At 44.4% G+C, this 72,089-nt stretch overlaps 1 protein-coding gene across 1 annotated transcript; it reads right to left on the bottom strand.

Annotated features, from left to right (window-relative positions):
• Positions 1-11,951: 11,951 nt before the first annotated feature.
• On the bottom strand, positions 11,952-41,150 carry ZC4H2 (zinc finger C4H2-type containing). Its single transcript, XM_040442669.1, has 5 exons — positions 40,991-41,150; positions 33,562-33,733; positions 22,958-23,130; positions 16,713-16,875; positions 11,952-12,553 (listed from the first exon to the last, which is right to left on the bottom strand). Exons 1-5 carry the CDS (start codon positions 41,041-41,043, stop codon positions 12,440-12,442), a joined length of 675 nt encoding a protein of 224 aa, XP_040298603.1. The 5' UTR covers positions 41,044-41,150; the 3' UTR covers positions 11,952-12,439.
• Between the last annotated feature and the right edge of the window lie 30,939 nt (positions 41,151-72,089).

Here is a 72,089-nt window from a genome sequence, read left to right on the forward strand (position 1 = left end):
ACCCAACAAACCTTTCCATAACTCCGATTGAACAAATTCCAGCTACCCACTCAAACCGGTTTCAGAAATTGAGACGGAAAGAAATGTTTTGGATTTTTAAGATGCAAACCATAGAACCTTATGGTCTAAACGAATCACTGGAGAGCAATTGTTTCTGACCAGTTCTCTCCCAACTACTGGTCCTGGGTTATGTCCTTTCCCTCACCAGCCCACTCCCATACCAGCTACCACTCTATCGCATTTCACACCATTCATGACCCTTGCCATCATCACACAACATGTCTCCTCGATCAAATTGTCCCTACTGCCACTTGCCATCTATTTAATTTGCCTACATCTCTTGTCGATGCACCCCTCACATAGGTTCTTCCCCCTCCCCCCCTCCCTACAATAGTACACAGCCCTCCCGCCACCATAGTCTTCCCCCCACCACTCATACTGGCCCAGTAACCCATCTATCTGTTCTATCTCTCTGGCCCATCCTCTTACCAGTCTCATTTCGTTGTTTCCCTTCTCCCCTCTAATTCTTCCCCTCTTCCTTCCTTCCACCTGTCACCATTTTACCAGGTCAACATCAACGCTCCCCCATTCCAATTGTGCTTACACCATTAGTCTTTTGGGTGTACAAATTTTTTTTATCACTCTTTTCCCCTATCATCTAGTTTATATCTGCCTTATTTTATCAGCCATACAATCAAACCATCCCTTTAGTCTCCATTCACCCCCACACCATTCATTTCCCCAATCCAGCTATACTATGCATGACATTCTCCCTGTGAGCGATCTCTGGTCAGGGAGCCAGCATCAAACACAGCGCTCGGCACATGCGTGTTCACAATGACAGCTCCGGTCCGACGGACCGAGCAGCTGCCAATCCCAGACTCCGCCCCCCTCCCTCCTGCTCTTCTGAGCGCGCCTTCCAGCAAGCGTGCAAGGCCGTGCTCCAAGCCCCGGCACGGACCCCACAGGTAAGACCGGCAGCCACATCTCCTATCCACTTTATAAATTTAGCCTCATGTCACCACATTAATAACTGCTTTGGGCCCACATCTATGCCACTTCAACATTATAGAATATTCCACTCCACTCCAATTCATTTTATTTTTGTCCACACCATTGATATATGTTCCCCATGGATTCAATTAATTCATTAATTATTTATTTATTTATTTTTCTAAAACTTGAGCCAGTATGGGACCGGTCTCTAAATTTGATATAAATCTTACTTATTCAAATGTCATGTATGCAATTGATCATGCAACCATCTAATTCCCCTATTTGCTATATATGGTTCCAATGTTCATTTATCATTCATTATGTCTATGCATGTGCATGTATATATGTCTATGTATATATATATATATGTGTGTATATTTCCTATTATTTATTATGTATGTGGGTGTTGATATATGTGTGAGCGCATTCGCATGTATGTGGGCGCATATATACATATATATATATTTTTTCCAAGCCCCATACAAAACGCCTACACATTTTTTACAGTGATAACTGTCCAGAGCTACCTGTCTGTGTGTATGTGTATGTATGTATGCATATGGCTTTATGTGAGCATATGTATTATCATACATATTTTTTTATATATATTTATATATTTTTTTATATTTTTATATTACCTATGAAATTGCGAAAATCTGTATCTATCTCCTTACTAAATCATTTATTTATACATATACGCACTAAATTAATGAGATTCTTCATCCACTATGGTCCTTCATGTTGGCCTTCCAGTGCCCTCTTCCAACATTATACAGTAGATATGCATTTGCTAATAGATCAGACATTTTTTCCACTACTGGTAACCAGGTTTTGACATTCAAGTCGACAGCAAATGAATCTGTGAATATATGGCGACATTATTATCACTATTGGTGCTAATATAAATTTTATGATGATTATTAATATTGGTATGTATTATCATACTTGTGGTATTGTTTGTATTATGATGACCATCGATACTAGTATGTAATATATATTACCATACCTATGGCATTTTAGCTTATTTTATATTACCAACAGGGGTTCTAATTCTATATGTGATTTTACATGCAGCCACTTAAATGTTTGCATACGTTTCACGTATACATTTATTTTCAATTCATTTTATATTTATTTTTATTTTTAATGACTATGTATATACATTCTATTTTACTTCTGTACCCGAAAAAAAACCAACTCTAAATTTGTGATTTCTTAGACTTGAAAAAGGAGTGTACCAACTCCGAAACGCGTTGTCACCCACCAATAAAGACCCTTTATTTATCTACTGAGGTCGTGTCTTTGCGCCAGAAGGTATCAATTGGTGTACTGTATTAGTGCACTAACTTTACAAGTAGGAAAAACCACCCTACCTAGACAAGGTGTTATTGATGTACAAGACGAAGACAAATGTGGTTTTGCAGTGATCCTAGGAATGAATGTCCTTAGGAATTGTTACAATGAAATGCTTGAGGCATTACATCAATCTATGCCTACTGCTTCACCTGCCTCCAAAAGGAGCATACAACAAACCATCCGTGTGCTAAGAGAACAACAGAAATTTGCCAATAACAAAGGAGAAATCTGCTGTGTCCGCATACAAGGTAACCAGCCTGTGATCCTTAAGCCAAATACAGAGACACTCTTATGGTGTCGTGCCGCCCTGGGAATCCAAGGTCAAGACTACCAAGCCATGGTAGAGCCCTTAGCGCTAGATGACCATCCTCTAGTCAGAGCCGGCAGGAGCTTAGTGACTGTTTCCCAAGGAAAAGTGCCTGTCCGTCTAATAAACTTGAATGATAACCATGTTACCCTCCATAAACATTATCCTGTTGCTTAGTTATTACAAGTCTCTTTTCAGGATATTATCAGCGTGCCTACAACTAAAATAGGACAATCTGCGTAGAGCTCCAGTACTCCAGAACATACTCCGTCTGCATCATGGTGGGAAGAACTCAACGTGGGAGACAGCTCTACACCCAAAAACCAAATTGAAGGAGTTTTGAACATTGTGAAGAAACATCACCAAGCCTTCAGTAAGCACTCTACGGATTATGGGGAAGTCCGTGGGATCAAACACACTATCCCTACTGGTTCTCACCCCCCAATAAAAGAAAGGTACCGGCCTATACCACCAACAATGTACCAGTCTGTGAAACAAATCATCCGAGAGATGAAGGATTCCAATATCATCCAAGACAGTCATAGTCCATGGGCTGCACTCTTAGTTCTTGTCCGGAAAAAGGATGGCAACATCAGATTCTGTGTGGACTACAGAAAACTTAACCAAATCACCCACAAGGATGCCTATCCCTTACCCAGGATTGAAGAATCCCTGACAGCACTGGGATCATCAGCCTATTTCTCTACTCTTGATCTCACCAGTGGATACTGGCAAGTACCCATGGCTCCTGAAGACCGAGAGAAAATAGCTTTTACCACCCCCATGGGCCTATTCGAATTTAATTCCATGCCCTTTGGACTTTGTAATGCACCAGGAACATTTCAACGTCTAATGGAACGCTGTTTAGGCCATAGAAACTTTGAGACTGTCCTACTCTACTTGGACGATGTCATTATTTATTCCAAATCCTACGAAGACCACTTGAAACATCTTGCAGAAGTCCTCATTAAACATGGACTCAAGATCAAACCATCTAAGTGCTACCTGCTGAAGCCAGAAGTCAAGTACCTGGGACATGTTGTCAGTGGAGAAGGTGTTAAACCAGATCCGGAAAAGTTAGCTGCAGTCCGGAATTGGCCTACTCCGACTACAGTAAAAGAGGTAACATAGTAACATAGTACATAAGGCCGAAAAAAGACATTTGTCCATCCAGTCCGACCTGTCATCCTGCAAGTTGATCCAGAGGAAGGCAAAAAAAAATACTAAAAAAAAACCCTGTGAGGTAGAAGACAATTTTCCTCACTTTAGGGGAATAAAAAATTCCTTCCCGACTCCAATCAGAATAACTCCCTGGATCAACGACCCCTCTCTAGTAGCTATAGCCTGTAATATTATTACACTCCAGAAATACATCCAGGCCCCTCTTGAATTCCTTTATTGTACTCACCATCGCCACCTCCTCAGGCAGAGAGTTCCATAGTCTCACTGCTCTTACCGTAAAAAATCCTCTTCTATGTTTGTGTACAAACCTTCTTTCCTCCAGACGCAGAGGATGCCCCCTCGTCACAGTTACAGTCCTAGGGATAAATAGATGATGGGATAGATCTCTGTACTGACCCCTGATATATTTATACATAGTAATTAGATCTCCCCTCAGTCGTCTTTTTTCTAAAGTGAATAACCCTAATTTTGATAATCTTTCAGGATACTGTAGTTGCCCCATTCCAGTTATTACTTTAGTTGCCCTCCTCTGGACCCTCTCCAGCTCTGCTATGTATGCCTTGTTCACAGGAGCCCAGAACTGTACACAGTACTCAATATGTGGTCTGACTAATGATTTGTAAAGTGGTAAGACTATGTTCTCATCACGGGCATCTATGCCCCTTTTGATGCAACCCATTGTCTTGTTGGCCTTGGCAGCAGCTGCCTGACACTGGTTTTTGCAGCTTAGTTTGCGGTTTATTAAAATTCCTAGATCCTTTTCCATGTCAGTGTTACCGAGTGTTTTACCATTTAGTATGTACGGGTGACTTGCATTATTCCTTCCCATGTGCATAACTTTACATTTGTCAGTGTTAAACCTCATCTGCCACTTATCTGCCCAAGCCTCCAGTCTATCCAGATCACTCTGTAGTAGTAGTATACTGTCCTTGTCAGTGTTAATTACTTTACACAGTTTAGTGTCATCTGCGAAAATTTTTATTTTACTATGCAAGCCTTCTACAAGAAGGTGAGAAGTTTCCTTAGTTTTGCAGGATACTACAGACGCTTCATCCCTCACTTCGCCCAGATTGCTGAGCCAATTCAAGAACTCATAAGAGGACACCCAAAGAAGTATCAAAAGACGCAGATACCTGTGGAATGGAATGAAGACAAAGAAATTGCCTTCCAGCTCTTGAAGAAGAAGCTGACCGAACCACTTGTTTTGGGATATCCAGACTACCAACAGCCCTTCCATCTCTACACTGATGCCAGCCAGAAAGGCCTGGGAGCTGTCCTGTCTCAAGTGCAAGAAGGTAAAGAGAGAGTAATTGCTTATGCTAGCAGATCCCTGAAAGTAGCTGAAAGGAATGACCGGAACTACAGCTCTTTCAAGTTAGAGTTCCTCGCACTTGTGTGGACTGTAACCGAAAAATTTAAGGATTACCTTGCAGCAACTCCCTTCATAGCTTTCACCGATAACAACCCACTTGCGCATCTCAATACAGCCAAGCTAGGTGCCTTAGAACAAAATGGGCCTCACGCCTTGCTAACTACAACTTCACTGTAAAAAGCAGAACGGGCAAATCCAACAAGAATGCAGATGCCTTATCTCGCCTGCCTACCAAAGAAGATCCTACTACACACGTAGATGACTGGGAAGAAGTGGAGATGCCTAATTTCTACAAAAACTTCGCCCAACAAGACATCCTCTCCATTAAAAACAAAAGAGTCCTAAATCCCCATCTACAGAACAATCCAGAATCCCAAATTGAAAAGGTCAGATAGATCAAACTTCAGTCAGAAAGTAGAGTAATCGGAGAACTACATGACTTCCTCACCAGTGGAAGAACACCTGAGAGAATCCGCAGAAGAAATGCAGACCCAGAACTGTTGAAGCTGTAGAGACACCGAAAACAACTCTTTCTGCAGAAGGGCCTACTATTGAGAAGAAGCCTAGATCCAGTTACCTATGACAGGGTATACCAAATCCTAATCCCCCGTCGGGATGCAAGCATTATTCTTGAGATGTACCATGACAAATCAGGACACTTTGGCGTGCAGAAGACATAAGCTACCGTCCGTAGACGATTCTATTGGATTGGAATGCGAGAAGACATTGAGAAGTGGTGTCGAGAGTGTTCCGCCTGTGCTATTGGATGAGGTGAAAAGCATGACCAAAAAGCACCTTTACATCCTATTGTAAGCCAAAAACCATTGGAGATCGTTGCAATTGACCATGTGAAGCTGGAACCAAGTCCCTCAGGTTACACATACACTATGACCATCATTGACTACTACACCAAATTTGTTGTAGCCGTACCTGTTAAGGACTTGACCGCTAAAACAACTGCAGATGCCTTCTGGAAACATTTCCTGTTACCATACGGATGTCCAGAGAAAATCCTTACAGATCAAGGATCTGCCTTTGAGTCGCAACTCTTCAAGGAACTGTGTTCACTTCACCATTGCCAGAAAATCAGAACAACAGCTTACCATCCCCAAGGTAATGGACTTTGTGAAAAAATGAACCAGACCCTAATAGAAATGCTTAGAGCTGTGCCACCTGCTACCAGAAATGATTGGCCTACTCTTCTACCTCAATTGATGTATACCTATAATAATATCATTCACTGTTCCACGGGGTATACACCTTACTATCTCATGTTTGGACGACAAGGTAAACTACCTGCTGACCATACTTTGGACGTACAAGTGGCAGATGCCATCAATCCATTGCCAAAAACTGATTGGGTGAGCGAACACCAAAGACGTCTAGCTGATGCACAAGAAATTGTTCACCAACGCATGTAACATGCTCACAAAAAACAGCAAAAGGATTATGAACAATCTGCCAAAGCAGAGCCTCTTGAAATTGGTGATTATGTGTGGCTAAAGAACAACCATCGCACCAGCAAATTGGATAGTAAGTGGGAAAGAGTTCCCTACATCATTTCAGCTATCCCTAATCCAGCAACTGACACTTATGAGATCAATAGTAGAATATATTTATATCGTGGCTCACCCGTATCTGTTAATGTGGTTAAGGTGCTCTGTTTTTTCGATGATTCACCTATTCATCCAATGTAACAAATGTAATCCAAATGAAAATAAAATAAAAAAATACTGAAAAAGTCCAAAGGAACCCAGGAGAGAGAAGGGGTACTAACAGATATGGGGAACCAGATAGATCCCATTAAAACCATTCAACAATATTCTCTAAAAAATTCTCAGTCCTTTGTCCCCAAATAGGGATGAAAATTATTAATTGATATGGGACAATAGAGATTAACATGAGAAAGAGGAATCCGTAAAAAACGCACCGAAACGCATGGAAAACGCATATGCGGTTTTTTGAGTTTGATGCGTTTTTGGGATTTTTCGATGCGGTTGTATGATTTCTGTAGATATTGAAATTCCTATATCTCTATAATACAAATTAGAAAGATGTAGAGATCCAAATATTAAGAGTTGGAGGATTCAAAGAAAAAGAAAAAGCTAAAGAAAATGCTAACCAAAACATATTACTAATTTAATATAGAGAGATCGAAAAGAAGGAAAAAGAATCCAAAGGATGACGCTCTGAGTTTTAAGCTTGTGTTTTAAAATTTTATAAATACCAATTAAAAAAAAAAATTAAAAAAATGTATAAGTTGTATAAATAAAGGTAAATGAGTTTATAGAGATATATATACACTCACCTAAAGAATTATTAGGAACACCTGTTCTATTTCTCATTAATGCAATTATCTAGTCAACCAATCACATGGCAGTTGTTTCAATGCATTTAGGGGTATGGTCCTGGTCAAGACAATCTCCTGAACTCCAAACTGAATGTCAGAATGGGAAAGAAAGGTGATTTAAGCAATTTTGAGCTTGGCATGGTTGTTGGTGCCAGACGGGCCGGTCTGAGTATTTCACAATCTGCTCAGTTACTGGGATTTTCACACACAACCATTTCTAGGGTTTACAAAGAATGGTGTGAAAAGGGAAAAACATCCAGTATGCGGCAGTCCTGTGGGCAAAAATGCCTTGTGGATGCTAGAGGTCAGAGGAGAATGGGCCGACTGATTCAAGCCGATAGAAGAGCAACGTTGACTGAAATAACCACTCGTTACAACCGAGGTATGCAGCAAAGCATTTGTGAAGCCACAACACGCACAACCTTGAGGCGGATGGGCTACAACAGCAGAAGACCCCACCGGGTACCACTCATCTCCACTACAAATAGGAAAAAGAGGCTACAATTTGCACGAGCTCACCAAAATTGGACTGTTGAAGACTGGAAAAATGTTGCCTGGTCTGATGAGTCTCGATTTCTGTTGAGACATTCAAATGGTAGAGTCCGAATTTGGCGTAAACAGAAGGAGAACATGTATCCATCCTCTGATGGCTACTTCCAGCAGGATAATGCACCATGTCACAAAGCTCGAATCATTTCAAATTGGTTTCTTGAACATGACAATGAGTTCACTGTACTAAAATGGCCCCCACAGTCACCAGATCTCAACCCAATAGAGCATCTTTGGGATGTGGTGGAACGGGAGCTTCGTGCCCTGGATGTGCATCCCTCAAATCTCCATCAACTGCAAGATGCTATCCTATCAATATGGGCCAACATTTCTAAAGAATGCTATCAGCACCTTGTTGAATCAATGCCAGGTAGAATTAAGGCAGTTCTGAAGGCAAAAGGGGGTCCAACACCGTATTAGTATGGTGTTCCTAATAATTCTTTAGGTGAGTGTATATATATATATATATATATATATATATATATATATATATATATATATATAAACATGATGCATTGAGGATATAGTAAAGAGCCAAATGTGAATACTACAAATCCATGCTGGGTTTTGGTGGGGTTTTTGAAAGCCGGAGTATATAAAGAAGAGGGTAGTAGTACTCGCATTATAGCCACTGAGGAAGAGGGAGAACCCTCGAAACGTGTCTGGCTGGTCCTGCGAGCGACAAACTACCCACCTGAACCCGAGCAAAGACCTATCCATTATTGGTCAATATAGGATCTTTATGCAGATCTGGATGCCAGTGAAAGAGAAGCTGGTTTAACTTATCGCAAGATTACGCGAATCCTGCAGAGTGCTTCCTGGACGGTGACACGCAAGGAGACTACGTGGAACGCCGAGACCTGAGAGCAACAAGCAGGAAACTAAAAGTATCGGATCTTATTTCGGGAGATACAAAGGACCCAGCGATCATTGGAGCATCAACAATACAAGCGACAGGCATTCTAAAGGGCAAGGTAAGAGGGTTTACAAATAGGGGGACGCCCCATTTACAAAACCCGATCACCTCTTATACTCTAACATATGCCTTACTGAACCCTGAGTGCGGACTGTATGCTGTTGAAATCTACAATATTAACAGAATAAATCTGTTGATCTATATTGCTACATTAGCGCTACACTGTATTGGATACAGCTTCTACATAAGAAAAGTAAATCTGTTGATCTATATTGCTACATCAGCGTTACATTGTATGGACACAGCTTTCACATAAGAAGACACTACTAGGTATCTACAAGATTTTCTTCACAGGATATTTTTCACAGGATATTGATCCTATTTTTCATAGGACACTTTTTTCCTATATATATTTTTTCACAGGATATTATTCTTTTCACAGGACTTTTATTGTTTGATTTTATTTACAGGATATTGATTTCACTTATAACGCACAGCTTTAGTTTATTTTATTAATTTAACTGATTGAAGCAATTATTCTTTGAAGCATATTGTTACATAGCAATATATCCATCCTGCTAGCTATATATAGAGCGAATAAGATCGAATCACATGTGCCCAGACCACTGATCCCAGTGCATATTGATTTTATGATACATTGTATTTTATATTTATTTTATGTGTGATTTTATTACATACCAGCTGGTGAGTGCCTGTTTTTTCTTTTCACTTATGAGATCACCAGAGAAAACAAATCACCTCAAATAGTTCATCGCAATCGCTTGAAATTGTGTAACAAGGAGAAATATACTCCAGGAGGAATTCTTCCAGATGAGATTGTTACAGAGGGACATCAACCTCCAATTCAAGTGCCTGAACTACCAGTTAAGTCTGTAGAGCATATACAAACTGTTGAAAGACTAATGAAAGAAACAGATCCACTACAATGGTTCCTTACACCATGGTTAAACATTGCTGTGCCTGCACCAGTCAGTACAGTGCCACATCAGCCAGAGGAACCGCCTCAAGAAGTAGTTCCGGAAGTACCAGAAACTCCAGAAGTACCAAGTTCCCCTGAGCCAAGGTCAGAAGAAGAACCCCTACTTCGCAGATCCAGTCGGATTACAAAGGGACAATTACCTGCTCGTTATAGGGAGTACTTAATTCAGAATCAATGGAGACCTACCAGACACTCCAGTCTAATGTGGATTACAAATGTCACTTTTTGATGAGACTACAGAGCCTGAGTAAGAGACTTCTTGACTCTGATTATTTGCCTTACTCCAAGGACTCTCTACAGTCTTATTTGTTTTGTTGATGCAACGTTCAAGACTATGCCCAGAAATAGACTCTAACGCATCTGAGCCTCTGTGTTTTTCATCATCTTTACATCCCCTATGCTCAGAACGGACTCATGCCCTGTGAGCCTCCTGACCTACATTCCATGTTCATCATTTTCCCCATTATGGACTATCCTGGTTGTTATTGTTCCACTGTGCCAGGTCAGCGCCCCTGTTCATCCGTCTCCAGAGAAAAGAAGCAACGACCCTTTCGACTTGTTTACCACAAATGTGATGATTGCCTGATATTTACAATTGTGCCTAACCAATTGCTTCTCAGATCTCAAGAAAAAGTATTTATATAGGTTATGGTACTGTTTTTTATGCCTGCAGGATTGTTCTCTTTTGTATTTTTCAGGAGGAGTATGCAGGTCCCACTACCCTCGTGGGTACTGCAAAGTTGTTGTATTGTACTTTATAATGCCTTTTATAGCCTGTTGTTAAGCTACAATATGTCCTTATGCATCATCCCTGCTAACAGGTGCATTGAGCTTACCACTAGGGGGAGATAATACCTCCCATATATATAGCTTAGCTCAGGCCTAGCCAGTTAGATCAGGTTTCAGAACCAGCTCCAGTGGCAGTTGAGAGAGACCAGTTGTGTCAACTGCAGCCTGTTATCCAGAGCCCTCAGCTATACCTCAGCCCTGAGCTGAAGTACTTGATTCAATCAGAATACTACCGAAAGGAGACCCCCAAAGGGTTATTGGACACCTCTTCTGAGTGCCTCAGGACCTTTGGACAGCCATCGTGAAGGATATCTTAGCCTTTGGCTACTTCACAAGCCTGAATAAGGAAAACCAGGACCATTCCTGAGCTCTACTAACAGTAAGGCCCCTTTCACACGGGCGAGTATTCCGCGCGGGTGCAATGCGTGAGGTGAACGCATTGCACCCGCACTGAATCCGGACCCATTCATTTCTATGGGGCTGTGCACATGAGCGTTGATTTTCATGCATCACTTCTGCGTTGAGTGTAAATCGCAGCATGCTCTATATTTTTCGATTTCCACGCAACGCAGGCCCCATAGAAGTGAATGGGGCTGCGTGAAAATCGCAAGCATCCGCAAGCAAGTGCGGATGCAGTGCGATTTTCACGCACGGTTGCTAGGAGACGATCGGGATGGGGACCCGATCATTTTATTATTTTTCCTTATAACATGGTTATAAGGGAAAATAATAGCATTCTGAATACAGAATGCATAGTACAATAGTGCTGGAGGGGTTAAAAAAAATATATATAATTTTAACTTACCTTAATCCACTTGATCGCGAAGCCCGGCTTCTCCTCGGTCTCCTTCTTTGCTGATTGCAGGAAAAGGACCTGTGGTGACGTCACTCCGGTCATCACATGATCCATCACCATAATAAAAGATCATGTGATGACCGGAGTGACTTCACCACAGGTCCTTTTCCTGCAATCAGCAAAGATGCTACATATAAACCAAGCTGGTGTTTTTTGTGCATTTTTAAATGGCAGAAAACTAGACTGTGTGAAAGTGGACGTAGGCTGCATAGTAAATCTCTAGCAGATACTTTAGCCTTGCATGATCTTGTCACTTATGCACAAGTAGACACAATACCTTTTTATTAGGATTTTTTTTTCTTCCCTTTTATTTTTTCGATCCATTTGCTTGCGAGAGGCATGTAATTGAGGCATTTTAAAGTAATCATTTAGAGTGTTCTTTTAGTCTTAAGTAAATGCACTTATCCTCTGATAGCAATGGAAAATTTTGTTCAAAGGGCAGGATGTGAAAATAGCACCAAAAATGTCAATTCTTATCGCTTATCCCTTTTTAACAAAAAATAATAATAATTACAACAAACACTGGGAATGTATGGCTGCAGCAGAAAACAGGTACAATATTTGGCTGTAGTTTTGCAGCTGTTTTATGCTAAAACTGCACCACGGTAAAAAAAAACAGGCCCATTGTGCTTACAACACGTTAAATAGAAAAACACCACACGTTCTGTTCAAGGTTTCACAGGCTTCAGGGCGAGCAAGGTTACATTGTTACTAGAAAGTATGGAAGGGGAAAGGGACTTCTCGTTTAGAATGAGGCTACAATCTTCTATTCATCTTGCTTCCGTTTTGGCTTCTTTGGATTTCGAGACCGACTCTTTGCTTTGCAGAGTGGGCAAATGGGGGCATTGCGATGGATCTGCTGGTGACAAGACAAGCAGGCCTGGGGAAATAAAATACATGTTTAGAAGATGCATTTTTTAAACATGTTCATTGCTTACATGACCTAGGTGCAGCTCAGCCCCACTGAAGTGAACGGGGCTGAGTTGTGGTACAAAGCACAACCAATTAGGGCTGAAACGATTACTCGATTAAATCGAGTAATTCGACACAAAAAAATCCTTGATGCAAATTTTTTGCATCGAAGTTTCGTTTGTGTCATGTGACCACAGAGCGGGAGTGAAGCGCTTCCGGACACTCCACAGTACGTCCATGGTCCCGCGCTGCTCTGACCTCCTGACGTACGCACACAGTGACCTGACGCACTGTGTGACATCAGGAGCAGAGCAGCGCAGAACGATGGAGCTGATGGCACTGGGTGGGGAGAGCTGGTGGCACTGGGTGGGGAGAGCTGGTGGCACTGGGTGGGGAGAGCTGGTGGCACTGGGTGGGGAGAGCTGGTGGCACTGGGTGGGGAGAGCTGGTGGCACTAGGTGGGGAGAGCTGATGGCACTGGGTGGGGAGAGCTGATGGCACTGGGTGGGGAGAGCTGATGGCACTGGGTGGGGAGAGCTGATGGCACTGGGTGGGGAGAGCTGATGGCACTGGGGGGAACTGATGCACTTGGGCTGATCGCACAGTGGGGAACAAAGGGTGTTGGGGACTAATGGCAAGGGGTCTGAGTTTTTATAACGGAAAACAGTCTATTATTTTTTTTCTTATTAGATTACTCGATTAATCGTAAAAAATAAAATAAAAAAATCGATAGAATACTCGATTACTAAAATAATCGTTTACTGCAGCCCTACAACCAACGTACGGCGCTTTTGCTCGTGAGCTGAAAGAAGGACGCAGTGATACTGCGAGTGCCTTTTCAAACAGCTGATCGGCGGGGGTCCCAGGTGTTGGACCCCCACCGATCAGATACTGATGACCTATCCAAGAATCTAGGAAAACCCCTTTAACATAGAAAAAGAGTCATTCTGTATCACAATTGCAGAATATACATTCCTAAGAGCTTGTGATACAAAACAGAGTAGCTGACCATACATATTATTACCCAAAATTGTGGTATCTACCCTAATGTGCCTACTGCCCAGCTTAATATGTAGGGTTTATCCTTTGAGGATAATGTAATATGCCCTAAGAGCACATAGCCACATAGACAGAGAGCTACCGCATATCAGTCTACTATGGAGGACAAGCAAAAAATGTTGTGAATGGAAACAAAAGCTGATGAGACCTCTGATACCTCCATAGAGCAACATAGTGGGTTAAAAAACACAAGTTCATCTATTTCAACCTATTCTTCTGTAATGTTGGCTTTAGAATGTTGAAGTTAGAAGCCAAAATTCCTTCTTGACTTCAAATCAGAATAAATTCCTGAATCAACAACCATTCTCCTCAAGTCTAGAACACATAGCTAGTAAAATTTAAATCTTTTGAAAGATGAAGCATAACTACATCCTATGACAGAGCTTTATAATCCTCCATGCAGGTGATAAAACATTCAAGCCTCTAAATGAAGAAACATTTGATGACAGTCTATGATTTACGGCAGTAGTCCCAACCTGTGGTTCTCAGGCCAAACTACAACTTCCAGTATGCAGCAACAAACTAATGCTTAATCCCTTAACAACCAGGCCTGTTTGGGTCTTTATTATTTTTTTTTCATCACATTTTAAGTGATTTTTTCTGTCGACATTTGAAGTCTTGTTTCTTAGTGGGATGGTTTTATTTTTCAATGACACCGATTTGAGGTACTTTTATTAGGTTTTTTTTCTGGAAGGAGGAATGTAAAAAACATATTACCTCATATTTAATTAGTCAGTACCATTACACCAATAATAAATGTGTGTAGAGTTTTTTTTTTTTCCTCCTACTTTTACACAATAAAAACACTTTTTCTATAGTTTTTTTTGTGTTGCAATATTCTGAGAGTATCAATTTTTTTATCCTTTCATCCACAGAGTTGTGTGAGGGTTTTTTCAATTGGGGTAAATATAAAAAAAAAAAAAAGCACCATGCAGTTTAAATAACGTGATCATTTAATTGTTCAGGTCATTATGAATGTGGCAATGCCAAATATATGTATTTTGACGCGAGAATGCATTTTAATGGGGAGAAAATATTTATTTGTATTTTAAACTTTTTAGAATTTTTGTTAGTCCCACTATAGGACTTGACCATGCATGAGCTTGAGTGCTCATATAATACACTGTAATAACTCTGTGTTGCTGACAGGCATCCTAATCAGCACTTCCGCCTGGCAGAACCTAAAAGGTGTACCAAGGTGGCAGACCTAGGGGCCCCTGGCTTCCATAGCAACCCAATGACACCTTACAATCAAGTCATGGAGAAAGGAGGGAAGATGACAGGGTGACAAAGGCAGCCCCGTCTGTCCATCTAACCATTTACTGTTACTGACCACACCACCTAAGGTCTGTTACTGACCACACCACCTAAGGGTCTGTTACTGACCACACCACCTAAGGGTCTGTTACTGACCACACCACCTAAGGGTCTGTTACTGACCACACCACCTAAGGGTCTGTTACTGACCACACCACCTAAGGGTCTGTTACTGACCACACCACCTAAGGGTCTGTTACTGACCACACCACCTAAGGGTCTGTTACTGACCACACCACCTAAGGGTCTGTTACTGACCACACCACCTAAGGGTCTGTTACTGACCACACCACCTAAGGGTCTGTTACTGACCACACCACCTAAGGGTCTGTTACTGACCACACCACCTAAGGGTCTGTTACTGACCACACCACCTAAGGGTCTGTTACTGACCACACCACCTAAGGGTCTGTTACTGACCACACCACCTAAGGGTCTGTTACTGACCACACCACCTAAGGGTCTGTTACTGACCACACCACCTAAGGGTCTGTTACTGACCACACCACCTAAGGGTCTGTTACTGACCACACCACCTAAGGGTCTGTTACTGACCACACCACCTAAGGGTCTGTTACTGACCACACCACCTAAGGGTCTGTTACTGACCACACCACCTAAGGGTCTGTTACTGACCACACCACCTAAGGGTCTGTTACTGACCACACCACCTAAGGGTCTGTTACTGACCACACCACCTAAGGGTCTGTTACTGACCACACCACCTAAGGGTCTGTTACTGACCACACCACCTAAGGGTCTGTTACTGACCACACCACCTAAGGGTCTGTTACTGACCACACCACCTAAGGGTCTGTTACTGACCACACCACCTAAGGGTCTGTTACTGACCACACCACCTAAGGGTCTGTTACTGACCACACCACCTAAGGGTCTGTTACTGACCACACCACCTAAGGGTCTGTTACTGACCACACCACCTAAGGGTCTGTTACTGACCACACCACCTAAGGGTCTGTTACTGACCACACCACCTAAGGGTCTGTTACTGACCACACCACCTAAGGGTCTGTTACTGACCACACCACCTAAGGGTCTGTTACTGACCACACCACCTAAGGGTCTGTTACTGACCACACCACCTAAGGGTCTGTTACTGACCACACCACCTAAGGGTCTGTTACTGACCACACCACCTAAGGGTCTGTTACTGACCACACCACCTAAGGGTCTGTTACTGACCACACCACCTAAGGGTCTGTTACTGACCACACCACCTAAGGGTCTGTTACTGACCACACCACCTAAGGTCTGTTACTGACCACACCACCTAAGGTCTGTTACTGACCACACCACCTAAGGTCTGTTACTGACCACACCACCTAAGGTCTGTTACTGACCACACCACCTAAGGTCTGTTACTGACCACACCACCTAAGGTCTGTTACTGACCACACCACCTAAGGTCTGTTACTGACCACACCACCTAAGGTCTGTTACTGACCACACCACCTAAGGTCTGTTACTGACCACACCACCTAAGGTCTGTTACTGACCACACCACCTAAGGTCTGTTACTGACCCCACCATCTAAGGTCCCGGCTGTTGCAGCAAAAGCTTCCATGGTGATCGCATGGGCACAGCTCCTGTACTCACGGGATCACATGTTTGACATTCTACAGTAAATACAGAAGCAAAGAAAAAAAACGCAAGAGCACACAATTTCCCTACGCTATTGTAGTACATAGTATATGGCGTTCAGTAGTTGGCAAAACCAGATGACACTATACCTTCATTGGAGGCGGCTGCTGGCGGAATGTAGCTGTCTGTCTGGTATCCTGCTTTCTGGCTACTTGTAGCTGCTGGGCAGCTGCGGCTGCTGCTGCCAGGGATTCTGGTATAGGTGGCTCCTGTGGTTCTGTTTGCCACTCGGCTTTCTGTTTTTCAAAATAGCTACAAGAAAAGGACAAGTGTTAAATACATTTTCATTCAAAACCAGTGTTACGTTCCTAAAAGCCTTGTCAAGAAATAGACTACTGTTATTATCTATTGATCGAATAATTGTCTATGGTATGGTGAATGTGTTATCCATTATAGCAGGCGGCAACTCCATTGCAAAATTATAGTAAAGTGCTAGTCATTTGGCTAGGGGATGAAGTTCAATATGGAAAATCCAGCAGGATAACACATGAAAGTGCTAGAAACAACACAGTAAATTCAATTTAATGTGTTGCCATTAGAGGAAGCTTATGAGTGTACTGGATATGCTTATATATAAAAGCAATGACACTGTATTCAGTAAGCTTCCAAGCGCCCTCTAGTGGCAGTTACGTTCATGTAGCATGTTATACTTCAAAGATTATACACTGCTCAAAAAAATAAAGGGAACACTTAAACAACACAATGTAACTCCAAGTCAATCACACTTCTGTGAAATCAAACTGTCCACTTAGGAAGCAACACTGAGTGACAATCAATTTCACATGCTGTTGTGCAAATGGGATAGACAACAGGTGGAAATTATAGGCAATTAGCAAGACACCCCCAATAAAGGAGTGGTTCTGCAGGTGGTAACCACAGACCACTTCTCAGTTCCTATGCTTCCTGGCTGATGTTTTGGTCACTTTTGAATGCTGGCGGTGCTTTCACTCTAGGGGTAGCATGAGACGGAGTCTACAACCCACACAAGTGGCTCAGGTAGTGCAGCTTATCCAGGATGGCACATCAATGCGAGCTGTGGCAAGAAGGTTTGCTGTGTCTGTCAGCGTAGTGTCCAGAGCATGGAGGCGCTACCAGGAGACAGGCCAGTACATCAGGAGACATGGAGGAGGCCGTAGGAGGGCAACAACCCAGCAGCAGGACCGCTACCTCCGCCTTTGTGCAAGGAGGAACAGGAGGAGCACTGCCAGAGCCCTGCAAAATGACCTCCAGCAGGCCACAAATGTGTATGTGTCTGCTCAAACGGTCAGAAACAGACTCCATTAGGGTGATATGAGGGCCCGACGTCCACAGGTGGGGGTTGTGCTTACAGCCCAACACCGTGCAGGACGTTTGGCGTTTGGCATTTGCCAGAGAACACCAAGATTGGCAAATTCGCCCATGGCGCCCTGTGCTCTTCACAGATGAAAGCAGGTTCACACTGAGCACATGTGACAGACGTGACAGAGTCTGGAGACGCCGTGGAGAACGTTCTGCTGCCTGCAACATCCTCCAGCAAGACCGGTTTGGCATTGGGTCAGTAATGGTGTGGGGTGGCATTTCTTTGGAGGGCCGCACAGCCCTCCATGTGCTCGCCAGAGGTAGCCTGACTGCCATTAGGTACCGAGATGAGATCCTCAGACCCCTTGTGAGACCATATGCTGGTGCGGTTGGCCCTGGGTTCCTCCTAATGCAAGACAATGCTAGACCTCATGTGGCTGGAGTGTGTCAGCAGTTCCTGCAAGATGAAGGCATTGATGCTATGGACTGGCCCGCCCGTTCCTCAGACCTGAATCCAATTGAGCACATCTGGGACATCATGTCTCGCTCTATCCACCAACGTCACGTTGCACCACAGACTGTCCAGGAGTTGGCAGATGCTTTAGTCCAGGTCTGGGAGGAGATCCCTCAGGAGACCGTCCGCCACCTCATCAGGAGCATGCACAGGCGTTGTAGGGAGGTCATACAGGCACGTGGAGGCCACACACACTACTGAGCCTCATTTTGACTTGTTTTAAGGACATTACATCAAAGTTGGATCAGCCTGTAGTGTGTTTTTCCACTTTAATTTTGAGTGTGACTCCAAATGCAGACCTCTATGGGTTAAAAAATTTGATTTCCATTTTTTTATTTTTGTGTGATTTTGTTGTCAGCACATTCAACTATGTAAAGAACAAAGTATTTCAGAAAAATATTTAATTAATTCAGATCTAGGATGTGCTATTTTTGTGTTCCCTTTATTTTTTTGAGCAGTGTGTGTATATATATATATATATATATATATATATATATATATATATATATATACACATATACACACTGCTCAAAAAAATAAAGAGAACACAAAAATAACACATCCTAGATCTGAATTAATTAAATATTCTTCTGAAATACTTTGTTCTTTACATAGTTGAATGTGCTGACAACAAAATCACACAAAAATGAAAAAATGGAAATCAAATTTTTCAACCCATGGAGGTCTGGATTTGGAGTCACACTCAAAATTAAAGTGGAAAAACACACTACAAGCTGATCCAACTTTGATGTAATGTCCTTAAAACAAGTAAAAAAAGGGGGCTCAGTAGTGTGTGTGGCCTCCACGTGCCTGTATGACCTCCCTACAACGCCTGTGCATGCTACTGATGAGGTGGCGGACGGTCTCCTGAGGGATCTCCTCCCAGACCTGGACTAAAGCATCTGCCAACTCCTGGACAGTCTGTGGTGCAACGTGACGTTGGTGGATAGAGCGAGACATGATGTCCCAGATGTGCTCAATTGGATTCAGGTCTGGGGAACGGGCGGGCCAGTCCATAGCATCAATGCCTTCGTCTTGCAGGAACTGCTGACACACTCCAGCCACATGAGGTCTAGCATTGTCTTGCATTAGGAGGAACCCAGGGCCAACCGCACCAGCATATGGTCTCACAAGGGGTCTGAGGATCTCATCTCGGTACCTAATGGCAGTCAGGCTACCTCTGGCGAGCACATGGAGGGCTGTGCGGCCCTCCAAAGAAATGCCACCCCACACCATTACTGACCTAATGCCAAACCGGTCATGCTGGAGGATGTTGCAGGCAGCAGAACGTTCTCCACGGCGTCTCTAGACTCTGTCACGTCTGTCACATGTGCTCAGTGTGAACCTGCTTTCAGGGCAGGGCGCCAGTGGCGAATTTGCCAATCTTGGTATTCTCTGGCAAATGCCAAACGTCCTGCACGGTGTTGGGCTGTAAGCACAACCCCCACCTGTGGACGTTGGGCCCTCATATCACCCTAATGGAGTCTGTTTCTGACCGTTTGAGCAGACACATGCACATTTGTGGCCTGCTGGAGGTCATTTTGCAGGGCTCTGGCAATGCTCCTCCTGTTCCTCCTTGCACAAAGGCAGAGGTAGCGGTCCTGCTGCTGGGTTGTTGCCCACCTACGGCCTCCTCCACGTCTCCTGATGTACTGGCCTGTCTCCTGGTAGCGCCTCCATGCTCTGGACACTACGCTGACAGACACAGCAAACCTTCTTGCCACAGCTCGCATTGATGTGCCATCCTGGATAAGCTGCACTACCTGAGCCACTTGTGTGGGTTGTAGACTCCGTCTCATGCTACCACTAGAGTGAAAGCACCGCCAGCAGTCAAAAGTGACCAAAACATCAGCCAGGAAGCATAGGAACTGAGAAGTAGTCTGTGGTCACCACCTGCAGAACCACTCCTTTATTGGGGGTGTCTTGCTAATTGCTTCCTAAGTGGACAGTTTGATTTCACAGAAGTGTGATTGACTTGGAGTTACATTGTGTTGTTTAAGTGTTCCCTTTATTTTTTTGAGCAGTGTATATATATATATATATATATATATATATATATAAATTCCGACCACAAAATATTGAACACAAAATAGAACTGGTGGATATTCACTTAAAACATTTGCTAATATACTGTTATTAACTGGTACATGTTTTTTATATATTTCAGCATGAAAAACTAGTTACTTTTTTTATTTACTTTTGATTACAAAAATGCTCCAGTTGTGAAATATTCTGTTCATCATAATGATACCCCTGGTGTTTAATCTGTAAGGTAAAGTGGTCACACCTCCAACTGCCACCAGCCAAATGTACTCTTGGAAGCTGTGACAGTTACAGGGAAAGAGCTGCAGCAGAAAGGACACACCCAGAGCTGCCAACCTGAATTAAATCTAGCAAAGCAACTGGAGCAATGAAGGGGGGAATCTCTGGATCCATGTGAGGTACCAGGCTGGTTCTAGCTTTGTTAGAAAGAGAAAATCATTTACACATAGTGAATGGTAGCTGAGCTGCAGTAACCAAGATAGCCGCTGCACGGTGTACAGAGCCGTCTGCTCTTGGCTCCATACACTGTATGTGTCCTGGTGGCCGCAGCTTCTTCTACCAGCTGAATGGTGAAAGTGCTGGGTGTTGGAGCCCAACCAACCGGATATTGATGACCTATCCTAAGGACAGGTCATCAGTATCGTAGTCCTGTAAAACCCCTTTAATCAATCGGTGGTGTGGCTATGTGAAGAAGAAACCAAAAGTCAGTTGAGTTTTCCAGGCAGCCTTTCATGTCATCATCTGGTTGCTTTGGAAGCAATTAGGATTGACTACATTTAAATCCATTTTGGACAGCATAATCTGTGTGGCAAATCTTCCAATGGTATGGGAATAAAAATGGGAGAAGTTAAGCATTATACAATGTGTTATAATCTATGGTCCATCCGTGCCTGGTTCCCCAAAAGGAGAGCCGTTTATCCGCATGCTCTAACATGGATAGGGGTTACCCAATTTATTCAACATCCCCTATCTAATTCAAAAAATGCCCCCCAGTGCCCCCACAATGCCTGGGCCCCTCCTATAGATCATACTTACCCCTCTCCCTGGCACCCGCGTCGCTCCGGACTCCTGTACGGCCGCTGCCACTAGGAAGGTTGGTCACCGGCGCAGCCTGCTATTGGCTGTACACATACCGATTTACGTACCTATTACAGTCACCGACACAGCACACGTACAGTACAGACCAAAAGTTTGGACACCCCTTCTCATTCAAAGAGTTTTCTTTATTTTCATGACTATGAAAATTGTAGATTCACACTGAAGGCATCAAAACTATGAATTAACACATGTGGAATTATATACATAACAAACAAGTGTGAAACAACTGAAAATATGTCATATTCTAGGTTCTTCAAAATAGCCACCTTTTGCTTTGATTACTGCTTTGCACACTCTTGGCATTCTCTTGATGAGCTTCAAGAGGTAGTCCCCTGAAATGGTTTTCACTTCACAGGTGTGCCCTGTCAGGTTTAATAAGTGGGATTCCTTGCCTTATAAATGGGGTTGGGACCATCAGTTGCGTTGAAAAGAAGTCAGGTGGATACACAGCTGATAGTCCTACTGAATAGACTGTTAGAATTTGTATTATGGCAAGAAAAAAGCAGCTAAGTAAAGAAAAACGAGTGGCCATCATTACTAAGAAATGAAGGTCAGTCAGTCAGCCGAAAAATTGGGAAAACTTTGAAAGTAAGGGCTATTTGACCATGAAGGAGAGTGATGGGGTGCTGCGCCAGATGACCTGGCCTCCACAGTCACCGGACCTGAACCCAATCGAGATGGTTTGGGGTGAGCTGGACCGCAGTGTGAAGGCAAAAGGGCCAACAAGTGCTAAGCATCTCTGGGAACTCCTTCAAGACTGTTGGAAGACCATTTCAGGGGACTACCTCTTGAAGCTCATCAAGAGAATGCCAAGAGTGTGCAAAGCAGTAATCAAAGCAAAAGGTGGCTACTTTGAAGAACCTAGAATATGACATATTTTCAGTTGTTTCACACTTGTTTGTTATGTATATAATTCCACATGTGTTAATTCATAGTTTTGATGCCTTCATAGTCATGAAAATAAAGAAAACTCTTTGAATGAGAAGGTGTGTCCAAACTTTTGGTCTGTACTGTACCTATTTATTTTAATGTGTCTGTGTACATATAAGTATTATTTTACTGACCACGGGTCAGTAAAAAAAAATCACGGAGACATGCACTACTTTGGTCCGTGATGTGGACCAAATACGCACATTGAAGTCTATGGGTCTGTAAAAATCATGGACAAAACGCATGGCATCTGTGTTGCGTCCGTTTTTCTTTGACCACTGATAGGAGAAGCTCTGGAAATTGATTTTTAGCTGAGCAGCATCCGTGGAACACGGATGAAATAAGGAAGATAAAAAACAAATATTGACAGATGCTTCACGGACACCTTCTCGGCTGTAAAACAGACACGGAAATGTGAACGAGGCCTAAGTCTGAGTTTAATTTTCATTTACTTTCATATATACCACTTACTCCAGAGACAGCTTTTCCTCTTCTTCACACAGGTCCGGAAGCCTCTGTAGACCAAGAGTCATTCTCAGGGCATCTACATGCTCTTTCAAAGGTTTGTATTCTTCATGTAGGCGTCGGGTGGACTCTAGCAGTTTGTTCAGGTCATTCTCAGACTGCTTGATTGTGTTTTCCATCTGCGGTATATAAAACGTGAATATCACAATGGGTTTTTTGGTAACCATAATGACAATGTCAGACATATAGTCGCTTACTTATTGTTTTAGTCCTCTAGTACTTACTATAATGCAGAGAATGGCTACGTACGAATGCCCTCATGAATTGGCATTTATTTTTATAAAAGGTGCAAATTAAGGCTTTATTCACACTATAAAAACTATATTTAATGATTTTTAATCCCCTGCTAGAAAACGTTTTAAACTTGTTTTAGATTAGTGTTAAACCTCCTATAACTGTAATTGTCCTACAGTATTTTTAGCAAAGACGTTGCCTACAATTCTGTGATTTCTACCATTACATCAGTGACACATTCTATTAAATTCAGTGTTCCCTAATGCCATAGGCAACTTCAGTGATAAAGCCGTATAACTGCCACAAAGCCAAAGGCTAATGATAAACCTTATTGGCTTCAAGTTAATTTTTCTTAGTGAGATATAATAATAGAAGTAAGTTGTATCCATGAATAACAATATGCCTTGCACTTCAATTTAAAGGGGTATTCCAGTTATTACAAGCTACCCCCTATCCACAGAATAGATTGGTAGAGGTCCTACCGCTGGAACCCCTACGATCACACCTCCTGAAACGAATGGAGGTAGGCTGAGTATGCGCATTGCTGCTACTGCCGCTCCATCTCTACGGGAGTTCCAGAGACAGCAGAGTACAGCCTACCTTGGCTATTTCCGGAACTCCCATAAGGATGAAAGGAGTGGCAGATTGCAGGCCTGATCTGCTACTCCATTCATTTCGGGGGCCTCTTGGTGGTACTGGGTACCCGTTCTCATGAAGTGGGAGAGCCATCAGTCATTAAGAGGAGCAAGAGGTAATTTGTATTAAGCCCTAATACTGCAGCTAAATATTTTAAAGGGGGTATCCTGCTTAGATGACGTTATCTCCGATCCACAGGTTAGGGGATAACAGATTGCCTGCAGTCGGATCTCCACCATTCTCACCGATCACAAGAATGGGGGCAGGTTGAGCATGCACTCTCTCTATGGGACTGCCAGAGATAACCAAGTACAAGCACTGGGCTATTGGCAGCAGTCCCATAGACAAAGGGAGCTGCAGTGCTCATGCTTGACCTGCCACTCAATTCATTTTGTGGGGCACAGCCAGGGCCCCTGTTTCTCTTATCAGTGGAGGACCTAGCAGTCAAACCCCCACCAATGTGGCTAGGGTAAAACTTCATCTAAGCAGAATACGTTTTTGAGTAAGTATGAGGTGGTATGTCCAATCTAATCAACACATTTATAATCACTTTTTAGCAACAGAAGGGAATTACTGTGCCATTTATAAGGTCATATATTGTTACAGCGGTCCCAGGTTTCTATAGTCCAGTAGCGCAGACTCCCCTCCTGTTCTCCCCTTCCCGGCAAGCACAGCTGCTGGGGCTGCTCTGTCCCTCGTAGCCTGCTTGCCGGCAAGGCCTTTCTTCCTCTGGCCATAGGACAGCCTCTGCATCTTAAAGGGACAGCATGCAGCCTAATCTGCCCCCTCCTATAGCTGGCTTCCTTGTGGTACTTAAGGCACCTTACCCTTGGAAGGGTGCCTGAGCAATGGGTTACTAGTCTGCAAGTATCCTGCAAAGGTGTGCTATAGTCACTGTCTGCCTATGTCCCGACTTCTGTCAGTTTCCTGGATTGCGACCCTTCGCTTCCTGACCTAACCTGATCTGTGGCTGGCCTCTGCATTGCTCTTTCGTCCTGATCTCAGACCATGTACCAAATTACTCATACTTCACCTGCCCTGATTTTGGTTTGTCCCCCGACTACAATTTCTGACTGACCTCTCGTGCCCTACACTGGTGTCTCTGACCCCGTGGGTCTGGTGTCATATATAAACTAACCCAGGAAGCAGCAGCCTGGTGATTCCCCTGCAGTGAATTCCAGATCCCTATTAAAGGGTGAAGACCAGGGGACTGCCAGGATAATGCCCTTAGATTCAGCCCAAAGTAAAAATCTGTTTAGGTGACACAGTGGGTCCACACCCACTGCCGTAACATATATACTTTGTCTGTAAGTTATTTCCTTGCACCACGAAATCAATAAAAAAAATACATACATCTGATATCAATAACATTCTTCATAGCCACAATATAATATAGCTGAATAAGCAAAGCTAACATAGGCGGAAGCGCCAGCATCAAGTTAAAATCCATATACAGTCAGGTCCATAAATATTGGGACATCGACACAATTCTAAGGGTTTTGGCTCTATACACTACCACAATGGATTTGAAATGAAACGAACAAGATGTGCTTTAACTGCAGACTGTCAGCTTTAATTTGAGGGTATTTACATCCAAATCAGGTGAACGGTGTAGGAATTACAATAGTTTGCATATGTGCCTCCCACTTGTTAAGGGACCAAAAGTAATGGGACAATTGGCTTCTCAGCTGTTCCATGGCCAGGTGTGTGTTATTCCCTCATTATCCCAATTACAATGAGCAGATAAAAGGTCCAGAGTTCATTTCAAGTGTGCTATTTGCATTTGGAATCTGTTACTCTCCACTCTCAAGATGAGATCCAAAGAGCTGTCACCATCAGTGAAGCAAGCCATCATGAGGCTGAAAAAACAAAACAAACCCATCAGAGAGATAGCAAAAACATTAGGCATGGCCAAAACAACTGTTTGGAACATTCTTAAAAAGAAGGAACGCATCGGTGAGCTCAGCAACACTTAAAGACCCGGAAGACCACAGAAAACAACTGTGGTGGATGACCGAAGAATTCTTTCCCTGGTGAAGAAAACACCCTTCACAACAGTTGGCCAGATCAAGAACACTCTCCAGGAGGTAGGTGTATGTGTGTCAAAGTCAACAATCAAGAGAAGACTTCACCAGAGTGAATACAGAGGGTTCACCACAAGATGTAAACCATTGGTGAGCCTCAAAAACAGGAAGGCCAGATTAGAGTTTGCCAAATGACATCTAAAAAAGCCTTCAGAGTTCTGGAACAACATCCTATGGACAGATGAGACCAAGATCAACTTGTACCAGAGTGATGGGAAGAGAATAGTATGGAGTAGGAAAGGAACTGCTCATGATCCTAAGCATACCACCTCATCAGTGAAGCATGGTGGTGGTACTGTCATGGCGTAGCCATGTATGGCTGCCAATGGAACTGGTTCTCTTGTATTTATTGATGATGTGACTGCTGACAAAAGCAGCAGGATGAATTCTGATGTGTTTCGGGCAATATTATCTGCTCATATTCAGCCAAATGCTTCAGAACTTATTGGACGGCGCTTCAAAGTGCAGATGGACAATGACCCAAAGCATACTGCAAAAGCAACCAAAGAGTTTTTTAAGGGAAAGAAGTGGAATGTTATGCAATGGCCAAGTCAATCACCTGACCTGAATCCGATTGAGCATACATTTCACTTGCTGAAGACAAAACTGAAGGGACAATGCCCCAAGAACAGGCAGGAACTGAAGACAGTTGCAGTAGAGGCCTGGCAGAGCATCACCAGGGATGAAACCCAGTGTCTGGTGATGTCTATGCGTTCCAGACTTCAGGCTGTAATTGACTTCAAAGGATTTGCAACCAAGTATTAAAAAGTGATAGTTTGATTTATGATTAGTATTCCGTCCCATTACTTTTGGTCCCTTAACAAGTGGAAAGCACATATGCAAACTGTTGTAATTCCTACACCGTTCACCTGATTTGGATGTAAATACCCTCAAATTAAAGCTGACAGTCTGCAGTTAAAGTACATCTTGTTCGTTTCACTTCAAATCCATTGTGGTGGTGTATAGAGCCAAAAATGTTAGAATTCTGTCGATGTCCCAATATTTATGGACCTGACTGTACTTCATTCATTTACATCTTTACATTACAATATCATTGTTGCAGTCCACTTACGTGTTTAGAATCAGTGGGCTCTTACTTATGTAGTCTGCTAACTTTTGCATGGGCATATTCTGACAGTTTCTAGCAATCCCTGCCATCGGCGAAACGCAAATACCAAAATAGTGCGTGCTAGCATTGCTGGCAATAATTATTAATGGGAAGTAATCCCTTTGGAATAAATGTTGTTAGATGATTGAGGTAAATGAAGCAAAGCTTTACGTTTGGAAATTACAACAAGTCTTCACCGTGGGGATAATGTCACAAACAATTATGCTGCGATGACATTTAACCAGCAATTTGAATTCTGGTATGGATGACTGGAGAGGGAGCTGAAGCATTAAGAGATATGGCAATCTATGCCTGTGACCTGAAAATTCTACTTTTACTCCACAGCACAGGTACAATGCCGGTCATAGCTGCCATACGCATTAGGTTTCGAACCTGCCGATTTCAGTGGGATGTCCAACCATCTAATGTGTAAGGAGGACTCCCAACTGTCCACGACAGCAGATGTCGGAGGAGATGAGGATCGACCAGTTGGAACTTAACTGCCCAATCCTATTGTTCTTGGGAAAATAGGTGGCCCACCGGGCTGACAGGCAGCAACTTTCCGTTATCCCAATTTAGGGCATGTGTCCTCTAGGCCGAGCCAACTGTATATGTGTATGAAGGATTCGGGAGAGATAGCTGTACATTGGTGGAGCTAGGGTGCACTGAAGGGATAGCGTCAGCCCTTGTTGCACTGAACGGCTCATTTACATATTTGAACAAAGTCATTGTTCTGGTGAAAGCAGCAGCATATTAGAATAATAAAGGTACTGCTGTAATACTCTGGGCTTGGTTCAATAAGCTACATCATGCTGACGGGCCCCCCTCTAACCACAAAAGCACTATACGTACATATAGTACAAGGGCCATATTTTGAATCAAAGAGAACTGAAAAGTTATTTAAAGTATATATGTCACGGCTCTAGGTATTCTCGGAGACAAAGCTGCTCAGAAGCACGAGGGGGTGGCTCCTAATTATAAAAGGGCCCTATTTTTTTCTGTCATTAGGAATAATAGAAGAACAGACCCATCCTTGCCATATGTCCTTAGATAGAACTGCATATTTAGGTCCGCTTTAACATGCAGTCTTCATAAAAATAAAAAAAATTATAAATCACATAACGCCTTTCATTTTATTAGAAACGAAATGATTGGAAGCGTTCTACTCACCAATCAATTAATCAATGTTGGAAAGTACAGAACTGTGTAAAGACATTATATCACCCGCTGATCCAAGGAGTGCTCTCAGTAAGAGCCAAAGGTTTTCTAAGGAGGCATTTGGCCTTTCCACTCTGTTACTATAATTATCTCTTTTTTTTTTTGCTATTAATCTTCACCCCAAAGAAAATCATGTTAATCCTGATAACCTGTACATGACACATGGCTCTAGGGCACACAGAACACTTGTACTAGCTGCTGTAAACCTGTGTAATACATCTCTACAAATGCACTTGAATGAAGTCATACAGTATCTAGTCATTTCCTTTAAGCGCAGACTGGTTCTGATAATGGTGTAAAATATGAAGTGAGGGTCCAGTAGGCGACTTGGGCCTCATGAACACAACCGTATCTGTTTTGTAGACCATGGATCTGCAGAACTTGGATACCAGCCATGTGAGTTCCGCACTTTCCAAGGGCCCTATTCTCGAACTGCCTATTCTTGTCCATAAAAAGGACAAGTATAGCACATGCGCCATCTTTTTTGCGGAACGGCCACACAGGCATATGGATGCGGACAGCACATATTGAAATGAATGGATCCGCATCTAATCTACAAAAAAAATGGATCAGATGTGGCAAAAAATAGGGTTGTGTGCATGAGGCCAAAGAGCCTTGACACTTCCTTGTTTCCTGCTGTACATGACAAGGGTACGGCCACATGTTCAAGTTTCTTGATGCAGTTTTGGAGTGAATAAAAAAAAATATATATCATATCTGTCTTATACTTTCTTTTCATGATCCAATCATGATTTTAGATTCCCAAACTGCATCAAGAAACCTGAATGTGAGACCATACCCTTATCCTGTGTCACCAACATGTACTGACCTAATCTGATCCCCCTCCTAGCTTACAGTGGCGTAGCGTGGATTGCCAGCACTCGGGGCCAGCCTGTGGACACGCCCCTTTTAACAGATAATGTAGTAGATCAATTGCAGTCCTATGTAACACCACAGATAACACAATGATAACTCTCTGAATACAGATAACGTAGTAGATGTTACCTGCAGTCCTATGTAACACCTCAGATAACACAGTGATAACTCTCCGAGTACAGATAATGTAGTAGATGGGTGTGAGCCCCCAGAATTCAGAACATGCACATTGTGACCTGAAGTCTGGGGCCAGGATGCGGCAGGGTGGGCCAAATTCTATATCCACCCCCAACCCTACCGTGAAACAAATATGTGGATGGACATTATTATATACAGGAGAATACAGCACCACATACCTTATCTAGGGCTGAAACGATTACTCGATTGAATTGAGTAATTCGACACCAAAAAATCCTCAATGCAAATTTTTTGCATTGAGGATTCGTTTGTGTCATGTGACCACGGAGCGGAAGTGAAGCGCTTGCCATTACTTACCGCTTCGTGGTCACCCGACGGCCTTTACCGCGCCGCACTGGATCCTGACACGTCGTCAGGTCATAGTGCACGTAAGCGTGCACTATGACCCGACGCTGTGTGACGTCAGGATCCAGTGCAGTGTGCGGAGAAGAAGAGGAAGGAGCTGTGGAGCGGCGCCCCTACAGGAAAGGTAAGTATTTTATTTCACTGGCGCTGGGGACATGGCACTGAAGGGGGACAGCCGGCAATGGATGGCATGGAGGGGCAGATGGAGGTGGGGGACATGGAGGGGCTGACTGATGGCAGTGGGGGACATGGAGGGGCAGATCTGATGACACTGGGGAAGTGGGGACATGGAGGGGCTGATCTGATGGCACTGGGGGACATGGAGGGGCTGATCTGATGGCACTGGGGGAGTAGGGGACATGGAGGGGCTGATCTGATGGCACTGGTGGAGTGGGGAACATGGAGGGGCTTATCTGATGGCACTGGGGAAGTGGGGGACATGTAGGGGCTGATCTGGTGGCACTGGGGGAGTGGGGGACATGGAGGGGCTAATCTGGTGGCACTGGGGGAGTGGGGGACATGGAGGGGCTAATCTGGTGGCACTGGGGGAGTGGGGGACATGGAGGGGCTTATCTGATGGCACTGGGGGAGTGGGGGACATAGAGGGGCTGATCTGATGGCACTGAAGGAGTGGGGGACATAGAGGGGCTGATCTGATGGCACTGAAGGAGTGGGGGACATGGAGGGGCTGATCTGATGGCACTGGGGGAGTGGGGGACATAGAGGGTCTGATCTGATGGCACTGAAGGAGTGGGGGACATAGAGGGGCTGATCTGATGGCACTGAAGGAGTGGGGGACATGGAGGGGCTGATCTGATGGCACTGCGGGAGTTGGAGACATGGCAATGGATGGCATGGAGGGGCTGATGGCACTGGGGGAGTGGAGCTGAAGGCACTGGGGTGGGGGAGTGCTGAAGGCACTGGGGGAAGGGAGCTGATGGCACTGGGGGAACTGATGCACTTGGGCTGATCGCACAGGAGGAACGAAGGGTGTTGGGGACTGATGGCAGGGGGTCTGATGAGTTTTTATAAAGGAAAACAGTCTATTAATGGATTTTTTCTTATTAGATTACTCGATTAATCGTAAAAAAGAAATCGATAGAATACTCGATTACTGAAATAATCGTTTACTGCAGCCCTAACCTCATCCATCCAGTGACATCTCCTGTGATGTAGACTTTCCTCAACGTCAAAATTCAGAGATAAGACCGCCATGATACCTTCTTTCAGCCGCTTCTCGTCTCTGCAGAATTTCACAGAAAAAAAATGTAGGTTCCTCACTTTACTATCATCCTCTCCTTCCTGGTGTCTCAACACTGTCATCCTGCTGCCCCACAATACTGTGCTAAAGCCATACAGATAGTCCCCCATTCCCCATAATATTATCCCCCCTGTATATTATAATGGCCCCCTCTCAGGGTGGATAAAAATCAATGATTTTTTTTTTTATCAAATGGTCTTGTTACCAGTGGGGTACCTCAGGGATCTGTTCTGGGACCCATATTGTTTAATATCTTTATCAGCGAAATTGCAGAAGGCCTCGATGGTAAGGGGTGTCTTTTTGCTGATGACACAAAGATTTGTAACAGGGTTGATGTTCCTGGAGGGATACACCAAATGGAAAAGGGTTTAGGAAAACTAGAGGAATGGTCAAAAATCTGGCAACTAAAATTTAATGTTGATAAGTGCAAGATAATGCACCTGGGGCGTAAAAACCCAGGAGCAGAAAATAAAAACAGTGATACAGTCCTAACCTCAGTATCTGAGGAAAGGGATTTAGGGGTCCTTATTTCAGAAGACTTAAAGGTAGGCAGACAATGTCATAGAGCAGCAGGAAATGCTAGCAGAATGCTTGGGTGTATAGGGAGAGGGATTGCCAGTAGAAAGAGGGAGGTGCTCATGCCGCTCTACAGAGCACTAGTGAGACCTCATTTGGAGTATTGTGCGCAGTACTGGAGACCCCATCTCCAGAAGGATATTGATACTTTGGAGAGAGTTCAGAGAAGAGCTACTAAACTAGTACATCGATTGCAGGATAAAACTTACCAGGAAAGATTAAAAGGACCTTAACATGTATAGCATGGAAGAAAGACTAGACAGAGGGGATATGATAGAAACTTTTAAATACATAAAGGGAATCAACAAGGTAAAAGAGGAGAGAATATTTAAAAGAAGAAAAACTGCTACAAGAGGACATAGTTTTAAATTAGAGGGGCAAAGGTTTAAAAGTAATATCAGGAAGTATTACTTTACTGAGAGAGTAGTGGATGCATGGAATAGCCTTCCTGCAGAAGTGGTAGCTGCAAATACAGTGAAGGAGTTTAAGCATGCATGGGATAGGCATAAGGCCATCCTTCATATAAGATAGGGCCAGGGGCTATCCATAGTATTCAGTATATTGGGCAGACTAGATGGGCCAAATGGTTCTTATCTGCCGAAACATTCTATGTTTCTATAGGTGTAAGTTTTTTGGTAAATAAATTCTATTAATCCATTCACAATGTCATGCTCTTACAGAGGTTTTTCTAAGATTATTGGGCAGTTTCTGCCTATAAGATATTATCACAGATGCTTGGTTTACTTTTGCAGTTCTCAAAACTGAATTTGACTCAGCAGAGATCACATGCCTCTTCTTCACAGCAAAAAATGTTATAACATGAACAGAGTTGAGAAAAATACCTTAATCCTAACTTCTACAAACCTATGAATGCATAATCAACCTAATCAAACTAATATGAAAAGTTGTTATTCTAAAAATCTTCATCTACTTGCATATTATAAGTTATACCAGCAAGAATTAGTCTTTGTGTAGAAAACTATGATTTAAATCAAGCCTTACTGACTAGTGATTTAAATCATTTTGATTTAAATCAAATCCACCCTGCCCCCTCTGTATTAGTATTATTAATAGTAATGGCCCCCTCTTTGTTATCAATATAATGGCCCCCTCTTTGTTATCAATATAATGGCCCCCTCTTTGTTATCAATATAATGGCCCCCTCTTTGTTATCAATATAATGGCCCCCTCTTTGTTATCAATATAATGGCCCCCTCTTTGTTATCAATATAATGGCCCCCTCTTTGTTATCAATATAATGGCCCCCTCTTTGTTATCAATATAATGGCCCCCTCTTTGTTATCAATATAATGGCCCCCTCTTTGTTATCAATATAATGGCCACTCCACTCTTATTAGTATGATGTCCTTGGTCCTCCTCTCTCTGCTCCTCCCCCACCCCCATAGTGCCCCCAGTACATCTGCAATTAGGGTAGGGTACATTAAAAAAATTAAAATAAATACTTACCTCTCTCCATCACAGCTTGTGGCTTCCCGGCACAGGCGGTCACGAACGCCTCACTGTGCCTTCCCGCGCTGCGTCATCTCGCGAGATCTGACACAGGAGGTCCCAGTGAGGTAATCGTGACGAGTCCTGTTTCGCTCTACTGCCTTATAGGCGTCCGGGGCAACGCCAAAGGGAGCTCTGGTAAAGTGGGCTTATATTCATGAACGTTTTTACATTCCTGCAAACTTTTCTTAAAATGCAGGTTTCCTAAAGCGGTCCATAGCTAGGCTCAAAAAGAAATAGAAACCTGTCCATAAAAAGAGGTCACTGGTCTATGTAATATAACATGCATTAAAGTGGGTTTCTATTAGTAGACATTTACGGATCATTCAAGGTTACGTGCCATGCACATGTATGGGTGGCTAACCCGCATTTCTCTTCAGTTTCTAAAGGCACATCCCAGTTTTGTGCAAGTCCCAGCAGTCAGGCCTACATGTATGGATGAAGAGGTCTTCTTTCACAAACCATCAGTGTATGTATGCAGCTATGTATGAAGTAGAGCACATACCACATTGATATCAGCATGTATAAGCCTCAGCTCTTCTACATGAGCCATTTTTTCCTGAAGTAGAAGATCCATTTCTTGCTTATACTCCTTCAGGTGCCTCTCCTCCGACTCCAGAGAGTCAAACTCTGACTTCAAGCGAGCCTTTATCTTCTCCATCTGAAGAGTCTTGTTCCTAAAGAAACAAACAATGCTGCAATTATCCTATGAAAGACCAGGTCTTAATAGATGGATCATAATAAAGTTGCTTCCCACCATAGTCACCTGGATGAAGCCTGAGCTCACACTGGGGAGGATGTATTAAAACTAGCATTTCATAGGCCAATACTAATCTGAAGTGTGTTGGAGCAAAGTGCACCAAATTATTAACAGGTGAATGTCTGTCACATCTTGGGCTAAGGAAATACAATCTATACTTGCTAAGATTTACACTACTTTCCTTATTGTTATTAATCTGTTTTTTGATGGCCCAACGGCCTGGACCAGAAGTCGAGCAGGCACACCGCCACTTCATTCAAAGTCTTTCCCATAGATTTTGAATAGAGGCATGGTGGGCATGCACGACTGCTGCTCCCTTCAAACTTCTCCTCATTGTGGTTGTGCAGCGAGGAGGAATTGGGGTACTCGGCATCCCCATTATAATGATTATGAGGGCCCCTCATCAACTTGACATTTATTACCTATTCTATGGATAGCTGAAAAATTACGACTGTGGGACAACCCTAACCCAGTAAAGGTCTCAAAGGTACACACATCGCCTCCAGCCACAACAAGGTCAAAGAGAAGAATCATACAATCTCAGAGCTGTATTAGTGGCCAGTAGTTTCTCCAAATATTTTATGGCAGAAGGAAAAGATAAAAACATTCTTGATCTTTTCTGGAGGACACTAAAAGAACACAGGTATATAAAAACGCCCATACATAGATCATTGCACTGGGGAAAGCAGGTGCACAATATGAATTTGACTTTCTCTGAATGTTGCAGATCAGACACGTCGATTGGATATGACCCTAGGTCGCCAGTTTGGTATTACTGCTCTAATGAGTGGCCTGGCACAACTGCCAAAAGAGCACCATGGCCATGCTTCCCTTCACCCACAATTAAAGGGGTATAATGAACCCCCTCCCCCCCCAATGCCCGGGCCCCTCATTTAAGTTATATTTAACCTGCTCCCTGGCACCCGCATCGCTCCTGATCTCCCTGCACGGCCACCGCTGCATTTCCCCATCGCAGGGTTCAAAACATCCCGCGACAGGGTGGCGGGTGGATAATCGGTGGACCTCCAATAGCAGGCTGCGACGGAGACGAGCCCCGTTCCCGTATCAAAAGATGCAGCTGCGGCCGTGCGGGGATCAGAAGTGGCGCGGGAGCCGGGGAGCAGGGTAAGTATAACCTATATGAGGGCTCGGGCATTAGGGGGGTCATTATAGGGGTTGGATATCCGCTTTAAACATTTTCACATTTTGGAACCACCGAGACCCCTTGTTGTAAATAAACCCAGTTGGAGAATAAATGAACTAGAGCAGGAATGGTACCGAATACTTGCAGCGTTACACAATGTTGAAGCAGTTCTACCACATGCTGTTACTGTTGGAGAAGACCAAAAGAGCCTGAACATAAATCTGCAGCTGTCCAAACATGCATAGTCCGAGTGTTGACCACACACACAGTACAACCCGTACATGCGGTCTAGTTAGGGTATGTATATTATGGAAGCTAAATGGTATATAAGGCACTGAAGGCAGACTTATGGGGAAGGGGGAGCATCAAGAAGTTGCACATTTTTGCACAAGCACCATTTGCACAATTTTTTTTTCTCCTTTTTGTGTTTCACAGATACCATGTCAGCAGGTTCAGGCTGCTTTAGACACTCTTTGGCTTGGTTGTCATTTGATGTAGACAGCAGCCAGTGACGTGCTGGCGTCTCAGCAAGGAGGCCGTGTTTGATGCCACCTGCAGCCCTATAGCTTATTTTGAAACAGTTTTTTTATGAACATATCTAGAAGGCTTGCTTGCCTTTCTGTGGTTGGGCAGCAGCTCATCAAGCACCTACATCTCCCAGAATGCACTGCAAATCTCTTGTTAACCCCTTCCCCCCTGCATAGATCATAGTCCCTCACATATACAGTAGTCCCAGAGAAAAAGATAGTATACAATGCCTCCACAATTGCCTTCTCTGTCTAGAGAGATATAGCTATATGTTTCTATGAATTTAGAAGTAGGGATGGATGAATGAATGGTGTCTGGGCCACTTCACTATGAGATCACTACGGCACTGAGCTACTAGGAAGAAAGCTAATATGTTAGTCCACCACTGAGCAGGGACACGACCAGACAGGAAAATATAATGTACCCTGTACAGTAAAAAAAAAAAAAAAAAGTATATATATATATATATATATATATATATATATATATATATATATATATATTTTTTTTTTTTTATTGGATGCATATTGCAATAATACTGTCAAGGCAATGCCCAATGCATTGAATAATAATACTTTCCATGGGATAAAACTTTAAAGGTATTTTGTTGAGATAAAACACTGATGGCTATTCTTCATTCATGTGATTGGGAAGGATCAGACCCCACCAATCATATATTGATGGCCTGTCTATCTGAAAGGACAGACTGTTAGGCCCCTTTCACACGGGCGAGTATTCCGCGCGGATGCGATGCGCGAGTTGAACGCATTGCACCCGCACTGAATACCGACCCATTCATTTCTATGGGACTGTGCACATGAGCGGTGATTTTCACGCATCACTTGTGCGTTGCGTGAAAATCGCAGCATGCTCTATATTCTGCGTTTTTCACGAAACGCAGGCCCCATAGAAGTGAATGGGGTTGTGTGAAAATCGGAAGCATCCGCAAGCAGTTGCGGATGCGATGCGATTTTCACGCACGGTTGCTAGGAGACGATCGGGATGGGGACCCGATCATTATTATTTTCCCTTATAACATGGTTATAAGGGAAAATAATAGCATTCTGAATACAGGATGCATAGTAAACATAGTAAAAAAAATTAACTCACCTTAATCCACTTGTTCGCGCAGCCCGGCATCTGTTCGGTCTTTAACTGTGAGCAATAGGACCTTTGATGACGTCACTACGCTCATCACATGATCCATCACCATGGTGACGGACCATGTGATGAACGTAGTGACGTCATCAAAGGTCCTATTCCTCACAGATGAAGACAGAAGAGATGCCGGCTGCGCGAACAAGTGGATTAAGGAGAGTTAAAATATTTATTTATTTATTTTTTTAACCCCTCCAGCCCTATTGTACTATGCATTCTGTATTCAGAATGCTATTATTTTCCCTTATAACCATGTTATAAGGGAAAATAATAATGATTGGATACCCGATCGTCACCTAGCAACCGTGTGTGAAAATCGCATTGCATCCGCACTTGCTTGCGATTTTCACGCAACCCCATTCATTTCTATGGGGCCTGCGTTACGTGAAAAACGCACAAAGAGGAGCATGCTGCGATTTTCACGCAACGCACAAGTGATGCGTGAAAATCACCGCTCATGTGCACAGCCCCATAGAAATGATCGGGTCCGGATTCAGTGCGGGGGCAATGCGTTCACCTCACGCATTGCACCCGCGCGAAAATCTCGCCCATGTGAAAGGGGCCTTAGAGTTTAACTTGAGGAGGACCCTTTTAATGAGGTTTTTCCACATTTATGTAAGGAAAGCATAAGGTTACTGTCACACAGGGTGGAAAATCTACCAAGAACCCACACCAAAATCCATATTTGTTACATGCAGAGGTCATGGATTTGTTGCCAGTTTTACCCTATGCAAAGAAATTTCTGCTGCATGTGGACGGGTGCTGCTAAAGCATAAAAAAGCATTACTCGCACAGATCCTTCACCATTCCGCTGCCAAGTCCATTGGACCACCCCAAAAAATCTGTCTGCAGATGAGGTGCTGGCTTACTTAATATCTGAGTCCTGTCTCAAGGCCTATTTAAAGGGTCAAACATTGACCTATAGGATAGTTGCCCCACATCTGGTGGCCTTGGAGGCAGAGCTTGATAAGAGCTCATTTGCATCCCTTTCTTCCCAGAATCCCAGATGAGCATGCATGGCCGATAAGTCTCCTCACGCCGATTAAGGTGTTCTCTCCCCCAAAGAGTCCTAGTACCCCCCAAATGGAAGAACAAGAAAGCGGAGAGGGGCAGGGGACTGGGCAGCACCGGTACAGGAGCAAGCAGGGAACCTGTGAGGTACATACTGCTATTTGACCACCTTCAGCAATATAGTACATCACTTTTTCTAACAGAAACCCCCTTTAATGATAGAACTCCATTCAAAATACCTGAAAATTAACATTTTATAGGATTTGCTGTGCAGTAAGGTCCTGGATACATTTTGCCACTACTAGGTTATGTGAATATGACCTAATAGGATATATGGGAATTGATGTATAGACGACTATGTAAAATATATGCACATACATAAAACTGAAGGCGATTCCAGCTGACTCTGGTATAGCCATCATAATGGGCAGTGAATACTAATCAGTGAAAGCAGATGCATTGAGGGCCTTCCATTGTCCCGGATGCACTGACTCTTGACTCCCGTAGCAAAGGCTTCCAGCCATTGTCTACGTACAACAGACAATCAGAAGCCAATGAAAAGGGGTGAGTATCCCCTGACTGGCTGCATTGTGACACAAGTGAATATACTCCCCCATTGCTCCAGTCAAGAATTAACCCCTTTAGGCCTCTTTCACACGAGCGTGGCGGATTAGGTCCGGATGTGTTCAGGGTGCGTTCAGTGAAACTCGCACCATTTTGAAAGCAAGTTCAATCAGTTTTGTCTGCGATTGCGTTAAGTTGTTCCGTTTTTTTTCCCCCGAGGGTGCAATGCATTTTGAGGCGTTTTTCACGCTCGTGATAAGAAAAAACTGAAGGTTTACAAACAACATCTCCTAGCAACCATCAGTGAAAAACGCATTGCATCCGCACTTGCTTCCGGATGCAATGCGTTTTTCACTGACGCCCCATTCATTTCTATGGGGTCAGAATATAGAACATGCTGCGTTTATAAAATGCAGAACTGATGCGTGAAATAAACGCTCATGTACACAGACCCATTGAAATGAATGGGTCAGGATTCAGTGCGGGCGCTATGTGTTCACGTCACGCATTGTACTCGCTCGTTTGAAAGGAGCCTTAAGTTGAAGTGACTTAACCCATTAAGTGAATTCTCCCACACATCAATGTATTTTTACTCTTTATAATACATAATGGTATTTAGATACAATAAGGCCTTAGAGGTGAAACTGCACTACTGAAATCGCCCTCAATTAACTGACTATTTGGGCAGATTTATTAAAAGGTCTTGTTTGTTGTCTTTGGCAACCAATCACAGCGCAGCTTTCATTTTCCCTAAGCATTATTAGAAACAAAAGCTGTGCTATGATTGGTTGCTATGGGCAACAAAGGTAGTTTCTCCTACAAAAGGTTTTTAGATGCTTGGCAATTGTGTCTCCCTATTCCTAGAGTATATAGGGGGAGAGTTATTAATCTCCCCATGGTCCTAATTTGTCCTGCAGTGGTGTGAGATCAGTCACAAAAGCTGAAACCACCTCCCACTGTTTTCAATGGACCTCCATACCGCCGTTCATGCGGCCGCTGATTACTTACATGTGGCTTTCCAGATCACACCAAGAACGGCCATGTCTGGAAGCAGATTCTGAATGGACACAATGGGAAACGGCGGTTTAGCTCCATTCAATGGGGCTAAACCAAAAAACCGAAGCAAAAACGGTCAAAATCCACTGTGTGAACCTAGTGTAATAATTGTGACCCATGTCCGATGTGCAGCTTTTTTCTGCTCCACGTGTTATTAAGTGAATTGTGCCACAAAGGTCACACAGCTTGCCTCCTCCTGCGCACTTTTTGGAAAAGTGGCAAAAGTGTCGGAGAAAGCGAAAACCAAATTTGTCAGAAAAATGTCATAAAGACGTAATAAATCTCCCCCATAGTGTACGTTATAATACCGCTTCATTATTGTATAGGAGACGATCACTGATGGTTTTTCACGCCTGGAAACAGGCATAAATGTTGGCGAAAACCATCCTCTGGCTGCAGTGACTTGCACGCCAGGTGCACAGACTGCCGTAGATACGCCTAATTTATGATGAGGTGCACCCTTCCTCATAAATTAGACAAATCTTACAGCAGCGTAGGGGGAATCTGAGACTGGCGTAAAAATCCGGTCTTAGTAAAAGACCTCCAATGATTCTCTAAGAGGACAAAGGATCACAGCGCTGATCCCGCGTTCCCACACAGCAGAAGTGATTGCTGCATGTAAACGCTTTCCGTTTTTAACGCAAGCCCCATTCTCTTCTACGGAGCCAGAACTGCATGAAAAACGCGCAATATAGAACATGCTGGGATTTTTCCTGAACGCAGCAGATATGATGCGTAAACAGACCTATTGAATTCATTCATTGGAATCGGGTTGTTTTTAGCAGGAAGCATCTGGATTTCCGGGAAGACCCATCCAGCTGAATGCGACTGGTTTTCAGTTATCGAAATTTCTGCAACCAAATCCGCAGCATGTGAATGCACCCTTAGGGCTCTTTCCATCCGGATGTGTGTAGTCAACAGATCCGGACTGAATCTTAACCCATTCATTTCAATGGGGCCGTGCACATTGGCCTGTTCACGCATCATCTCTGCGTTAACACAAAAAAAACAACGCAGCGTGTTCTATATTGTGTGTTTTTTCATGCAGCTCTGGCTCCACGGAAGTGACTGGGGCTTGTGTGGAAAAAAAAAAGAAGGCATCTGGATACAATGCGTTTTTCACTGACGGTTGATTTACAGTATTCCGTTTTTCTTCACGCATGCAATCCGAATACAATATGGACAGAAAAAAACTCAAATCGCAGAAAGAAACCTGATGCTTTTTCCCTGAACAGATGCTGACACATCACTGGCATGAAAGAGGCTTTAGACTCATTTTTCAGAAAATGCTCTGAATTAGGCCTGAGAAATCAACATTGATCAAAATAAATAATAAACTAATAAATAAACATATAAATAAAATATTTAAAATAATAAACATTAATGAATAGAAAGTAAATATTCATAAAAAATAAATGCACAAATAACTATAAATAGAAATAATAATGGGAATAAATAGAAATTAATATACATTAATAAGCAGAAAGACATAAACGAAATTAATAAATACATTAATAGATAGTAAATAAATAAAAATAATAATGAATAAATACATGAAATAAAGGAGTAAGCCTGGGCTCAGTGAAGGAGCTGATTGCAGGTACACGATGTCACCTCGGTGCAGGTAGGTGCACACATCACTACCTTACAAGCTCCATTCTGTCCAGTCCTTGTGCAGAGATTAGAAGGAGCAATGCACCTGAGTGTCCTCACCTGATCTCCTTGATGCTCTCCAGCTTGCACATGATCTCCTGCTCGTCGCCCATACTCGGCGCTCTACAACACAACTGTGCTCCGAAACGCAGAAGAAAATCCAGCAAAACAATACAATGGACAGAACTGTGCGCACAGGCTGCGATCCAGCAAGTGACGCTCCCAGGTGCTGCCGGGAAATGCAGTCCGCTCTGACATCTCCCTCCAGTCCGTGCGAACCGGCGGGACTACATCTCCCAGAAGACACCGCGCGGCTCCTCTCCCCCTCACTTCCTGCTGCTGCCTCTCAGCCTTGAGCAGAATGTCCCAGGGTTAATCAATTCGCCTGAGCTAATGATGTGAAGGGGCTGACAGGAGAGGGGGGCGGCGGATCATCATATATTAGTCTTCCTAATGAGTGTGTGTGTGGCCCTGCAGGGGGAGAGTGTTAATGTCTTCCTTCATGCTTCACCGCTCCCTCCATTCATCACTGGCTTATTAATGTAAGGGAAGAAGTGGATGGGCTAATGGTGGAATGGAGGGCACTTCTGGAGAGCAGTCAGTCGTGCGTGTCCTGCAGGGTGTGAAGGTGGCGCCCTCTGTAAGAGAGCGGGTGGAGGTGCACCATGGACCCCTCTCATGTGCTCACAGAGCTGAAGCGCCAGCTCCTCCATTTTCTCCATCCTCTGTACAATTCCTGTTTGCCTCAGAAGTGAGGTTTATTATTAGACTTCACTATTATAGGTTGGCAGTGTATGAATGTGTAATAAGGCACCCGCAGCCTATCATGCCCATACTGTACCCCCAATTGTCCAAAATTATATAGGAAGACATTGTTTTTCTAAATTTCATGGGGTTTCTAAGTGTAAAAGGTTGAACTTGACAGAGCAATGCGTATAGGAGGCCCACCAGTGCCAGTTTATGGTTGTAGGGGGCATGCCAGTGTACTGTGTGCGTGTTCATGCTTATAGGGCAGTGATGGCGAACCTTTTAGAGACCGAGTGCCCAAACTGCAACCCAAAACCTAATTATATATCACAAAGTGCCAACACAGCAATTTACCCTGAATATTACAGTCAGTATAGTCTATCTTGCATGTACTTTATTATTTAGCTATAATATCCTGCCTACATTCAGTGTGCTGCCTGTGCTGTTCATAGTGCGTCCTACGCTGAATGAATTGCAGGAAAAGTCTAAGGCATATTGGTACACCATAGACTTTTTCCAGGGTGCGGGTGCCCACAGAGAGTGCTCTAAGTGCCGCCTCTGGCACCCGTGCCATAGGTTCGCCATCACTGTTATAGGGGTGCCAGGATATGGTGTGCATGTTCATGCTTATAGGGGGTATACATGTGCCAGCGTACAGTGTGCGTGTTCATGCTTGTAGGGGCGTACCAGTGCCAGCGTACAGTGTGCATGTTCATGCTTCTAGGGGGTATACAAGTGCCAGCGTATAGTGTGCGTGTTCATGCTTGTAGGGGCGTACCAGTGCCAGCGTACAGTGTGCATGTTCATGCTTGTAGGTCTGCAAAAAAAAGGGGGTTAGTCAGCACCTCCCAGTGCGCACGTGTGAACGCTGCCATGGCAAAGACCTAGCGGAAAAAAAGAGACAATGCAGCAGCACCCTGCAAATCAGATAAAGTGCAACAATGCCATAGTCACAAAAATAATGATTACAAAAATTATGGTGCTAATGCTACACTTATTTATAAAGTGAGATGCTTGGCCAATGCATTTTGTACAAAACCATCTGAGCCCGTCTGCCGAACGTCAAGGCGATCTCTGTTAGACGGGTCCTAACATTAAATACTACCTGTTATGCACCATAATGACCGCCATAAAATTCAGGGTGTGTTGGACCCACATGCATGTTGGGTCCACTCTGCCTTTTTTCATTTTTTGTGCCATAATGGCCTCCATTATAAGGGATGCAGGTACCAACATGCATGCTGAGCCCACTCTATACCCTTCCTGGTGCTAGACAGCTTCCAATGAATGTAGTGAGAGCAGGCTGCAGCTTTATACTGAAAGTAATTAAAATCAGCCTATGGGGCAGACAGGCTAATCAGGAGTGCACGACAGGAAAGGTATAGAGTGGGCTCGGCATGCATGTTGGTACCTGCATCCCTTGTAATGGAGGCCATTATGGCACAAAAAATGGAAAAAGGCTGAGTGGACCCAACATGCATGTGGATCCAACACTCCCTGAATTTTATGGCGGTCATTATGGCGCATAACAGGTAGTATTTAGTGTTAGGACCCGTCTAACAGAGATCGCCTTGACGTTCGGCAGACGGGCTCAGATGGTTTTGTACAAAATGCATTGGCCAAGCATCTCACTTTATAAATAAGTGTAGCATTAGCACCATAATTTGTGTAATCATTATTTTTGTGACTATGGCATTGTTGTACTTTATCTGATTTGCAGGGTGCTGCTGCATTGTCTCTTTTTTTTTTCTTCATGCTTGTAGGGGCGTACCAGTGCCAGCGTACACTGTGCATGTTCATGCTTGTAGGGGGCGTACCAGTGTGCGTGTTCATGCTTATAGGGGACCTGCTGGTGCTAGCATACAGTGTGTGTGTTTATGCTTGTAGGGGGCGTACCAGTGTATAGTGTGCGTGTTCATGCTTATAGGGGGCCTACTGATACCAGCAAACAGTGTGCGTGTTTATGCTTGTAGGGCGTACCAGTGCCAATGTGTACAGCATGCATGTGCGTGCTTGTAGGGGGCGTACCAGTGTATAGTGTGCTTATTCATGCTTATAGGGGGCCTACTGATGCCAGCATACAGTGTGCTTGTAGGGGCGTACCAGTGTACAGTGTGCGTGTTCATGCTTATAGGGGACCTACCAGTGCCAGCGTACAATGTGCATCTTCATGCTTTTAGAGGGATGTAGCAGTGTCGGCATACAGTGTGCGTCTTCATGCTTATAGGAGGCCTACTGGTGCCAGCATACAGTGTGCGTGTTCATGCTTATAGGAGGCCTACTGGTGCCAGCATACAGTGTGCATGTTCATTCTTTTAGGGGCATACCGGTGCCAGTATACACTGTGCGTGTTCATTCTTGTAGGGGCATACCGGTGCCAGTATACACTGTGCGTGTTCATTCTTGTAGGGGCATACCGGTGCCAGTATACAATGTGCGTGTTCATTCTTGTAGGGGCATACCGGTGCCAGTATACACTGTGCGTGTTCATTCTTGTAGGGGCATACCGGTGCCAGTATACACTGTGGATGTTCATTCTTGTAGGGGCATACTGGTGCCAGTATACAATGTGCGTGTTCATTCTTGTAGGGGCATACCGGTGCCAGCATACAGTGTGCGTGTTCATTCTTGTAGGGGCATACTGGTGCCAGAATACACTGTGCGTGTTCATTCTTGTAGGGGCATACCGGTGCCAGCATACAGTGTGCGTGTTAATCCTTGTAGGGGCTTACCGGTGCCAGTATACACTGTGTGCGTGTTCATGCTTGTAGGGGCATACCGGTGCCAGCGTACAGTGTGCGTGTTTCTGCTTATAGGAGGTCTTCCAGTGCCAGCGTACAGTGTGCGTGTCCATGCTACTGCCATGTGCATGGATCTCTGTAGCTCATGTACACTGATGTATTAACTCCTTAATGACCAAGCCTGAAATAGCCTTATAAGGGCTTTTGCACCCCCCAGCGTAGCCGGATCAGTGAAGGAAATCCTATATACCTGATCCCCACTGCTGGGTTTTGCCTCCTTCGCTCCTCGAGTGCTGCTAGAGCTCTCAGGTCTTCTCACATCACCATCGGGGTGAAATACGGGTCACGTGGCTGCTGCAGCTAATGACTGGCTGCAGCATTGATGTGTCCCACATGCATGATGTCACTTGATCACGTGACACATGGGACATACAATTCTGGTGTGTTTTTTATAAATAACCCGATAAGTAAAATCTTCAGGTTATTACGGTCATGTGACTAATAGTGTGTTTTATACAAAATAATATTTTTTTATTATTTTTGTAGACTTTTTTTATAACATTATTTACAAATCACATTATGCAATTAGTATTTTCAAACTTTATTGTAAACTTCTGTATTGGCGTACTCCTGTATGCTGGTACATTATGCTCCAGGATGCAACCCTAGTGTACTTTACTGTAATAACGGGATTATGACAGATAACAGACAGACTGACAGATAACAGACAGACCTGGGTGCTTTGTAGGTCCGCAGGGCAGACTGCAGATAGTTCCCCCAGTTTCATGTCGGGTCACTAGGAAACTAGCAATGCCAAAAGACGTTGCTGCGGACTGTGGACCTGTCTATATGCTCGGTTAATGAAGGAACCCATTTTTGAGACAGCATGGAGAGTTTCCCGCAACCCTGCCAATTAGCTGTTTGAAGAGGCCTCGGCCCTCACTGAAGCAGCTTTCCAAGCACAGTACTGTACATTGCATAGAGACTGTGCTTGGTATTGTAGCCCAGGTCCATTCACTTGAATGGAGCTGAGCTGCATGTAGACTATGGCCCCTTTCACACGAGCGAGAATTCCGTGCAATGCGTGATGTGAAGGCATTGCGCCCGCACGGAATTCGGACCCATTCCTTTAAATGGGTCTGTGTACATGAGCGGTGGTTTTCACGCATCACTTTTGCGTTGCGTGAAAATCGCAGCATGTTCTATATTCTGCCATTTTCACGCAACGCTGGCCCCATAGAAGCGAATGGGGGCTGCGTGAAAACCGCATCCGGATGCAATGGGATTTTCACGGATGGTTCTTAAGAGATGTTGCTTGTAAACATTCAGTTTTTTATAACGTGTGTGCAAAACACAGTAAATCGCATTGCACCCACACGATAAAAACTGAACAACTTAACGCGATCGTAAACAAAACTGAATGGCTTTGTTTGCGAAATCGCGCAGTTTTCACTGAACGCATCCAGACACGCTCGTCTGCAAGGGGCCTTTGTGACTGATGAACATGCTGTCACTGGCCTAGGAAGAAGAGCACTGCAGCCACTTCAAACATCGGCGGGGTGCCGGGAGGATAGGTAATCAATATTCTATTCTTTGTCCACAGAACCGAGTACTAAAGGAGCCATATTATTATTAAAGGGGTTTTCTGGACCTTTTATATTGATGGCCTACCTTCAGGATAGGCCATCAATATCTGATTGGGGGGTCCAACCCCCTGCATCTTTGCCCATAAGCAGTTCTGCGATAGCTCAGTCGCCTGAAGTTGGCACCAGAACATCACAGCTCTATTGTTACTGCAGCACTGCTCCCATTGAAGTGAACAGGAGCAGCGCTGCGGTACCCACTACACAACGGACAGAGCTACTGCAGAACAGCTGACCGTGTGCTGTCAGACCCCTGCCGATCAGATATTGATGGCCTCTCCTGAGGCCAATATTAAAGTACCAGAAAACCCCTTTAACATATTTAGCAGCTCATACATATGGATTTCCTAATAGGCTTTTTTCTTTTTTTTTTTTCAAAGATAAAAAAAATCAGTATTGTCCCCTAGAAGTGTCAGTCTCTCCCTCAGAGATGGTGTAAGTATGTTGATAATTCTGTCCCATTGCTTCCACAGGAGAATATGGAGCATAAGCCCACATATGTGAACGATCCAGTCCATTGTATATACCGTACCTGAACAGTTCAACTACTAAGCGAGAAAGAAAAAATACTGAAGCTGATCGTCTTTTGGTGGGAAAATGGGCAGGGGATGATACAGTGACGACCGCAGAACTGTGCAACGGGTCCAGACCCATTCATTTCACTGGGGCCGCAAAAGATGCGGACCTCACACCGTGTGTTTGTCTTCATCTGTAGTTCTGTTCCGTGGCCCCGCAAGAAAGATAGAGTAAGTCCTATTCTTGTCCGGCCATGTGCGGTCTGCATAATTAGGGAATGCACACGGCCGGCATCCATGTTTTGCGGATCCGCAATTTACAGACTGCAAATCACTACGGCCGTCTCAAATGATGGCCGTAGTCATAGTATGAGTACTTTCCAGTTCCCTACTTAGGGAGCCTCTCGAAACCTGAACTTGGACCACCCTGCTTTCATGTGTACAGCTTCTTTCTGAATAGAAGGCTGCACACAGTGGGACGCATTTCATAGTCATCCTCAGCTTCCCCTGCAATTAGAAAAACAATAGCAAGCACAGGAAATCACTCAAATGTGAAAAGGCTGGCACTGTATGTAGTCAAAATGCATCCCTTCCAGGTGCACGGCACGGAAATACCCAATTCACAGATGGAATGTGTCACGGGAGACAAAAAGCACAAGGTCGGTTTCTGCTCCGTTATGCTTATTTGTTCACGTTAAAGTCATATGGGTCCACTTTCCCTGGCATATTTTATAAGCAAACATTGGAATGGATCCCAGCAGAAAGAGAAACCCTTGCTGGTCACAAATGGGAGCAAAGGGAACGGAAAAAAAGCAACTAAACTCTGATCACAGCAAGGAGAGCGTGGAAAAATATCCCAAACCACAAACGGGACTTGGTCCCAATACAAGAATCAAGAAAAATGTAAAATAATAAAAATCTTTATTACTATAGCGCCAACATATTCTGTGGTGCTTTACAATCAGGGGGTTCATGTACAAACCCTGCTCACGAGAGCTTATAATCTATGTGGAGTAGGGTTGTTGCGGGTATCGAAATTTCGATACCCAATCGATACTTTTGTCCCGGTATCGATACGATACCGGGATTTCCGTTTTTTCGATACTGGGCTGCGCTTCTGCGCAGTCTAGTATCTCTGAACATGAGCGCGCTGCTATCGGCGCGCTCATGTTCTCTCTCAGCAGCACGGGGAGAAGGAAGCTGTCCTCCCTCCCCCTGTGCTGCTGCCGCTGCCACCAATGAGAAGAGAGGGGCGGAGGAGGGGCGGCAATGAGAAGAGAGGGGGCGGAGGAGGGGCGGCAATGAGAAGAGAGGGGGTGGAGGAGGGGCGGCAATGAGAAGAGAGGGGGTGGAGGAGGGGCGGGCGCACTGCGCCACCAATGATAGGATTACTATCGGAGCGATGGGAGGAGACATCAGCTTCACTAGTGGGCGTTCCTTTTCCCTGCGCTGCGATTGGACAGCGCTACAGCCAGGGAGAAGGAACGCCCACTAGTGAAGCTGATGTCTCCTCCCATCGCTCCGATAGTAATCAGCAGCATGTGGAGCAGGAGAGGAGACAGTAATGGGGCACTGCGGGCGAACGGAGCGGCGCCCAGGACTAAATGGTGAGTGCTGAGACATCGCTGGGCGCCGCTCTGTGTGGCCTAATAGTGAAAGTCTGGACTCATATACAGTAGTCAGTCTTTAACACATACAGGAGGCGGGTGCCGGCAGCAGAATCGCATTGCCGGCACCCTGCCCCTGACAGGGAGCTGCGATCAGCGGCAGTTAACTGCCGCTGATCTGCTAGTACCCGCCTCCTGTATAAAGGGGTAAAATCATTGGTGGTGCAGTGTGCCCCCCCCCCCCCCCTCAATCCCCCCATCACATTAAAATCATTGGTGGCACAGTGCGCCGGCCCCTCTCAACCCTCCAGTATTAAAATCATTGGTGGCAGTGGCCACAGGGACCTCTCCACTCCCCCTCATTGGTGGTGCAGTGGCAGCTTCTGATCGGAGCCCCAGCTGTGTAAGCCTGGGGCTCCGATCGGTTACCATGGCAGCCAGGACGCTACAGAAGCCCTGGTTGCCATGGTAACATCCCTGATGCTGTGTGCACAAAGCACAGAGCAGCAGGGACAGTGTGGAGTCCTATTCACCCTGATAGAGATCTATCAGGGTGAATAGGAAAAGGGATGAAAGATCCCAGGTTCTAGCCCCTAAGGGGGGGAAATAGTTATTAAATAAAAAGTGAAAAAAAAAAAAAAACACTAAAATATGAAGTATAAATCACCCCCCTTTTCCCAATTTCACATATAAAATATATAAATAAACATATTACATCGCCACGTCAGAAAAGTCCAAACTATTAAAATATAAAAAAAAAATCTAGGTGGTGAATGCCGGAACAGAAAAAATAAAATAAAAACTGCGCGATTCGCCATTTTTAAAAATGAGGAATGCACGTGGCTTTTTTTGTTTATTTTTTTCGCGTGGTATCGAATGGTATCGAGTATCGCAATACTTTTTCATGGTATCGAAACCGAATCAAAAATTTGGTATCGCAACAACTCTAATGTGGAGATAGGGGTGACCCAGGAGGAAAAGTGTACAATGGTCCGGCTTAGCAAAATGGGGGAGTAGATATAAGGCTGCATCTGACAGTCACCAGCCGATATCTGTAGTTCTTTGATGATCAGTAGGGATGAGCGATGAAACATCCGAAGTCGATTTGCATAAAACTTCATTCTAATACTGTACGGAGCAGGAGCTTTGTACAGTATTAGAATGTATTGGCTCCGATGAGCTGAAGTTATTGCTGTGTGAACTCTCGCGAGACTTCGCGCAATAACTTCATAAATTAATTTGTACTGTAAAAAAACATTTCCCGAACTCGGGTTCGGTTCCAAGCAATAACTTCGCAGCAATAATTTCGGCTCATCTGAGCCAGTACATTCTAATACTGTACAAAGCTCCTGCTCCGTACAGTATTAGAACGAAGTTTTATGCTCATCCCTAATGATCAGGTTCAGAAGAATGGTGTTGAAGGTGTGTGTGGGGGGATGGAGAAGAGTTAGATTAGGGGATGTGATAGGCCACCATAAAAAGATGTGTTTTTAGGGAGCGCCTAAAATTGTGTTGTGAATTAACCTAATTGCTTGGGATAGGGTGTTCCAGAGAACTGGTGCAGCTCGGGAGAATTCTTGGAGACAGGAGTGAGAGTTTCAGGTCATAGTGGATGTTGTAAATCATTGGCTGAACGGAGAGTACAGGTAGGATGGTAAGCAGAAATGAGGGAGGAGATGTAGGGGGTGCAGCACTGTGGAGAGCTTTGTGGGTGACAATGAACAGTTTAAGGGTCCATTCACACGTCCGCAATTTCGTTCCGCATTTTGCCGAACGGAATTGCGGACCCAATTATTTCTATGGGGCAGCACGATGTGCTGCCCGGATCCGGAATTGCGGACGCGCACTTCCGGGTCCGCAATTCCGTTCCCGAAAAGAATAGAACATGTCCTATTCTTGTTCGCAATTGCGGACAAGATTAGGCATTTTCTATTAAGTGCCGGCGAGGTGCGGTCCGCACCTCGCCGATGTCCGTGTTTTATGGATCCGCAAAACACACACGGACACGTGAATGGACCCTAAATTGAATCCTATAGTGTGTAGTCAACCAGTGCTGCCATTACTGGGAGAGATTACGAGGAATAGTATTTTTTTTCTCCACTACTCTGATCTCTACAGCCCCAATATGCACTTTAATTTGGGTTATTTTATACTTATGTATTAGTGGTGATGGTACTATGATTACAATGAAAATTCTCCATTACTACATGATATTGGATCTACTGACGGGTGGCTGGTCAGATCTGTGATTAATAGATTGGAGAGGGGAAAGTTTAGTAAAACAGAATAGATCCCCACAGAGGGGGGCAAGAAAATGTTCACAAACAACAACAGATCCCAGCATAGGGAGCAGAGAATTCATCCCAAAACTAAAGGCCCCTGTGTTCAGCAGGGCTGTATTGTCCAATTTTAATGCCTGATCCCTTTGTTCTCCTGGGAAGTAAGCCACCACTAGAGGTGTCCAGCAGCATCTTTCTCCTCCCTCCTCATTGAAAACATGCATGCTTGGCCGAGCCTAGCTTGTATGTGCATGGAGGAATCGGGCTGAGCCAGTAACCCTTTCACTAACAGCGCCGTACATGTAGGGCGCTGGAGCGATGGGTAAACATGGCTCCCGCTCTCACATGCAGGGGACGCAATGGCCGGCAGGTCGCCGCTATTTGAAGCAGCAAAGACTCGCGGCTAATGACCCCGACCAGCAATAAGGCAGATCGTGGTCATTACAGCCTTTAGATGCCGTGATCACACTTGAGAAACACTTAAAAACCAAGCATCTCCCTGCGGCCAATAGGGCTGCCGGCAATTGACTAAGGCCCCTTTCACACGGGCGAGATTTCCGCACGGGTTGAACGCATTGCACCCGCACTGAATCCAGACCCATTAATTTCAATGGGGCTGTGCACATGAGCGGTGATTTTCACGCATCACTTGTGCGTTGCGTGAAGATCGCAGCATGCTCCTCTTTGTGCGTTTTTCACGTAACGCAGGCCCCATAGAAGTGAATGGGGTTGTGTGAAAATCGCAAGCATCCGCAAGCAAGTGCGGATGCGGTGCGATTTTCACGCACGGTTGCTAGGTGACGATCGGGATGGGGACCCGATCATTATTATTTTCCCTTATAACATGGTTATAAGGGAAAATAATAGCATTCTGAATACAGAATGCATAGTAAAATAGGGCTGGAGGGGTTAAAAAAAAATATATATTTTAACTCACCTTAATCCACTTGTTCGCGCAGCTGGCATCTCTTCTGTCTTCTTTCTTCAGGACCTGGGTAAAGGACCTGTGGTGACGTCACTACGCTCATCACATGATCCATCACCATGGTGATGGATCATGTAAATGACCATGTGATGACCGGAGTGATGTCATCAAAGGTCCTTTTCCTCACAGATGAAGACAGAAGAGATGCCGATATATAATATATTTTTTAACCCCTCCAGCCCCATTTTACTATGCAGTCTGTATTCAGAATGCTATTATTTTCCCTTATAACCATGTTATAAGGGAAAATAATGCAATCTACACAACCTTGAACCCAAACCTGAACTTCTGTGAAGAAGTTCAGGTCTGGGTACCACAGTCGGTTTTTTATCACGCGCATGCAAAACACATTGCACCCGTGCGATAAAAACTGACTGCAATTCCGTTCCTACTCGCGCTGGTTTGCCGCAATGCACCGGGACACATCCAGACCTAATCCGGACACGCTCGTGTGAAAGAGGCCTAAGTCTCGTTAGAAAGACCCAGCATATTAGAGCTGCAGTTCTTATGTTGGCCAGTAGGTGGCAGCCCAACATAAGAAATGAGCCATTCACATATTACCCTGCTCCTGTATGGAACATGGTAATTAGGGAAGAGCAAATCGACTTCGGATGAAACATCCGAAGCCGATTCACATAAAACTTTGTTTCAATACTGTACGGAACGAGCGCTCCGTACAGTATTAGAATGTATTGGCTCCGATGAGCCGAAGTTATTACTTTGCGAACTCTCACGAGACTTCGCATAATAACTTCATAAATTGATTTCTACCATTTGGAACCGAACACGGGAAATGTTTTTTTACAGTAGAAATCAATTTATGAAGTTATTACGTGAAGTCTCGCGAGACTTCGCAGAGTAATTACTTCGGCTCATCAGAGACAATACATTCTAATACTGTACGGAGCACTCACTCTTTACACTATTGAAACAAAGTTTTATGCGATGTGTTGTAGCCTCAAACACTGGCTATAAAAAAAGTAAAAAAATATATAAAAATTTTAAATCAACCCTCTTTCCTTTAGAATAAAAAACGAAATACATAAATAACAAAAGATATAAACATCATGGGCATCACCGCGTCTGAAAACACCCGTACTATTAAAATATAAAAATATTTTTCCAATATGGCGAATGGCATAACGGAAAAAAGTATCAAAATGGACAATTCACCTTTTTTTCATCACTTCTCTTACAAAAAAAGTTATAAAATGTGATCAAAAAAGCACACACACTCCAAAATGGTATCAATAAAACTACAGATTGTCCCGCAAAAAATGAGCCCCCACACAGCTCAGTAGATATAACCATAAAAAAATATGGGGGTCAGTATGTGATGTAAAAAAAAACATTTTCCCAAAGTTTTAATTTATTTTTACAGTATTTAGACATAAAAAACCTATACATATGTGGTATTGTTGTAATTGTACTTACCCAGAGAATGAAGGGCACAGGTCAGTTTTGCCATAAAGGGAACGCCGTAGGGACAAAATCTGTAAAACAGGTGAGGAATTGCATTATTTTTATTTATTTTTTTCAATTCTACCCCATTTGGAATTTTTTTCCCCGCTTCCCACTACATTGTATACCATATTAAATGGTGGCATTAGAAAATACAACTTGTCCCTCAAAAAACAAGCCATTATATGGATGTGTGAAGTTATGGCTCCAAGAAGCTAGGGAAGAAAAATGGAAAAACGTATCCTAACAATGGGGACTGATTCCAACAGAAAGGACCAGGCAATAGATATAAAAACCAGAAATGGCACTCATCCCAGACTGATTCAAAAGGTTATTCGTGCGGTATAGATAATACTCACTCTTTTCAAGCTTTGCTTGTATTTTTCAGTCCTTTTATTTTTCATCTAAACAAATCTCTACAATGCATAGTAATCCTGAGAGCGCTGAATTGATTGCTACCCCATGCTGCGTGACGTTTCGGGGGGTCACGCCCCCTTAATCATGCGTGCCTGTGGGTTGTAACCATGCGCATTAAATACCATCTCTTTCCATCATCATCATCATTTCACATTTGCATATATTTATTATTAACAGCTTCAGTTTTCACAGATGTACAGTACATAAAATATTTATGTCACATTTAAAGGGCTTCTGTCACTCCACTAAACTCATATTTTTTTTGGGGGGTACTTATAATCCCTATACTGCGATATATCTATACATTATGTTATTAATCATTTTCATTCTGTAGATAAGGCAAAAAACTTACTTTTATGATATGCTAATTACCTGTCTACCATCAAGTAGGGCGTCTACTTGCTGGTAGCAGCCGCAAAACACCGCCCCCTCCTCCTGTTGATTGACAGGGCCAGCCGCGATCTCCTCTTCCGGCTGGCCCTGTCTGCATTTAAAAAATCGCGCGCCTGTCTTGATTCGGCACAGGCGCTCTGAGAGAAGGAGGCTCGCCTCCTCAGCACTCCCTCAGTGCGCCTGCGCCGATGACGTCACCAAAAGAGGCAGGCGCACTGAGGGAGTGCTGAGGAGACGAGCCTCCTCTCAGAGCGCCTGCGCCGAATCAAGACAGGCGCGGGGATTATAAGAACCCCAAAAAAAAAAAAAATTAGTTTAGTGGGGTGACAGAAGCCCTTTAAAACCAGTTACTGAGATGCTGATCATAGAAATACCTTTTAAGTTGCAAATTTCATTTAACCCTTTAGGACAGGGGTACTCTACTGGCGGACCACGGCCCAAATACGGACCGCGGACGACAGCTGTCCGGACCCCTGCTATCCTTTCCATAGGAAGCAGCTCTTTAGGCTGCTTCCTAATCGGCCAGTGCGCCAAAGAGCTGGGGCACAAGCGCCACCCCATGCAGGGGCTGGATGGAAGGGGAAGAGCACGCTGAGGGAGACAGGTCCCTCCACGTGCAGGCACCGGGACTTGTCTTTCTCTGCGCTTTCATCCGGCGCCTGCACGTGGAGGAAGCTGTCTTTCTCAGCACGCTCAGTCCCTCCTCTCCTCCAGCAGCGGCACGTACGGGAGCTTCAAGCTCCAATGGACACTTACGTGCTGCTGGAGATAAGGCTGGACATCACCACTGCCACCATCAGAATAAAGTCCACAGTTAGGGGGGGTGGCGGTGATGTCTTAGGGGTTCAGACAGGGCGGGAACGCATCACTGACTGCAGGAAAGGACTCCACAGTGTCAGTGGAATATTCCCATCTTGCCTGTGTCTCTTTCTGTAATGGTGACCTAAAGATAAGGCTCCATTCACACCATGATATTTTTGTTCCACATCCAGTTCGGCTGCAAAAGATGCAGAGAGAACACCGTGTACTTGTCTGCATCTTTTGTGGCCCCATTGAAATGAAGGGGTCCGGATCCAATCCACCAATAATGGGGATTGGATGTGGAACGAAGATACATATGTATGTTCTGCGGCTAGGGTTGCCACCCGACCAGTAGCTCACCGGCAAGGCTGGTATTTTAGTGGCCCTGCCAGTGGCAGTAATTTTTTTCTACCGGCAATATTAATTGTTGGTATTTTCCTGTACGGACTGTTACTAATGAGCGCTTCCCTTGTGGGGTGCTCATTAGTACAGCCTTTACCTCCACCGCCACTTGTGTTAATAAAAAAAAAATAAAAAAAGAGCTCACCACCTCCATTAGCTTGTGCTCACTGCTGACTGGATGTACAGGACAGGACCTGTGAGATCATCACACTAGAGCGCAGGTCCTGTCCTGAACTTCCAGTCAGCAGAGACTGTTCACCGCTGTGTGAGCAAATGGAGGAGGTGAGTGTTTTTTTTTTTTTGCAAAAGCAGAGAAGGGGCATTATTCTTACTGGGGGCACTAATGTGTTCATTTTTACTGTTGGCATTCAGCTCGGACCTTTGCCTGACCAGGTATGTGTACCTTTAATAAAACTAGTTGAGTACCCCTGCTTTAGGGTATAGTGTCTCCATTTTCATTATCCATCTAGTCTCATATTGTAGCAATCTCTGTTTATATTCTGCCAGAGTAGAACCTTAGTTAATGCAATCCAGCACTAGCCATTTTAAATCATGCCATTTATGTTTCATTTCATAACAGTGTTGCAACAATGTAGTTTTGCTATACTTGTTTTCCTTAGTTTCACCTGCATTTACCTCCTGCATTTCCATATATCGTCTGATATTAGATTTATGTTCGTTTAATCGTACCTTTTCTTTTTCTTTTTGTCTGTCCGATGTACCATAAACTACATGGACATCGAATGCCATAAACAAAATCTTTTTGTCATACATGTAGAAAAATGGAGCATTGGGATTTTATATCCCTGTCTTGGGTGATATATCGAATCTCCTTTTAAAATGGAGTTGCAGTTAGTACAGGATAAACATGGGGAAGTTTCTTAGAGGCCGTGGCCCTGGGTGCGATGAAACTGTGCCTGCTGCCAGAGCACATGAAACACACTCATCCACGATACCTAGCTTCATGTCCCAGTTTGCAGGGCGTCGCAGGACACCACTCTCAAAGTCAGACCAGTGCGACCAGGTGGTCGGTTGGATTGCAGCAGATAATGCTTCTAGTCGGTTAAGCACCACCCAGTCTTCCACAAAGTCCAGTCTCAGTAGCCAAGAGTCTGGTCAACAGAATCCTCACCCTGATCCTCCTTCCTCCCACCATGGAGACTCTCGAGTTATACGCATTTTAGCCAACACCAATTACTGGTTGTTCACCCTTCTCGACCCCTGCTACAAAGAGAACTTCTTATCTCTCATTCCTGTGGTGGAGAGGACGAGCAAAATGGAGGTGCTGGCCTGCACTGCCGCCAGCGTTTTGTCCAAGCGGGTATTTAGTGCTGCTGGGGACATAATAACTGATAAGAGCATCCGCCTGTCAACTGAAAATGCTGACAGGTTGACTCTTATCAAAATGAACAAGGCCTGGATTGCCCCTGTCTTCTCTACTCCACCAGAGGAAAGCGACTGAACATAATGGCACTTTAAATGTGGCTTTTATAGTGTATTGAACACACTGTATTTCCATGCACCCCTTCCACCACAAAAAAGGGTATTTGGTTCAATCTTCCTTTTTTTGTCCTCCTCCTCCATCATATCAACATGCTTATTAGGCTGCCCTCGCTCCTAATATTTTAGAGGGTCATCTCAGCAGCAGACCCTTACCTCTAATGTTTTAGGAGGTCACCAGCAGGCCCTCGCCCATAATGTTTTATAGGGTCAGATCAGCAGCAGGCCCTCACCCCTAATGTTTTATAGGGTCAGATCAGCAGCAGGCCCTCACCCCTAATGTTTTAGATGGTCAGATCAGCAGCAGGCCCTCGCCCATAATGTTTTAGATCGTCAGCTCAGCAGCTTTACTGTCAGCTTACTCACATGTTTTTTTAGAACATCCCATCGATTTGTTGAACCTGATAAAAAAAAAACATATATTTTCTGAATAATGCCCAAAAATGTATTGCCATCCCTACAGCACATAGCAGCATCATTTACTACAAGATTTAAGGAATGAGCACTGCAGGGAACATAGAAAGCACGTAAGTTCAGGTCCATAATTCTTTTTTGTACTCCCGAGTGCTTGCCCGTCATGTTGGAGCCATTATCATATCCCTGACCTCTCATATCACTGAGAGGTATCTTCAGCTTTTCCAACTCATTCAAAATTGCCTCTGTTAATCCTTCTCCAGATGAGTTGCGAACTGGCAGGAAACCAAGGAATCTTTCCTCAAGGAGTATTTCAGGATTTGCAGTAGGTGAGTCTCCTTGCTTAACTGATACAAACCTGAAAATCATAGTCATCTGTTCAACAAGAGTGATGTCAGGGGTGCAGTCAAGTATAATAGAATAATACTTGGCATCCTTAAGCAACCGCAGATTGCGTCTCTGTATTTCTTTTGCAATTAAACCAATTAGTTAATTTTGAATGTCTTTTCCTAAATAATGATGATGAATTTCTGAATTCTGTATCTTTTTCAAGTGGTTTTGCATCACACTATTAAATGTTGCCATCATTTCGACAAGTTTCAAGTAATTTCCATTATTTTCAGAGTACAGCGTGTCACTGCTACCCCTGAAGGCCAAGCACTGCTTCCCAAGGTATTGAACAATGGCTACAAGGCGCTGAAGAACCTGCTGCCAGTGCTGCGTTTCAGTTGCCAATAATCTTTGGTATGAATGGTCAATAGTACTTCCTGACCCAAGTCTTGTTAACAGTTCTGTCCAGTCTCCCATAGCAGTGAGGTGAGATGGAGAAACTTCATGTGTAGCCAGACACTGGGACACAGTTTTCCAATTGTTGTAGCCTCCCATTGTCAGGCTCATTTGAGTAGTTGTAAAGAGTTTACAACAGAAGCTAAATATTTTGTCCAGTCTAAGAGAATAACTAAGCCACTTTCTCACTTACACTTCACCATTTCCAAGGCGCCGTCTATAATGGGTTGATGTAAACCGTCTCTTGGATGCATCCTTAGGAAATGTAAAGTGCTCTTTTGGCTTTGCTGGACCTTTCATAATGATGGTTTCTTTAAGTGAGTTAGTAAGCGTATCAGGCCAGTCAGCTGGATCCAAGAAGTCTACCAGCGTCTTTTTCCATTTTCATCTTATGATGATGACGCTGATTTCTGTGAACTATCTTCCTCAGTGTGTGTATCACTTTCAATACCCAAAGAATGTTCGCCCACAGTTGAAGTAGAAGGTTGTGGTTCGACATCTACAGCTTCGCGATTCTCTTTAGTTTTGTACTCCAACTCGCTTACAGCTTTTTGTACTGGATCAGGTTTAAAGAACTTATTTAATGATCCAGCCATCTTAGAAGTGTCTTCTTCTTGGAGCCGTCTTTTCTTTCGGAAAGCAGCACCAGACAATTTCTTTCGTGCTGGTGGTGCAGACATCTTGCTCAATTATCAAAATAACTATTGTAGAATAAATGTACATCAAAAATTATTAATATTCAATTAATATTATCTATGATGATCATTAAACCACAATAATACTTGAAAATCATTTTGAAACCTACTGTACATATGTGCGCGCACGTGTGTGTGTGTGTTTGAAAGAGGCAAATATGTGTGTGTAAGACTATGGCTTGCATGTATGAGAGAAGTTGATGTAAACACGAATAAGGCTAGGTTCACACCTGAGCGTTTTACAGCGCGTTTCTACGTGCTGTAAAACGCTCAGCAGGCAAAAACCAATGTTTCCCTATGGGCATGGTTCTCACCTGAGCGTTTTACAGCGCGTACGAACGCGCTGTAAAACGCCCTACGCCCCAAGAAGTACAGGAGCTTCTCTGGGGCGTATTGTCGCGCGTAAATGGGTTCACACCTGAGCGTATTCGATAAGCTCTGTTTACACGCGTTTTTGAGACGTATTTTGGAAACGCGCGTCGTACGCGTGTTCTTGCTATTGACCAAAGAGGCGTACAATGAAAAACAGAGGTGTTACGCGCGACAATACGCCCCACAGAAGCACCTGTACTTCTTGGGGCGTAGGGCGTTTTACAGCGCGTTCGTAGGCGCTGTAAAACGCTCAGGTGAGAACCATGCCCATAGGGAAACATTGGTTTTTGCCTGTTGAGCGTTTTACAGCACGTAGAAACTCGCTGTAAAACGCTCAGGTGTGAACCTAGCCTAAGTAAAAATGGAGAGAGCTAGCACCCCCCATGCACAGACTCACAATCATACACCGTCACAACATAATTACACACACAGTCACATACAAAGTAATTCAATCTTCTATCTGGACCCATGCAACAAAATGTAATGGCTAGTTACTCCGTGTACCCCCTCCTTCTCGTCACGCAGCCACGCAGGGTGAACTATTCCTATAGTCCCCTGTTGACACCCTACTGAAGTGACATTGTTTCAGCCTCAAAATACAGATTAGGCAACAGTACACAAAATAAATCCAGTTTTTAATTTTATGAAGCTTCTTAAAATCACCTATACTAGCAAAAAAACATTGAGATTCAGTTACACCATTAACCGTTACACCAGATTCAGTTACATACATTAAACTGTAGTGGTTCTGGGACTATAGTGTCCTTTTAATGTGAGGTAAATTAGTTTCCAATGTAGTATTAATAACTAAACAATTACCGTATTTTTCGCTTTATAAGACGCACCTGATGATAAGACGCACCTAGGTTTTTGAGGAGGAAAATAAGAATAAAAATATTTTGAACCAAAAGGTGTGCTTTTGGTAGGTTTTGAACTAATGGTGGTCTGTGGATGACGCACTGTTATGGGGGGATCTGTGGATGACGCACTGTTATGGGGGGATCTGTGGATGACGCACTGTTATGGGGGATCTGTGGATGACGCACTGTTATGGGGGGGATCTGTGGATGACGCACTGTTATGGGGGGATCTGTGGATGACGCACTGTTATGGGGAGGATCTGTGGATGACACTTATGTCATCCACAGATCCCCATAAGTGTCATCTACAGATCCCCCATCAGATGCATCAGTGTGGAGGGAGGAGGCGGAGACACTCATGGTGGGGCCTGGTGCAGTGATTCTACTCTAATACACCGGGCCCCGCCGCAGCTGTTAAGTACATTCAATCCAAATGGGTCCGCAATTACTGTACTGTACTTACTGTAGTACCTTATGTATAGCATTAAGACTGCCTGCCGCAGCTCCCTCCTCATGCGCCGCCTGCCTGCTTATCTCACTTTATGAATGAACAGGCAGACCGGCAGGCGGCGCATGAGGAGGGAGCTGCGGCAGGCGGCGCATGACCGAGGGAGCTGCCGGTCTGCGCCATCTTAATGCTATACATAAGGTACTAGTACAGTAAGTACAGTACATTAATTGCGGACCCATTCGGATTGAATGTACTTAACATCTGCGGGGCCTGGTGTATTAGAGTAGAGTCACTGCACCGGGCCCCGCCATGAGTGTCCCCGCCTCCTCCCTCCACACTGATACTTCGATGGCCGCGCTGTGCAGCATAGCGGCCAGCGAAGTATCCGCAATCCGCTTTATAAGACGCACAGCCATTTCCCCCCCACTTTTGGGGGGAAAAAAGTGCGTCTTATAAGGCAAAAAATACAGTAAATAATAAACATATTGCATTGTCTACTGACTACTTACCACCTGGACAATAAGATGAGCTGGACTCTGGCTGCAGTCTGGCTCTGGCCCTGCCATTCACCAATGTCACCCTGGGGTCCTGGGGAAGAAGAAAGCAGCTGCACCTGCACTCCAATCCAGGCAGGTAGAAGCCCACTTCTAGTTCTGTCCCAGAAGGAGAAGGCACTGCACTGGGGGTCTTGGGAGGCAAACTGCTGGTGGTGGCCACCATGGCCGTGGCTGGCTGCTCGGCTGCTGCTCAGTGTGCGGCCTTGCCGCCTTCTCTTCCTCCTTCGCTCCACCCCTCTCTCTGCGTCACGTGCTCAAGGGTGAAAAGGGTCAGGGGGTTCAAATCAAGATCATTCGCTCCAAAGTCGGCAGAGCTCTGCCTCCGCTCCACCCTCAGCAGCCTGAAGCCAGGTAAGCCGCAGCGTAAGCTAGCAGTTAGAATAGTCACTCTGACTCAAGACGTCAGACCACCAGAGAGACAGACAGCGGTGTCAGACTGTCACTGTCAGTGACAGACTGTCTCTCTGGTCTGCTGCGCCAGTGCGCCCCCGCCCCACCCCCACAGCTTCACTGAGGCAGCGGCTCAGGACAATACAAAAAACATGCATGATGCATCATCATCATTCATTCATCTCTCATCTCCGACTTGGCGACTCCGATTCTCCGGCCGCCGGCTCAGCTCAGTGCTGCGCAGCCTGCCTGCGCCTGCAGCCTGTGTCTGTGCTGTCTCTGACATGTGCCGCCCGCCGCCGCCGGGATTCTTTAGAGAGCTCAGGCGGCGCAGCATGAGGGTGGGCCACCGGCCGGCCGCCACTGTTAACTAGTTCTAACCAACGTTTTGTTTTTTTTAAACCGCACCGGTGCGGCGGCCGCCCCCTGCTAAATGGCGCCCTAGGCGACTGCCTAGTCCGCCTTACTGGTGGCGACGGCCCTGTGTGCGACCACATGAGCAGGATACATTTTATTGAATGGCCCACTGGCTATACTAAATTTTTAAATGAATGCAATTACTAAAGCATTCAGATCCAGGTGCTGGTTTGAGAAATTGTTGAATGTTTTTTGTCGTGCAACTCCCTTTAACCCCTTCAGGACCCTTGACGTACTAGTACCTCATGGCCAACTTATTAACTAAAGGCAGAGAGCACTTTCTCTAGCCCCCTGCAGCCCCAATCGATGAGATTGGTTCGAGGTAATCACATTCGAGGTCAGGCAGGGGACTTCCAGCGCTGGGATTGGCTGGAACAACGCTCCAGCCAATGCCAACATTATAGCAGCAGAGGGAAACTGCTTGCAGAGATGTTCTTTGCTTCTCTGTGCTGCTGCTTGCTGGAACTTGTGATCCACCACATCAAATCAGTGCTTCTCCACTACAAAAAAGAACAGAAGGGCAGTTTTAGATCCCCAATCCACTCCCCCCCCCTTCCCCCACAAACATCCGGCCAGTCTGCCAATCTCTATGCCAATTTTTCTGTGTGCAAGCTGCGACTGACAAGCGCTGATCAGCGCTTATATGCCAGATCGGTGCTCTTTTTATGGATTTTATTTTAGTAAAAAAAATTATAGAAACAGTAGTCTTCATATATCTCTATATATACATATGTTAATTTTTTTTACTATGGCAAATGCATCCAATGAGTCAGAAACATCAATTACTGCTCAGTTTTTTGTGCATTTTTTTAAACCCCTTTAGTTAGTGCTAGCTATATATACACTGCTCAAAAAAATAAAGGGAACACAAAAATAACACATCCTAGATCTGAGTTAATTAAATATTCTTCTGAAATACTTTGTTCTTTACATAGTTGAATGTGCTGACAACAAAATCACACAAAAATAAAAAAATGGAAATCAAATTTTTCAACCCATAGAGGTCTGGATTTGGATTCACACTCAAAATTAAAGTGGAAAAACACACTACAGGCTGATCCAACTTTGATGTAATGTCCTTAAAACAAGTCAAAATGAGGTTCAGTAGTGTGTGTGGCCTCCACGTGCCTGTATGACCTCCCTACAACGCCTGTGCATGCTCCTGATGAGGTGACGGACGGTCTCCTGAGGGATCTCCTCCCAGACCTGGACTAAAGCATCTGCCAACTCCTGGACAGTCTGTGGTGCAACGTGACATTGGTGGATAGAGCGAGACATGATGTCCCAGATGTGCTCAATTGGATTCAGGTCTGGGGAACGGGCGGGCCAGTCCATAGCATCAATGCCTTCGTCTTGCAGGAACTGCTGACACACTCCAGCCACATGAGGTCTAGCATTGTCTTGCATTAGGAGGAACCCAGGGCCAACCGCACCAGCATATGGTCTCACAAGGGGTCTGAGGATCTCATCTCGGTACCTAATGGCAGTCAGGCTACCTCTGGCGAGCACATGGAGGGCTGTGCGGCCCTCCAAAGAAATGCCACCCATACCATTACTGACCCAATGCCAAACCGGTCATGCTGGAGGATGTTGTAGGCAGCAGAACGTTCTCCACGGCGTCTCCAGACTCTGTCACGTCTGTCACATGTGCTCAGTGTGAACCTGCTTTCATCTGTGAAGAGCATAGGGCGCCAGTGGTGAATTTGCCAATCTTGGTGTTCTCTGGCAAATGCCAAACGTTCTGCACGGTGTTGGGCTGTAAGCACAACCCCCACCTGTGGACGTCGGGCACTCATATCACCCTCATGGAGTCTGTTTCTGACCGTTTGAGCAGACACATGCACATTTGTGGCCTGCTGGAGGTCATTTTGCAGGGCTCTGGCAGTGCTCCTTCTGTTCCTCCTTGCACAAAGGCGGAGGTAGCGGTCCTGCTGCTGGGTTGTTGCCCTCCTACAGCCTCCTCCATGTCTCCTGATGTACTGGCCTGTCTCCTGGTAGCGCCTTCATGCTCTGGACACTACGCTGACAGACACAGCAAACCTTCTTGCCACAGCTCGCATTGATGTGACATCCTGGATAAGCTGCACTACCTGAGCCACTTGTGTGGGTTGTAGACTCCGTCTCATGCTACCACTAGAGTGAAAGCACCGCCAGCATTCAAAAGTGACCAAAACATCAGCCAGGAAGCATAGGAAATGAGAATTGGTCTGTGGTCACCACCTGCAGAACCACTCCTTTATTGGGGATGTCTTGCTAATTGCCTCTAATTTCCACCTGTTGTCTATCCCATTTCCATAACAGCATGTGAAATTGATTGTCACTCAGTGTTGCTTCCTAAGTGGACAGTTTGATTTCACAGAAGTGTGATTGACTTGGAGTTACATTGTGTTGTTTAAGTGTTCCCTTTATTTTTTTGAGCAGTGTATATATATATATATATATATATATATATATATATATATACATACATACATACATACATACATACATACATACTTACATACTTTGTATTGATCTCGCCTCTGCTCAGTTTTCAGTGTGAAGTTGTTTTTTTTTTGTAGGTTGCCCATTCATCCCAGAGAATGTACTCTGCAGAAGAGGCATACGCCACACCATTGCCTCCGATACGGAGGATGCCACATTCCTCTGCTCCATCATCATCATCGTCTTGTGGTGATGAGGGACCCTCAAGGAGATGCCCCGGGGGAGAAGCTGAGGTAGCACACCCCCAGTGATCCCTTGTGGACCCCTACCCCTAAAGAATTATGTACCCCAAATTCTTGAGTTTGTTGCCAGCTCAGGAATCCAGATTGATTGTGTGGGCTTCAGAGAAATAGATTTTAAATTTGATGGTGGCCCAAAAATGTATAACTCAGAACCCCACATCCTCATATGCTAGACCCCTTGGTTGACATTTTGAAGGCTCGTGCTGCATATGGACCGTGTTAAAAATCCAAAGATTAGACAATATGGAAGTTCTAAAGTTTTGTACCAGACCACAATTTACAATATGGCCATGTCATGCAAAAGATTTGATTCTATTTTGCAATTTGTGCATTGCAATGATAATGCACAGTGCCCCTTCCCCCCCAAATGACCAACAATATGACCGTCTATTTAAAATCAGACCCATCCTGGAGCACTTCAACGCCAAATTTGCAGAGGTATACAGCTCTGAAAAACATTTGCATAGACAAGTCCCTTGTACATTTTAAAGGAAGGGTTTAATTCCTCCAGGACCTGCCCAGCAAGCGGGCAAGGTATGGCATTAAAATGTACAAGCTGTGCCAGAGTACTTCCAGGTACACCCACAGGTTCTGAGTTTATGATGGGAAAGATTCCCGGACTGAACTCCCAGAATGCCCCTCTGGCCTAGGAGTTAGTGGAAAAATAGTGTGGGACTTAATTCACCCACTGCTGGATTAAGGTTACCACCTCTATGTGGATAACTACACTGCTCAAAAAAATAAAGGGAACACTTAAATAACACAATGTAACTCCAAGTCAATCACACTTCTGTGAAATCAAATGGTCCACTTAGGAAGCAACACTGAGTGACAATCAATTTCATATGCTGTTGTGCAAATGGGATAGACAACAGGTGGAAATTATAGGCAATTAGCAAGACACCCCCAATAAAGGAGTGGTTCTGCAGGTGGTGACCACAGACCACTTCTCAGTTCCTATGCTTCCTGGCTGATGTTTTGGTCACTTTTGAATGCTGGCGGTGCTTTCACTCTAGTGGTAGCATGAGACGGAGTCTACAACCCACACAAGTGGCTCAGGTAGTGCAGCTTATCCAGGATGGCACATCAATGCGAGCTGTGGCAAGAAGGTTTGCTGTGTCTGTCAGCGTAGTGTCCAGAGCATGGAGGCGCTACCAGGAGACAGGCCAGTACATCAGGAGACGTGGAGGAGGCCGTAGGAGGGCAACAACCCAGCAGCAGGACCGCTACCTCCGCCTTTGTGCAAGGAGGAACAGGAGGAGCACTGCCAGAGCCCTGCAAAATGACCTCCAGCAGGCCACAAATGTGCATGTGTCTGCTCAAACGGTCAGAAACAGACTCCATGAGGGCCCGATGTCCACAGGTGGGGGTTTTGCTTACAGCCCAACACCGTGCAGGACGTTTGGCATTTGCCAGAGAACACCAAGATTGGCAAATTCGCCACTGGCGCCCTGTGCTCTTCACAGATGAAAGCAGGTTCACACTGAGCACATGTGACAGACGTGACAGACTCTGGAGACGCCGTGGAGAATGTTCTGCTGCCTGCAACATCCTCCAGCATGACCGGTTTGGCATTGGGTCAGTAATGGTGTGGGGTGGCATTTCTTTGGAGGGCCGCACAGCCCTCCATGTGCTCGCCAGAGGTAGCCTGACTGCCATTAGGTACCGAGATGAGATCCTCAGACCCCTTGTGAGACCATATGCTGGTGCGGTTGGCCCTGGGTTCCTCCTAATGCAAGACAATGCTAGACCTCATGTGGCTGGAGTGTGTCAGCAGTTCCTGCAAGACGAAGGCATTGATGCTATGGACTGGCCCGCCCGTTCCCCAGACCCGAATCCAATTGAGCACATCTGGGACATCATGTCTCTCTCTATCCACCAACGTCACGTTGCACCACAGACTGTCCAGGAGTTGTCAGATGCTTTAGTTCAGGTCTGGGAGGAGATCCCTCAGGAGACCGTCCGCCACCTCATCAGGAGCATGCACAGGCATTGTAGGGAGGTCATACAGGCACGTGGAGGCCACACACACTACTGAGCCTCATTTTGACTTGTTTTAAGGACATTACATCAAAGTTGAATCAGCCTGTAGTGTGTTTTTCCACTTTAATTTTGAGTGTGACTCCAAATCCAGACCTCCATGGGTTGAAAAATTTGATTTCCATTTTTTTATTTTTGTGTGATCTTGTTGTCAGCACATTCAACTATGTAAAGAACAAAATATTTCAGAAGAATATTTAATTAATTCAGATCTAGGATGTGTTATTTTTGTGTTCTCTTTATTTTTTTGAGCAGTGTATTATGCCAGTATTAACTGATTCATGTCCCTAACTGCAAAAAGGTACTGTGGCTTGCGGCACAGTACGCAAAAATCTGAGAGTCCTCCCTGGATCCTTGGTAGGGTAACTACTCAGAATAGGAGACACTAGGGCTCTCCTCCATGCGAACATGTTGGCGGTTAAGGGGGATCTCCAGGAATTAAAAAAAATTAAAATACTTGAATATTATTTTATAATAAAAATATTCACAAATACCTTTCATTACTTAGAATGGCTTGTTTTGTCTAGGGAGCAATCATCAGGGGAAATAAAATGGCAGCCGTCCTATCAGTACACACAAAAGTTACTTCACCACAATGAGCTATAGTGCTGCATCATCCTCCTCTCTCCTCTGCTTGTCAGAAATCATGATCCTGAATACAGGTGAATCTCTGGGAATGGAGATGAGAAGACATGAGGAGGTGGAGATGTGGCTGATGAGCAGCAGCTCTTGTTTACAGACTCCATTACCACAGCAACACATTACCACAGCCTGTCCTGTCCGTCCTCTCTGTACTTTATGTCTCCTCATGAACTAAATTCCCTAGAGATTCAGATAAAGTTCTTACCATCTGTATTCAGGATCATAATCCCTGACAAGTAGAGAGGAGGCAGAGGCAGCTCTTCACCTCAGTGTTGTAAAGTAACTTGTCCTTATGTGTGATTAGGACAGTGGCCATTTTGTTACCCCTAATGATCGCTCCCCAGACAAAATGAGCCATTATAAATAATGAAAGGTATTTGAGAATATATTTACAATAAAGTAATATTTAAGTATTTAGATTTTCTTAATTCCCAGAGAACCCCTTTAAAGAGGACCTTTCATTACAATAAAAAATCTAATCTAAGTATGCTGACATGAAGAGCGGCGCCCAGGGATCCCCCTGCACTTACTATTATCCCTGGGCGCCGCTCCGTTCTCCCGGTATAGGCTCCGGTATCTTCAGATTTTTGGCTCAACCGGGAGGAGCCTGCTCTTGTTCTCCTGGGCTTCTCCTTCTCCCAGGCTGTAGTGCTGGCCAATCGCAGCACTCAGCTCATAGCCTGGGAGAAAAAAAACTCTCAGGCTATTAGCTGAGCACTGCGATTGGCCAGCGCTACAGCCTGGGAGAAGGAGACGCCCAGGAGAACAAGAGCAAACCCCAAACCAGACTGCGTCCTAGACTAAATCAGGCACATGGGAGGGGTTGATCTTTCAGATCAAGTTCTAAAACCATACAGTGCCACTCGAAAAAGTAAGGTGTGGTACAAAAAGCTGGCCATGCACATTGTACAGATGGCATTGTATAATGCATACGTATTACATCGATCTGCAGGCCACACAGGAAATTTCCTTCAGTTCCAAGAGATTGTCATCAAGGCCCTAATCTTCCCAAATCAGGAAGGGGAGAGTCATAGTACTTCAGGAAGTCATGGTGCACGTGTTGTACCAGGACAACATTTCCCAGGTGAAATCCCCCAAACAGCAAGGATGGGGAGGACCCAAAAAAGATGCAAGGTTTGTTACAAAAGGGGGATACGAAAGGACTCCATTTATCAGTGTGACACCTGCCCTGATAAACCTGGACTGTGCTTAAAGGATTGTCTACCACTCATCCATGGATTATTAATTGTATCCTTTATGCTCCCTGTAATTTTTCCACCTTATTACCTTCTCAGATAGTCTGCATAGCTTACATATTGAATTTCCACCAACCACTATATATTCAATTCTGTGAGACACCTATTTGCTCATAAGTGCCCTTTCCACCGCTTAAAATGTTCGTACAGGGGTGCACTTTCCAAAATGGGGTCACTTCTTGGGGTTTTCAATTTCTGGGGACCTCAGGAACTTTTTACATGCGACAAGGCACCTAAAATCCATGTCTGCCAATTTAGGCCTTGCTGTGTGCCTATGCAGCAGGCTATGAACACATACTGTATGGGGTGCTGCCATAATCAGGAGAAAACAGGTAACCTATAGTGGGGTGCAATTTCTCCAGCCAAGTGTTTCCTAATTCTATGAAACATCTTTGGGGTTAAAGCGCTCACTACATACCTTAAAAGATTCCTTGAGGGATGTAGTTTCCAAAATGGTGCATTCATATGTGACATATCTCCAAATAACCATTACAGCACATTCTGCCCTCCAAAAGCCATATTGCGCTCCTTCCCTTCTGAACCCTGCCATGCGCCTATACATCAGTTTTTGACCACATATGGGGTGTTGCCGTATTCAGGGGAAAATTTGGTAACATGTGAGGTGTATTTTCTCCTGTTAAGGCCTCATGCACACGACAGTATTTTTTCATGGTCCACGTTTCCGTTTTTGTTTCCGTGTGTCTTCCTTGATTTTTGGAGGATCACCAGACATGAAAAGTGAAAAAAAAAATCTAAGTCAAGTTTGCCTTGCAAATGATAGGAAAAAAACGGACACGGATCACGGACGCAGATGACAATCTTGTGTGCCTCTGTGTTTTTTCACGGACCCATTTACTTGAATGGGTCCGCAAACCGTTGTCCATGAAAAAAATAGGACAGGTAATATTTTTTTCACGGACTGGGTACACGGATCACGGACCCGGATGACAAACGGTGCATTATCCGAGTCAATGGGTCCGCAGAAAATCACGGAAAATGGAACAACAACGATCGTGTGCATGAGGCCTAACACTTGTGAAAAAATTGGGCCTAAAGCGACTTTTTCTTGAAAAAAAAATGTATTTTTCATTTTCACAGACAAGTGTTTAGAACTTCTATGAAACTATTTTGGGGTCAAAGCACTCAATATACCTCTCAATAAATTCTTTAAGGACTTTAGTTTTGAAAATAGGCTCACTTTTGGGGGGGGGGGTTCTCTGCAGGGACCTGTGTTGACGTCACCACGCTCACCATGTGGTGAGCACGATTACGTCATCAAAGGTCCTTTTGCAGGTCCTGAAAGATGAACAAAGAACACGCTCACCATGTGGAGAGCACGATTACGTCATCAAAGGTCCTTTTGCAGGTCCTGAAAGATGAACAAAGAAGACGATGTCGGCTGCGCGAACAAGAGGATGAGGTGAGTTCATAAAAAAAAAATGTAACCCCTCAAGCAACATTTTAGTAAGCATTCTGTATTAAGAATGCTATTATTTTCCTTTATAACCATGTTATAAGGGAAAATAATGAAATGAATAGAACACCTAACCCAAACCCAAACTTAAGTGAAGAAGTCCGGGTTCAAGTCTGGGTACCACATTCAGTTTTTTCTCATGCACGTGCAAAACGCATTGCACTCGCGCTGAAAAAAACAGAACATCGGAACGCAATCGCAGTCAAAACTGACTGCAATTGCGTGCCTACTCGCACTGTTTTCCCGCAATGCACACGCGACGCATCCGGAGCAAATTCCAATGTCATATAGGGGTGGATCTAGTGAGATGGCATTATCATCAGATCACTTACAGCGCATGTCTGTGATGTAATTCATCTCTGACTCCACATATCTCCATCTAGACTTTCCCATTACTAAGAGGGACCTCTACTGGGCGTGTTCATTACCTCACCTTCCTTGGACATGCGCAACTCCTTACTTAGTACGCCATCTCTGCACCACATTTGAGTGGTCCAGACCTCCAGCTCTCCAACATCCAAGTAACGGGACACAACTAATAGTGATCCACACCACGGATAACATCTGCATGGACTCTGTATGTTCTCCCTGTGTTTTTTTGGGTTTCCTCCGGGTGCTCTGGTTTCCTCCTACACTCCAAAGACATACTGATAGGGAACTTAGAATGTGAGCCCCATTGGGAACAGCATCATGCTAATGTCTGTAAAGTGTTGTGGAGTATAGTAGTGTTATATAAATGTATAAAATTAATATGATCACATACAGTACAGACCAAAAGTTTGGACACACCTTCTCATTCAAAGAGTTTTCTTTATTTTCATGACTATGAAGGCATCAAAACTATGAATTAACACATGTGGAATTATATACATAACAAACAAGTGTGAAACAACTGAAAATATGTCATATTCTAGGTTCTTCAAAGTAGCCACCTTTTGCTTTGATTACTGCTTTGCACACTCTTGGCATTCTCTTGATGAGCTTCAAGAGGTAGTCCCCTGAAATGGTCTTCCAACAGTCTTGAAGGAGTTCCCAGAGATGCTTAGCACTTGTTGGCCCTTTTGCCTTTTCTCTGCGGTCCAGCTCACCCCAAACCATATCGATTGGGTTCAGGTCCGGGGGCTGTGGAGACCAGGTCATCTGGCGCAGCACCCCATCACTCTCCTTCATGGTCAAATAGCCCTTACTTTCAAAGTTTTCCCAATTTTTCGGCTGACTGACTGATCTTAATTTCTTAAAGTAATGATGGCCACTCGTTTTTCTTTACTTAGCTGCTTTTTTCTTGACATAATACAAATTCTAACAGTCTATTCAGTAGGACTATCAGCTGTGTATCCACCTGACTTCTCCTTAACGCCACTGATGGTCCCAACCCCATTTATAAGGCAAGAAATCCCACTTATTAAACCTGACAGGGCACACCTGTGAAGTGAAAACCATTTCAGGGGACTACCTCTTGAAGCTCATCAAGAGAATGCCAAGAGTGTGCAAAGCAGTAATCAAAGCAAAAGGTGGCTACTTTGAAGAACCTAGAATATGACATATTTTCAGTTGTTTCACACTTGTTTGTTATGTATATAATTCCACATGTGTTAATTCATAGTTTTGATGCCTTCAGTGTGAATCTACAATTTTCATAGTCATAAAAATAAAGAAAACTCTTTGAATGAGAAGGTGTGTCCAAACTTTTGGTCTGTACTGTATATGAGATAGCTGTCTCCAGATTAGTTTAAGGGCCCATTCACGTGACCGTAGGCGGTCCGTGCCCGTATTACAGACCGCAAACAGCAGGTCCGCAATATACGGACACCGGCTGTGTAAATCCTGTATCATGAATGCGGATTCATTCATTTGAATAGGTCCGCAATCCGCAATATACAGCACTGTGCAGAATGGAGGCACAGATCGGAGGCGTTTTTGCGGCTTTCGCGTCTGTGCCACCACACTGCAAAAGATAGGACATGTCCTATCTTTTGCCGCATATTGCGGATCGGCAACTCAAGTCAATGGATCCATTCCACAGTACAGGATTCACGAGGCCGGTGACCGTGCATTGCAGACTGCAATTCGTGGTACACAGCATGGGCACGGGGTATACACTTCGAGTAAATTAGCCCTTACACTGTGTCTATGCTCTGCTATTTAGCTGGGCTGTGGATCTACCACCTTGTCTGAGCTTTAAGGTTTTCTAGTCTCTAGTTGCTATCTGGAACTCCGCCTGACCTGACCTTGGACTGTGTTCAGACTCTGCCTTTTGCCTGAGTCCTTGATGCTTCTTGGAGCTTCCCGTGGCTCAACTCAACCAGGACTACTCCAGGAGGTAGTGGCCTGGTTGGTTTACTGTAGTGAAGTCCATATCATTGTACATTGGTTAAAGGGTGAATACCAGGGAACAGCCAGGACAACACCCATAGATTTAGCCCAAAGTCAAACTGGTCAGTTGGAACAGTGGGTTCATACCCATTGTCCTCTACAGACCCCTTAATTTCCCTCTCCTAAATTAATGATATACAATTGTGTTCAAAATAATAGCAGTCAGACATCACTAACCTGATCAATCATTGTTTTTGGTAGAAATGATATTTCTA

Source organism: Bufo bufo, chromosome 8, assembly GCF_905171765.1.
Source record: "Bufo bufo chromosome 8, aBufBuf1.1, whole genome shotgun sequence".
Classification (NCBI taxonomy): Eukaryota; Metazoa; Chordata; class Amphibia; order Anura; family Bufonidae; genus Bufo; species Bufo bufo.

Coding starts and splice junctions, on each gene's coding strand:
- ZC4H2 (XM_040442669.1), bottom strand. CDS start 41,043: ATGGGCGACGAGCAGGAGATCATGTGCAAGCTGGAGAGCATCAAGGAG. Junction 16,876..22,957: donor GAGGAAAAGCTGTCTCTGGA/GTAAGTGGTATA, acceptor CTTTTCTTGTAG/CTATTTTGAAAAACAGAAAG. Junction 12,554..16,712: donor AGCAGCCGCCTCCAATGAAG/GTATAGTGTCAT, acceptor TTATTTCCCCAG/GCCTGCTTGTCTTGTCACCA.